Source organism: Elaeis guineensis, chromosome 2 (genome assembly GCF_000442705.2).
Source record: "Elaeis guineensis isolate ETL-2024a chromosome 2, EG11, whole genome shotgun sequence".
NCBI lineage: Eukaryota > Viridiplantae > Streptophyta > Magnoliopsida > Arecales > Arecaceae > Elaeis > Elaeis guineensis.
The window spans coordinates 100,492,088-100,564,176 of NC_025994.2; the positions used below are offsets into that span (position 1 = coordinate 100,492,088).

The window sequence follows — 72,089 nt, forward strand, 5'->3', positions numbered from 1 at the left end:
CAGACATGGTCCACGATACATAATGATATTAGTTATATAAATATTTGAACATACAAATTAAAAATTAATTATGAAAGTTTAAGGAACATACAAACTCCTGTCGGAGTCGTGCATAACTCTTCGACCCCGATGTATGAGGAACAGACTGAGCTGCTCGTGCAGCTCTACCAATAGCAGAATAAGTCTGTAAAATAAAGTAAAGAACTTGTTATATATACAATATATAATAAAAATCAATATTTTTATAAAATATTTAGAAAAAAAAGATAATAAACAGATAATATACCTGTGCCCTCTCGGAGAACCAATAATGAACCAACTCCATCCACTGATGAGGGGGTACATCAGGAGGACAATTCCTAGCAACCTCCTCCTCTGTCATACCCTGTCTCATATAGTCCTTCTTCAATTGCGCTCTATATTCTTTCCATTTGCGGTTGAGAGACTTCATTACAAAATCATGAGTGGATGGAGGGAGAACAAACTTGCTCTATAAAAAAAAAAAGTTAAATGAAATAAATTATATAAATGATTAACAATTAATATACAGTATGAACATCAATTCATTACCTCTATAACTCGGAGGAGCTCAACTTTGTACGTTGGAAGCATGTCATTCCATTTTGCATAGCCCAACGGACATAGCTGAGGCCTCCGAGCAACAGTCCCCAAAAATGAAGTCAATAAGCAGGCAGCTTTCTTAATTGGCTGACCTAGCTGATTGCACTCCACAACAATCCTCTCGCCCTCACGCATCTGCCACACATCTCGTACTACTGTGGGTCCGCGTCTGGGGCGTACTCTCCCGGATCCGTCTGCAAAAAATACATAAAAGTAACTATATCATAAATATACATAAAATGAAATAAAAAAAATTTACATGAAAGACAATATATACCCTGCACGTGTATCTCATCATCTGGCTGATGAACAGGAGGATCGTGCTGTGCTGATGATGAAGGACAGGGCTCAGAATGCTGTGCAGCTGAACTGGCCTCAGGCTGCTGTGCTGAAGAAGACGTACCGGCCTCTGTCTGTGAAAACTGGAACTGCACACCAGCATATCGTCCCCTGCGACGCATGATGTCACCTAGCATTTATATAAATAAAAGGTAGAATCAGTTAATATATGGAGTAAAATAATACAATAATTAATGCAAAATATATACATCATAAATAATTATTACCAGTAACAATCAAGCAGTAGTGTTTTCTTCGAATTCTGTTCTAACCAACGTCGTCGTATCATTTAAATCATCAGCTGGCACAAAATTGTAGGGCATACATTGTGTATAAGTGTCATCGTCATCATCCTCCACTTGGTTTCCCATATCATATAAGTCTCTAGGTTTTGTTTTGATGACAGTAAACCAATCTTTATCTTTTGCATCTTGTACATAAAATACTTGACGAGCTTGAGATGAAAAAATGAATGGGTCATCCTTCAATAACACACCAGTGTGTATCAACCTTGAAAAATTTACAAGTGTAAATCCATTTGCATCTTATTTCAAACCCCTTAGTGAGTTTATGTCTATCCAATCACATCTAAACAGTACTACTTTAAATTTTCCATAATAATCCAACTCATAGATATCTTTAAGTGCACCATAATAGGATTTTTCATCCACTTCCACCATAACACCGCTATTCTGTGTTTTTCTAAATTTCTCCCGTTCTCTGGTATGAAATTTAAAGCCATTAATTATGAAACCATTATATCTATTCACAATCTTGTTAGGTCCTCGAGCAAGAGCTATTAGTTCATCTGACTTATTTGTCTCCATCATCTTTGATACCTAACAAAAAATGATATGACGAAGTGCAGTTGAGTTATCTGATATTAAATATGTATCAAAAATTAATATATCCAATAATTAAATATAAATCACACCTGATTCGAAAGCCACATAGGGAATAACTCGACCAACCATCGCTGTTCAATCCTTGCATTAGGACGAATGTTATGATTGGCTCGTCTCTGATAAATTAAAAATTTACTGCATAAAATATAAATATATCATTTAGAATATTATATCTAATATAAAATTTAAATTTTGATGTCATTCCTTAAATATACTAACCTGCGATGGTCAGATATTATGTCACTATGAAGTAACACATAACGATGTGCTTGTGCTAAGGATTTTTGATCAAGTACAATACCTTCACCTCTTCCCAAGAATTTTTCAGCAGTTAAGAACTTATACAGTTCTGCATTCTCCACAAAGTCATTATGCCGTTGAGGTCGACTAAAAATAGTCTCTACACCTTGAAGATATCTTGAACAAAATGTCAAACATTCATCCGCAATATATGCTTCAGCAATCGAGCCTTCGGGATAGGCTCTATTTCGCACATAATCTTTAAGACGCACAAGATACCTTCAAGAATTAAATATTTATTAAAATATCAGTATACTGTTGTTTCTAATAAAATTATCAAAAGATTTAAGGTTTGTAATAATACCTCTCAATAGGATACATCCATCTATAATGTACCGGTCCACCAACTTTAACTTCTGAAGCTAGGTGAACGAGCAGATGTACCATAATAGTAAAAAATCCAGGAGGAAAAATCTTTTCCATCTGGCAAAGTGTAATTGCAATATCCGATTCTAACTGATCAAGTTCCCGAGGATCAATAACTTTGGAACATAATGCCTTAAAGAATGACGATAATCGAAGTACAATTGTAACAACTTGTTTCGGCAATGACGATCTTAAAGCTATTGAAAAAATATCTTGCATCAATATGTGACCATCATGACTTTTAAGATTTGAAAGTTTTCGATCTTTTAGATGCACACATCGTGAAATATTCGATGCATATCCATCGGGTACTTTGATACTTTTCAAAACTCCCAAAAAATTATCCTTTTCTCGAGCAGACATTGTGTAACATGCAGGAGGCACATAAATTCTATCATTAGCAAGCATTTTAGGATGAAGTTCCTGTCGGATACCCATTTCTTTTAAATCAAGACGTGCCTTCATGTTATCTTTGCTCTTTCCATCAAGGTTTAAAAATGTTCCAAGTAAATTATCGCAAATATTCTTCTCTATATGCATGACATCAAGATTGTGCCGAATAAGATTATGTTTCCAATAAGGTAAGTCAAAAAAGATACTTCATTTTTTCCATAAATATTTACTTGGCTGTTGTGTAGATGCTATCTGTGTGTCTTCCTCATTTTCATCCTCGAAATAATTGTCTGGATCTTGAAACAACTCTGCATCTATAGTACTGATACTGACTTCCTCTGGTAACCTTCGTGCACTGAGCGTTCAACATCATCCCTTCCTCTTTTTTTAGAGGACTTTGAGTGCTTACCATAGCTGTAATTCATGCCATCCATTTGTCTATGAACATCAGTTCCAGAAGGTGGAATAGGGGCACATCCCAATTCTATAGTACCATCAAACAAATCTTTCTGAAATCGAAACGGATGATTTGCTTCCAACCATCGACGATGTCCCATGTAACAAAATTTACCTCCATGTTTTAACCAAATTGAATGTGTTGAATCTCCACAACAAGGACATGCGACCCGTCCCTTTGTACTCCAGCCAGATAAATTGGCATATGCTGGAAAATCATTAATAGTCCATAACAATGCTGCCCGTAGTTTAAATGTTTGGCCGTTGGAAGCATCAAATGTATCAACACCCTCCCACAACTGTTTCAATTCCTCTATCAAAGGCTGTAGAAAAATATCAATATCATTGCCTGGACCCTTATCTCCTGGAATAACCATTGACAAGATAAGTGATGATTGTTTCATGCACATCCACGGTGGCAAATTGTAAGGTATCAAAATGACTGGCCAAGTGCTGTAGGTAGAACTCAGGGTCCGAAATGGATTGAAGCCATCAGAAGCTAAGCCAAACCTAACACTGCGAACATCAGAGGCAAAATCAGGATGTCTATCATCAAATGCTTTCCATTGAAGACTATCTGCTGGATGTCTCAACATTCCATCCTTTGTACGTCCTTCATGATGCCATCTCATTGATGAAGCTATTTTTGATGATGCATAAATCCTTTTCAATCTAGGTATAAGAGGAAAGTAACGCAATACCTTGGCCGGTTTCTTTTTACTCCGCGTTGCATCCAATTCATTCAGTACATCATCTCGATCTTCTTTTTGTGTTATCCATCTTGAAGATCCACATACATTGCATGACTCTTGATTAGCATTTTCACCCCGATATAACATACAATCTTTCGGACAACTATGAATCTTTTCGTATCCAAGATCCAATTCCTTTACTACTTTCTTGGCTTCATAATACGATGGTGGTAAACGAGTGCTTTCTGGAAATGCATCCTTTAATAACTTGAGCAGCATGGTAAAACTCTTTCCAGACCATCCATTCAAATATTTGATATGAAATAAATGAACAAGAAAAGAAATCTTAGAAAATTTTGTACAACCCGGATATAATTCTTCGTCTGCATCTTTCATTAAGGTGTGATAACGAGCTGTCTCATCATTAGATGTATGTATGGGCTCCTCAACATGCATACGTTCCGTATGCGTACATCCATCAAACATCCCAACTGTTTCTTGTATACTACTGGATTCTCCTAAATTTTGAACATCAAATCCAAAAGCATCTGTGATCAAACCCCTTATATCATCATCTCTTGCAGAATTGTCTTCTAGGCTAGTGGATCCGCAATGAGTCAGGGGTTGGTTACATGATGATGGCAACATAGATTCTCCATGAAAAATCCAGTCGGTATAACCTCTTAAAAAACCATTCCATACCAAATGTTCTTCAACATTTTGTGGATCTAAAGAAGAACTATTTACACATTTCTGACATGGACATAAAATCTTTCCATTCAAACTACTTTTCTCCATACCAAATTTAATGAAGTCATGAACTCCATCTAAATATTCTTTACTATTCCTTGGTTTATTTATCCAACTTTTGTCCATTGTAGGATAAAACTGACCGAACTTGCAATTTATCTAAAAATAAAAAAAAATTATACAATCTATATTAATGCAATGAGTAAAAAATATCAGTCATTTCATAAAATCCAAAAAAATAACAACTACATAAAGTTTACATAGTAAATGCTTGCTATCATCAACTAATAGGTAAAGAAGGTCCTATCCCATTCAGAAAATGTATTAATTCTATAGGTCAATTACAAAAATCAAATGATATGCAACAAGAGCCGAAAAAAATTTCGGCAGCATTTCTCCTTAGTTCTTCCGTATAGGAAGAACAAAAGGAAAATACCATCCGAAATTTTTTCCGAACCTCTCAGCATACCATTTGATTATGGTAATGACCTATAGAATTACTCACATTTTCCAAACTGTCCATACTGGACAATCAATTGATCAATGTACATAATTCTTTTATCCGTACAAAAATAAATAAATGTACGGATATAATAGAATATGTACATTAATCAAAAGACGGGTCTATGTTTCGATGCAATGTAATTTTTGAAAAATTAATTCATAATTAATTTGATTTAATACCTGATATTAACTTGGGGAGTAGTGGACAAAGAAACTTGGTCCAGCTTAATCCAGATGCTTAGTCTTCATCAGTCACGAAGATAAGGATAACGTAGGCCACACGATATCAGGGTCCAGCCACATAACGAGCGCCACATGTCAGATAAGCAATCGATCAGGATTCATGAAACTATGAAATTATCCATTCATCAACCATGTATCACAACCTTAATTAATTGTACTACATATTTTCGGGTGAACCTCGTAGAGAGATACTAAGAGGGTGTGGTTGTAAATTGATCTAGCTCTATATCATTTATTTTATGCTACACAGGTTTACCATATTTGATATTTGATAACTGGTTGTAAATTGATCATGTACAACCAGTTGTTAACCACCAAATCCAAAAGAGTATGACTTGCATAATTTGGAGCACAGACATACATGAAGTACAAGCCTACTCACTAAATCAAAATTTTCCTGTTACACATATTTGCATTATAATCCTTGCACAAGCACAGTAAAATAGAAACTTCAAAAGAACTATATATAAGCATGCCATTGATCAGAGGAAACAAACACAGAGAAGATTCTGGAAGACAGAGTGAGTGAAAAATAGATGCAGAAGCATAAGTAAGGGGGATTGGTAGCAAGAAGAGCAACATACTCACCGATCAAAGAGATTTTCAGGGTCCATCCTAAAATGTCAGGATAAATTTCACCACACTTCATAAACATTGCAGTAAAAAAACTTTCATTAATGAATTCAAGGTTTCATGTATTTAGAGCATGACATGATGACGGATGCTAAACAAGATTAAAGTATGATTTACAGCAGGAAGGTTGAAACAGGCCAAAATGAAATATAATAATACTATCATTGATCCAAAGAGACTAAATAACATCATCCACAGAAAGTAACATAATGACAAATAGATGAGTCATGCTCAAGTAATCACAAAATAATCAAAACACAACACTGCTAACATCATACTTGTTTCAAAATGAAAGAAAACATGGATTTAGGACGCCAGGTTTTGTGAAAGAAAACCATGCAGCACTAATAACGTCATATTGTTTTTAACTAGAATATTATGAAGGTGTAACTCTAGAAGATCATAATATTAGCATTTGCATTTCGTTACAAAAGAAAAAACTACGAAATACAGATAACTCCAAAAGTTCATTATTTGTTTTCCTTATATTAGGCAGTGTATCCTTTCATCTTTCGTTCTACATTAGCGCTATATAGGCATTAAATAGCAATGTGTATCACAACATCATGGTAGCACATCTCCAGTAAATTAGAATCATAAGATTTGGTATAAAATTATCCCATCTCCCTCTCTTGCATTAGATGAAAATGAACCCAAATAAAGGGTTTTGGAATCCTTTTATGACCCATTGCCGGCCCAAACTAGTCAGCAACTACCAGATCAAACTTTCTATATAAGCCGATACGGGCAACATGAACCATACTGCAGAATACACACCTACTTGAAATGGAAGATGAGTCACATGCACATCGCACATGCACAAGGCAGACATGGACATGCACAGAGAGAAACCAATTGATGGACAACTTGCACCATCAAATTTCAACAGAGAAGAACTCTCTCACTTTCCTAGACCTAGGCGTATCAAAACCAGTCATGTGAAGATCTCCTCACACTCCCTAAAACCTAGCATCCACAGCAAAGAATTCTAGACCAAATTCGGAGCTCCAAAGAGAAGAACTCGCAATGTAAATCCTCTGTCCGTCTTTTTAAATATAAAGAACCCTAATTTCGAGCTTCCAAGCTCCACAATATCAACTAATTAAGAAGAAATACTAAAGAACAGGGGAATTATACCAGAATCCACGGATATCTCATCACCTTGAGGATTCGATTTGCGGATTTCTCGGATTCTGGGGTTTCCAGGCGGTGGATCCGATGCTGGAGCTGGATCGACCGGAGACCGCGTCGATGTTCGATGACGGAGAGGATTTCCGCTCTGAGAAATGGTAAACACATATTAGATGCGATTACCGGTCATGACACAGGGAAGGAGGGAGGGGGAGAGAGAGAGAGACCGAACCTTTGGGCCGAAATTGAATCGGTCGAACACGAATCAGTCTGCGCCAAACAAAATCCAAGCAAAAGTGCACGGCAATCGAAGGGAATCGTGATGGGAAGATGGCCGCCGGGAGGGGGGAGGGGAGGAGGGCCGGTGGGGTGGCTGCTTCCAGCGGACGGTGTACGGCTTCGACAGTGCGGGTGCGGCGTCGACGGATGCGGCAGCAGAGGGGAGCGGCAAACGGCGGTGAGCCGTGGACGGCGGATGCGCGTGGACGGCGGGCGCGGTGCCGGCGGCGGAGATGAGATGGGGTCGGCGGAAGAAATTAAGGATGGAAAGGGCGGCGGTAGATGGATTAGGGTACGGGGGAAGAAGGGTATTAAACGAACCTAACGACGCTTTTTAGCGTCGTAAATTACTGTACAAAAGCGTCGGCATTTGCTTTATTTGACGACGCTTTTGCTAAAAGCGTCGGCATTGAACGCCGACGCTTTTAAGCGTCGTTAAACGACGACGCTTTTAAAAAGCGTCGGCAGGTCTGCGCAACTTGCCGACGCTTTTCAAAAGCGTCGGCAAAAAACTATCACTACAGGTCCTTTTCGTTGTAGTGGTCTTTGGTGCTTGAGCAAACGGACATCTAAAATAAAAGATGAGTAGCAGTCTTGGAACGGGAACCAAACAAGGGGCGTACAGCACTCACCTCCATCCTTTCCATGCTAGGACTTCTGCTACATGTAACTTATTTTTGATGGCTAGCCACAATACTCTGACCTTCTCAGCCACTGCAGACTTCCAAATTGTGTTATAAAACTGGCAGCGGATACCACCACAATTAATGAACTTACAGTATTAGTTTATACGGTACATCCCATATCAACAAGGTTTTCATATCAGCTGTCACATCAGAACATAACATGATTAAGCTGTCATAAGGTACTGTCTATGATAACATGAAGCTAACAATGATAATCTTGTGCTAATAATAATAATAATCCTGTATCCATATCCATCTCAAATATAATATAATAAAAGGGGCCCCCAATCTATCATCCATTAAATAAATAAGTACTGTATAGCATCTAAATCCTAATGCTACTGCACCATGTCCTTTATGTGGGGGAAGGCAATGAGAATGTAGATCACCTAATAACACAACGTAGATACACTGGAGATTTCTGGACTACACTCTCGGGAAAGCTCAGCTGGTTGAGAACCACACCATTCCTAGACAACTATCACCAATTTTGGAGCTCATGGAGGTAAAACATTCCAATAAATTACGAAAGACGCTCAGCTGGTTTGCTGATTGCAACGGCATGTTGGAGCATTTGGAACGAGCAGAATAGTCGAGTCTTCAGATTTGAAGCCCTCTCGACGGCTGAAACAAAAAAGACAGTTTTGTTTCTCCTGGCTAATTGGACATCGGTGGACAAGAGAGAAAATATTCTGAAATTCTGGAACTGTATGATACATTCAATGGAGAATACCCTAGCTCAAAGATAGTTTGCTCTAAATCGCTTCTATATTTCTACTAATCTGGCTTACCGCTCACTCTTCAGAGTAACATCCTTCCTTCACCACATCTCCTATCTCATTTAAATCACTCCAAGACACCGTGGTACATATAAACTATGTTTTTAATTAATATAATATATGGGGAAAATCCTTTCCCCGCTTACATCTCTACTAACTAGGTCAATCAGCCTTTATCTTGTTTCTTGATATAATCATTTGTTGACCTCTGATTACTTTATTTATTTATTGAAGAGCTAATAGTACAAGCCTAATTGGTTGAAAATTTTCCTATGCCCCCAGGAGGATCAAAAAGCATTTAGTTTGGGAGACCGGCCACTAAGATTAAGACAAGAGGCAATAGATGCTAAAATTACTTGGGTGTTTCATGCCCAAAATCTGGGACTTAATACTAGCATGCTATCGAGAGAAACCGCCCACAACAACACAAAGCCAACATTTATGATCTATATACAAATTTATTTCAAATAAAATATAACACAAGGATCCAAATCTAATACTTTTAAAATAATTAAATAAATACTAGTTCAGAGTGACTAAATCTAAATTTAAATATCAAAACTCAAGGTCTTAGATTTTAAAAAGTCGCCAACAATAAATTCTTAATCAATTTAAAAACTAAAACTTTCTATAGAATCTCCAAGCTTGCTAGCACGAACTCTAAGTCTGAATCATCCTTTAATTCAAGTGACCTTATTCATCTGAAAGAAAAAAAGAATAAAAAGGTATGAGCTATATAGTTCAGTAAGTAAAATTTACAATTTATTATTCGATCATGTAATAACCCAGATTTAAAAAAATAATAATAATAAGAAAGAAGAAAACGGAAGAGGACTCCTGATAGAGTCCGTCTTCCCTCTTTGAATTAGAATGGGATTGGGACTCTAGGAGCCCTAGATCCCATCTATAAATTCTCTCTTCTTTGTCTTAAGCAAGCCATGAAAACATCAGGCTTCCTCTCTCTTTTTTCTCCCTCTTTTCTTTTGATGGAGTCGTTGATTGCCTTCACCGTGCCCACCGAAAATCAAGACCGGAGATGCCACCGAAACCAAGGTAAGGTCCCAATCCTTCCTTTTCTCTCTCTTGCTCATCTTCTCACAACCCCAGACCTTACCGCCGGCCATCGATTTTGCTGGAAATAAATTCCAAAGAAGATCCCCTGTTTTCTCCATGTTACCTTGTTTTCTTTTTTTTTTCTTTCCGTCACTGGTTGCCATCGTCGGTCACCAGACCCGATCTCTCGACGTCGTCGGGACTGCTCCACCGGTCGGAGTGGTGGTCAGTTGGGGGGGAGGCCCTTAGTTCGGGAACAAGGGGGAGGAAGGACCTCCCCTGTTCCGTGAAGAAGAGAACCACACAAGTCCTCTGCTCCCGTGAAAAGAAAAGAAAAAGGAAAAAGAAAAAGAAAAGAAAAGAAAAAATAATAATAATAAAAATACATGTGAGAGAAAGTTTCTCTCATCTCTCTCTCTTAAATCTTTCTCTCTCTAGAATTGGACTTCCTCTCTCTACATTCTCTCTCTATTTTATCTCTCTAAATTTTCTCTTTATTTTCTCTCTCTAGACTTTTTATCTCTTTTTATGGATTTTCTCTCTCTAGAAGTCTTATGGATCAGTAGAGGATCCTGATACATAGACAAGTCCTAATTTTGGTTAATCCTAAGAGAGATCCTCGATCTGTGTTATTAGGATCGATTATCGGTAATTTTCTCCATATATGATTTTTATATTGATCAGGATTATGAAGAGATGATTGTCTGCATAAGATATCAAGTGGAATATTTTGTTAAAGAAATTCATAAATCAAAGAAGAATATTGATTTCTATGCTTGGATCAGTCATCGGTAAAGGTAAGAATCCCTGTACATGATCACCATTATATATATGCTATTTTACTGTTAGTCTTGCATTATTAATTTTGCATCATCGGATTTGAGATCGATGAATTTATTATATCTGAGATATTGTTATTTGATTTTGAGCATGAGTATGTTATGTCAATATATATATATCAGAGATTGATGGCATGATTATATGGATATGACATATCTGAATTGATCATAATGCAAGACAGAATTGATTTGATGAAATCAATACATAATGATTAAATGAAAAGAAAGAGATATATGGTATGGACTAGCCTTGTCATGTGGAACAGTCTGTCAGGAGCTTATGCCTGGGACAGCCCCCACTGGCTTACAGATGGATCAGCCGGCCAGGAGCTCATGCTTGGGACAGCCCGTCAGGAGCTTATGCCTGGGACAGCCTCTCATGGACTTTCGTACGTGGGACAGCCTGTCAGGAGCTCATCTTGGGACAGCCTTGAAAGACTTTTTTAAGTGGATTCGATCTGGATGATGACTGAGGTACAGACTTGGTTAGTCCAGAGCCAGAAAGAAAATGTTAAAAATCATGTGATTATGAAAAGAGAAATGAAAGATAAGACATGAAATAATTGTTGAATAAAAGTATTTCACCTATTAACATATGATGATGCATCTATTTTAACAAGACAGAAAATTTATGGATATTTACATTATTCTGGACATTGAACATCAAATTTTATATTTTATTATTTATCTTTATTTTTAGATTATATTATTATATCAGTGTGATATGAAAATTCTTACTGGACTGTAAAGCTCACACCTCTTCATCTTTCTTTTTCTTCTCAGAGTTACAGGACGTTCATAATTGGCTATGGCTTAGATTTATGGGTGAGCAGATGGATAGATAGAGTGTCATAGTACCTGATCAGAGGATTGAAAAAATTTAATTTGTAATTATGTAAGATTTTATGAATTATTGTTGAAATTAATTATTACGGATGTTAAGATTGTAATAATTTATTTTGGCCTTGCATATTCTTTAGGGCTTGCCCTGAGGAGTGTGCGGCCATCACGTATCCGACCCGGATGTTGGGTTTGGAGCGTGACAGAATGGTATTAGAGCCAGGTTATGATCATTGGAGATTACGATATAAATGATTAGGATGTGATAGAATAATATCAAAGTTTAGGTTTAAGATCACTAGAGATTATGAAGATATATTAAAACTTTATGTAAGATCAGTAGGATGTGACAGAGTGGCATCTGAGCTAGAGCTTAGGTTACGTTCATTTGGAGACAATGATACAAGTGATTAGGATATGACAGAACAGTACTAGAGCCCAAGTTTAAGGTCACTAGGGATTGTCATATAAATGATATCAAAACTTTGAGATTATAATCGATAGAGTATGATAGATAATATCAGAGTTTAAGGTTATAATCATTAAGGATGTAATAGAATGATATTATAGTTTAGATTATGATCATTAGAAAATATGATTTAAGTGGTATTTAAGCTTAAGATTATAATTATTTAAAATTATGACTTTAGTGATATTTAAACTTAGGTTATAATCATAAGGAACATGATTGACATAAAAGAAAGGAATCAATATTTGAATTTTGAATCAATAAATACTATGATGAAACTTTATGTATAAGTGGTATATGATGTCTATAATAAAATTGATGAGTACATATTAGATTTCAATTAGTAAGGTTGACCTAAGTATGAGAAGAGTTGACCTTAGAATGAAGTGCAAGGTATTGATAAATTATGTTGAGTATACTAGATAATTTTGGAATGTTAAACTTATATGATTGAAGATCATGATACTTTTTCTAATTTCGATGATAATTGTTTGAGCATTATAAATTTTGGACTTATCAAAAGAAAGTTAATTAGGGTATGGTCTAAGAAGAAATTACATCATATGAGAGAGAAATACTTTTGAGCATTGAACCTATAAGAGGTCATATATGAAACTCAATTTAGATGAAAAAAATATATATATATACTTAAATTTTATTATGAGAATACGAGATACACATCTTGGTAAAGTCTTTGGTCACTCAAAATATCATATTCTGAATATAATTTCTTGATCTTTCAAATTGCATTAAATTTTAAATCAAAAGCTTACTTTTCTAAGTGGATCAAAAGTATCTTGATATTGTTATTAAATTAAAGAAGAAAATTTATTTTGTCAGAGTATGATATACAGGTTATGATGAAATCTTTAATAATTCATATTACCATCTTTGGATTAGATTTTTTTTAATTTTTTTTGTGATTGTTGAAGATAGTGAAGTATATTAATTATTCAAGTCAAAATTAGATTTTTTTTTTAAATTTAACTAAGACATTTTGCTAGTGTTAAATTTTGAATGACTTATATAAGGGACAAGATTTTATATGGATTTATTGATTAATATTAAGGGTTGTGATGAAGGGAGCTCTATAAGAAATAATCAAGTTGATTCTACTTAAGGATGTTGGCTTGAGTTCTTCTAGTTTATCAAATTTTTATTAATTCTTTTAAAAATAAAGATTGATTTTAAAATTATCCAAATGATTGTAAGGTAAATCTAAGGTTAACTCCAATTGATTCTAGACATGTTGGATTCTTAAAGAGTGATGAAACTTATGCAATGATTTCAAATATAAAAAGTGGATCAAGATTTAATTTTTATATGCTATATCCAAAGGTAGTAAAGATAAAGAAACTTAAAATTTTGCCCTAAGTCTTATATGAAATTTGAAGGTTGGATCTATCCTGGATTGATCTAACATATGAGAATATTTTTATCTTTGATAGATTTATATAATTTGATAAATTAAGATCAGAATGCACAGCAAAAGCGTGGTGGATTAAATCGATTTGAAATATTAATCTTTTAAATCAAAAGATATTATGATGGAATACATTAGTTACAAATAAGGAAGGATTTTATTGATAATGAAAGGATACTATAAATTTTGATCTAATCTGATCATAGCCGGATAATTTTTGTCAGTAGGTTGCTTCATTATAGATAAGGCCAAAAAATTTTAGATATCTCAAGTTTATTAACAGCTTGATAGTTCTGATATTAATTCAAACTTAGAATGTCCTGACATAGATCTCATATTTTTTAAAAATTTAATATTATTACTTGAACTGATATAAAAGATTGAGATTTTCTTAAGATGAGAGTTTACATATAAAATTTGTTGGAAGGTCAAGAGAAGAAAGAAATGGATGATTGTGAAGAGTGCTCGATGTTTGACCTTTATTTATTTTTCTATCAAGGGTAGTCTGAGATAATTATGAATTTCGAGTGAAATGTATTAGACAAATAACGGTGGTATATTAATACAAGTCCAAAATATTACAGTTCTTCAAAAAGTTGAGAAATCAATAAGAGGAGATGAATTTAAAATTTCAAATAATTTTTGTTATAACAAGATCATGAGAAATAAATAATATATAAGATATTATTGTAAGCTTAAGAATGACATGAAGAATGTATACTTTGAAATATGTATCTCGAACGACATAACTTAAATTTCAAGGATGAAATTATTTTAAAGAGGGGAGAATGTAATAACTCAGATTTAAAAAAAAAAATAATAAGAAAGAAGAGAACGGAAGAGGACTCCTGATAGAGTCCGTCTTCCCTCTTTGAATCAGAATGGGATTGGGACTCTAGGAGCCCTAGATCCCATCTATAAATTCTCTCTTCTTTGTCTTAAGCAAGCCATGAAAATATCAGGCTTCCTCTCTCTTTTTTCTCCCTCTTTTCTTTCGATGGAGTCATTGATTGCCTTCACCGTGCCCACCGAAAATCAAGACCGGAGATGCCACTGGAACCAAGGTAAGGTCCCAATCCTTCCTTTTCTCTCTCTTGCTCATCTTCTCACAACCCCAGACCTCACCGTCGGCCATCGATTTTGCTGGAAATAAATTCCAAAGAAGATCCCCTGTTTTCTCCATGTTACCTTGTTTTCTTTTTTTTTCTTTCCGTCACTGGTTTCCGTCGTCGGTCACCAGACCCGATCTCTCGACGTCGTCGGGACTGCTCCACCAGTCAGAGTGGTGGTCAGTTGGGGGGGAGGCCCTTAGTTCGGGAACAAGGGGGAGGAAGGACCTCCCCTATTTCGTGAAGAAGAGAACCACACAGGTCCTCTGCTCCCGTGAAAAGAAAAGAAAAAGGAAAAAGAAAAAGAAAAGAAAAAGGAAAAAGAAAAAGAAAAGAAAAAGAAAAAGAAAATAAAAAAAAAAATAATAATAATAAAAATATATGTGAGAGAAAGTTTCTCTCATCTCTCTCTTAAGTCTTTCTCTCTCTAGAATTGGACTTTCTCTCTCTACATTCTCTCTCCATTTTCTCTCTCTAAATTCTCTCTCTATTTTCTCTCTCTAAACTTTTTATCTCTTTTTATGGATTTTTTCTTTCTAGAAGTCTTATGGATCAGTGGAGGATCCTGATACATAGACAAGTCCTAATTTTGGTTAATCTTAAGAGAGATCCTCGATCTGTGTTATTAGGATCGATTATCGGTAATTTTTTTCATATATGATTTTTATATTGATCAGGGTTATGAAGAGATGATTGTCTGCATATGATATCAAGTAGAATATTTTGTTAAAGAAATTCATAAATCAAAGAAGAACATTGATTTCTGTGCTTGGATTAGTCATCGGTAAAGATAAGAATCTCTGTACATGATCACCATTATATATATGCGATTTTATTATTGGTCTTGCATTATTAATTTTGCATCGTCAGATTTGAGATCGATGAATTTATTATATCTGAGATATTGTTATTTGATTTTGAGCATGAGTATGTTATGTCAATATATATATATCAGAGATTGATGGCATGATTATATGGATATGACATATCTGAATTGATCATAATGCAAGACAGAATTGATTTGATAAAATCAACACATAATGATTAAATGAAAAGAAAGAGATATATGGTATGGACTAGCCTTGTCATGTGGAACAGCCCGCCAGGAGCTTATGCCTGGGACAGCCCCCACTGGCTTACAGGTGGATCAGCTGACCAGGAGCTCATGCCTGAGATAGTCCGCCAGGAGCTTATGCCTGGAACAGCCTCTCACGGGCTTTCGTACGTGGGACAGCCGGTCAGGAGCTCATCCTGGGACAGCCTTGAAAGACTTTTTTAAGTGGATTCGATTTGGATGATGACTGAGGTATAGACTTGGTTAGTCCAGAGCCAAAAAGAAAATATTAAAAATCATGTGATTATGAAAAGAGAAATGAAAGATAAAACATGAAATAATTGTTGAATAAAAGTGTTTCACCTATTAACATATGATGATGCATCTATTTTAACAAGACAGAAAATTTATGGATATTTGCATTATTCTGGACATTGAACATCGAATTTTATATTTTATTATTTATCTTTATTTTTAGATTGTATTATTATATCAGTGTGATATGAGAATTCTTATTGGGCTGTAAAGCTCACACCTCTTCATCTTTCTTTTTCTTCTCAGAGTTACAGGACGTTCATAATTGACTATGGCTTAGATTTATGGGTGAGCAGATGGATAAATAGAGTGTCATAGTACCTGATCAGAGGATTGAAAAAAATTAATTTGTAATTATGCAAGATTTTACGAAATATTGTTGAAATTAATTATTATGGATGTTAAGATTGTAATGATTTATTTTGGCCTTGCATATTCTTTAGGGCTTGCCCTAAGAAGTGTGCGGCCATCACGTATCCGACTCGGATGTTGGGTTCAGGGCGTGACAGATCAAGCATAAGTTATTCTCATGAATAGTACATCATTTAAGAAATAATAGATATTGCAATCTTAAGCATTTCATAATACAATATAAAAAGACAAGTCATGAAGCCAATAATGCATTCATAAATCATAATTAATATTTCATACACCTGATTGATAAAAAAATATAAGTCATTCTTGACCATGCATTCTTATTATAGTTTAAAATATTACTCATAGATATTTGTGATACGGTCGCTTTATACTCGTGATAGGGTTCATATTCTTAATCGATAGAGTTTGTATTCCGTATGCTAACTTTATACCTGCTAGCAGGATATGTTTTCAAATTGATGCTGCTTCGGATGTTGATCTTTCCTAATTCTATAAGTCATACGTAGCTATTTGAGAACTTTTAAAATATTTATATTTTTTTCTAAAAACATACATATAAATAGATGAAAAGCACTAAATGACATGATAAGATTTATACTTCATAAATATGTTATTTTTTAAAAAATATTTATGGAACCATTTTTTATAATAAAGCATAATTTTTCATATCATATATATTGATTTTTTAGTCTACAAAAAATAAAATATCATCAATAGTAGATCATATATATAGAAAATATGATAATTTAAAAATTAATAAAGAATGTAAAATCTATTTCATATCCATCTTAGATCTTCAAATTTCACTAAGCAAATCTACTAATCCTATTTAAAACATTAAAAGTGTAATCAACTTCTATGTGATAAATTTAATTAATGGAATGAAATAATAAGAAGATGAGGCTGTTGATCAAATGATCGAACTGATAGACTGTTTGGGTACTAGGGCAGTTTAGGACATCTTTACGGGGGTCAACTTAGATCTATAGGATACGAAAATGGGATCCGATACTGGGATCTAATAGTCTTCTGGGAGGGAAAAAGAGAGGAGAAAGAAACACTAGAGAGAAAAAAAGAGGGATAGGTCTGCTTTCTTTTGTTTCTTTTTTTCCTCTTTCTTCTTCTTCTCGACAAAATAGGGGAAAAAGAGGGTAGTCGATGGTTGTGGTCATGGTGATCTAGCAAGGTGGTAGCAGGTGGTGGTGGTGGGCAGTGGAGAGCGGCCAATGCAGAGGAGAGATCGAGGGCTTCGGCTATGGGCATTAGCAGCGGACATGGCTAGAAGAAAAGGAAAATAAAAGAAACATGGCCGGTTATTCATGAAATAGGGGTGGCATTTTTTGTAATAACCCAGATTTAAAATAATAATAATAATAATAAGAAAGAAGAGAACGGAAGAGGACTCCTGATAGAGTCCGTCTTCCCTCTTTGAATCAGAATGGGATTGGGACTCTAGGAGCCCTAGATCCCATCTATAAATTCCCTCTTCTTTATCTTAAGCAAGCCATGAAAATATCAGGCTTCCTCTCTCTTCTTTCTCCCTCTTTTCTTTCGATGGAGTCGTTGATTGCCTTCACCATGCCCACCGAAAATCAAGATCGGAGATACCACCGGAACCAAGGTAAGGTCCCAATCCTTCCTTTTCTCTCTCTTGCTCATCTTCTCACAACCCCAGACCTCACCGTCGGCCATCGATTTTGCTGGAAATAAATTTCAAGGAAGATCCCCTGTTTTCTCCATGTTACTTTCCTTTTTTTTTTTCTTTCCGTCACTGGTTGCCGTCGTCGGTCACCAGACCAGATCTCTTGACGTCATCAGGACTGCTCCACCGATCAGAGTGGTGGTCAGTTGGGGGGGAGGCCCTTAGTTCGGGAACAAGGGGGAGGAAGGACCTCCCCTGTTTCGTGAAGAAGAGAACCACACAAGTCCTCTGCTCCCGTGAAAAGAAAAGAAAAAGAAAAAAGAAAAAGAAAGAAAAAAAGAAAAGAAAAAGAGAAAGAGAAAAAAAATAGACAAAAAAAGAAAAAAAGAAAAAGAAGAAAGAGAGAATTTTCTCTCTCTCATCTCTCTCCTTTTTCTTCCTCTTTCCTCTCTCCTCTCTCTATCTTCTCTCTCTAAATTCTCTCTCTATTTTCTCTCTCTAGATCTTTCTCTCTTTTTATGAATTTTGTCTCTCTAGGATCTTTCTCTACTCTCTCTTTGATTGCATCACAGACCCTAGGATAAATTTGAAATAAAAATATGATGATTTGAGATTGCTCCAAAATTCGTACGGTAGATCTGATCCTAGTCCGATCCTATTCAAAATTTGTAACACTTGATTCATATTGAGTCATCCTGATAGGACCTCTGGTGATCTCGACCATGATTACCTCATCTGAAGGATACGAAGATTTCTCTCTCCACTTTCTCTCTCTACTTTCTCTCTCTAGAATTTTTTCTCTCTTCATGGATTTTTTTTCTCTAGAAGTCTTATGAATCAGTGGAGGCTCCAGATACTTAGATAAATCCTAATTTTGATTAATCCTAAGAGAGGTCTTCGATTTGTGTTATTAGGATCGATTATCGATAATTTCTCTATATATGATTTTATATTGATCAGAATCATGAAGAGATGATTGTCTGCATATGATATCGAGTGAAATATTTTGTTAAAAAAATTCATAAATCAAAGAAGAACATTAATTTCTGTGCTTGGATCAGTCACCGATAAAGGTAAGAATCCCTGTACATGATCATTATTATATATATGCTATTTTACTGTTGGTCTTGCATTATTGATTTTGCATCATCGGATTTGAGATCGATGAATTTATTATACCTGAGATACTGTTATTTGATTTTGAGCATGAGTATGTTATGTCAATATATATGTATTAGAGATTGATGGTATGATTATATGGATATGACATATCTGAATTGATCATAATGCAAGTCGGAATTGATTTGATGAAATCAACACATAATAATTAAATGAAAAGAAAGAGATATATGGTATGGACTAGCCTCGTCACATGGAACAGCCCGCCAAGAGCTTATGCCTGAGACAGCCCGCTAGGAGCTTATGCCTAGGACAGCCCCCACTGGCTTATAGGTGGATCAGCCGGTCAGGAGCTCATGTCTGAGACAACCCGCCAGGAGCTCATGCCTAGGACAGCCTCTCACGGGCTTTCATACGTGGGACAGCCGATCAGGAGCTCATCCTGGGACAGTCTTGAAAGACTTTTTAAGTGAATTCGATCCGGATGATGACTGAGGTATAGACTTGGATAGTCCAGAGCCAGAAAGAAAATGTTAAAAAAATCATGTGATTATGAAAAGAGAAATGAAAGATAAGACATGAAACAATTGTTGAACAAAAGTGTTTCACCTATTAACATATGATGATGCATCTATTTTAACAAGACAGAAAATTTATGAATGTTTGCATTATTCTGGACATTGAACATGAGATTTTATATTTTATTGCTTATCCTTATTTTCAGATTATATTACTATATCAGTATGATATGGAAATTCTTACTGGGCTGTAAAGCTCACACCCTTTTATCTTTCTTTTTCTTCTCAGAGTTACAGGATGCTTATGATTGGCTATGGCTTGGATTTACGGGTGAGCATAAGGATAAATAGAGTGTCATAGTATCTGATCAGAGAATTGAAAAAATTTAATTTATAATTATGCAAGGTTTTATGAATTATTGTTGAAATTAATTGTTATGGATGTTAAGATTGTAATATTTTATTTTGGCCTTGCATATTCTTTAGGGCTTGCTCTAAGGAGTGTGCGGCCATCACGTATCCGATCCGGGTGTTGGGTTCGGGGCGTGACAGAATGGTATCAGAGTTTAGGTTATGATCATTGGAGATTACGATATAAATGATTAGGATGTGATAGAATAATATCAGAGCTTAGGTTTAAGATCATCAGAGATTATGAAGAGATATTAAAACTTTATGTAAGATCAGTAGGATGTAACAGAGTGGCATCTGAGCTAGAGCTTAGGTTACGTTCATTTGGAGACAATGATACAAGTGATTAGGATATGACAGAACAGTACTAGAGCCCAAGTTTAAGGTCACTAGGGATTGTCATATAAGTGATATCAAAACTTGAAGATTATAATCAATAGAGTATGATATATATTACAATTTAGGTTATGATCATTAGAAAATATGATTTAAGTGGTATTTAAGCTTAAGATTATAAGTATTTAAAATTATGACTTTAGTGATATTTAAACTTAGGTTATGATCATGAGGAACATGATAGATATAAAAGAAAAAATTTAATATTTAGATTTCGAATCAATAGATATTAAGATGAAATTTATGTATAAGTGGCATATGATATCTATAATAGAATTGATGAGTTATATCTTAGATTTTAATTAGTAAGGTTGACCTAAGTATGAAAAGAGTTGACCTTGGAATAAAGTGGGAGGTATTGATAAGTTATGTTGAGTATACTAGAGGATTTTGGAATGTAAAACTTATATGATTGAAGATCATGATAATTTTTTTAATTTCAATGATAATTGTCTGAGCATTATGAATTTGGACTTATCAAAGAAAGTTAATTAGGGTATGGTCTAAGAATAAATTACATCATATGAGAGAGAAATATTTTTGAACACTGAACCCATAAGAGGTCATATATGAAACTCAATCTTAGATGAAAAATATACTTGAATTTTATTATGAGAATATGAGATACGCATCTTGATAAAATTTTTGGTTACTCAAAATATCATATTCTGAATATGATTCCTTGATCTTTCAAGTTGCATTGAATTTCAAGTCAAAAGTTTATTTTTCTAAGTGGATCAAAAGTATTTTGATATTGTTGTTAAATTAAAGAAGAAAATTTATTTTGTCAGAGTATGATATATAGGTTATGATGAAATCCTTAATAATTCGTATTACTATCTTTGGATTAGATTTTTTTAATTTTTCTTGTGATTGTTGAAGATGGTGAAGTGTATTAATTATTCAAGTCAAAGTTTGGATTATTTTTTTTTAAATTGAACTAAGACATCTTGTTAGTGTTAAATTTTGAATGACTTGTACAAGAGACAAGATTTTGTATGGATTTATCGATTAATATTAAGGGTTGTGATGAAGAGAGTTCTATAGAAAATAATTAAGTTGATTCTACTTAAGGATGTTGGCTTGAGTTCTTCTAGTTTGTCAAGTTAGAATTAATTCTTTTAAAAAGAAAGATTGATTTAGAAATTATCTAAATGATTGTAAAATAAGTCTAAGGTTAATTCCAATTAATTCTAGACAAGTTGGATTCTTGAAGAGTGATGAAACTTATGCAATGATTTCAAATATAGGAAGTGGATCAAGATTTAATTTTTATATGCTATATCCAAAGGTAGTAAAGATAAAGAAACTTAAAATTTTGTCCTAAGTTTTATATAAAATTTGAAAGTTGGATCTGTCCTGGATTGATCTAACATATAAGGATATTTTATCTTGATAGACTTATATAATTTGATAAATTAAGATCAGAGTGCGCAGCAAAAGCGTGGTAGATTAAATTGATTAGAAATATTAATCTTTTAAATCAAAAGATATTATGATGAAATACATTAGTTGCAAATAAGGAAGAATTTTATTGATAATGAAAGGATACTATAAATTTTGATCTAATTTGATCATAGCCGGATAATTTTTGTCAGTAGATTGCTTCATTGTAGATAATGCCAAAAAAAAAAAATTAGATATCTCAAGTTTATTAACAGCTTGATAGTTCTGATATTAGTTCAAACTTAGAATATCCTGACATAGATCTCATATTTTTTTCAAAATTTAATATTGTTACTTGGACTGATATAGAAGATTGAGGTTTTCTTAAGATGAGAGTTTACATATAAAATTTGTTGGAAGGTCAAGAGAAGGAAGAAATCGATGATTGTGAAGTGTGCCCGATATTTGACCTTTATTTATTTTTCTATCAAGGGTAGTCTGAGATAATTATGAATTTTGAGTGAAATGTATTAGACAAATAATGATAGTATATTAATACAAGTCCAAAATATTACAGTTCTTCAAAAAGTTGAGAAATCAATAAGAGGAGATGAATTTAAAATTTCAAATAATTTTTGTTATAACAAGATCATGAGAAATAAATAATATATATATGACATTATCGTAAGCTTGTGAATGACATGAAGAATGTATACTTTGAAATATGTATCTCGAACGACATAACTTAAATTTCGAGGATAAAATTATTTTAAAGAGGGGAGAATGTAATAACCCAGATTTAAAAAAAAAATAATAAGAAAGAAGAGAACGGAAGAGGACTCCTGATAGAGTCCATCTTCCCTCTTTGAATCAGAATGGGATTGGGACTCTAGGAGCCCTAGATCCTATCTATAAATTTCCTCTTCTTTATCTTAAGCAAGCCATGAAAACATCAGGCTTCCTCTCTCTTCTTTCTCCCTCTTTTCTTTCGATGGAGTCGTTGATTGCCTTCACCGTGCCCACCGAAAATCAAGACCGGAGATACCACCGGAACCAAGGTAAGGTCCCAATCCTTCTTTTTCTCTCTCTTGCTCATCTTCTCACAACCCCAGACCTCACCGCCGGCCATCGATTTTGCTGGAAATAAATTTCAAAGAAGATCCCTGTTTTCTCCATGTTACCTTTTTTTTTTCTTTCCGTCACTGGTTGTCGTCGTCGGTTACCAGACCCGATCTCTTGACGTCGTCGGGACTGCTCCACCGGTCAGAGTGGTGGTCAGTTGGGGGGGAGGTCCTTAGTTCGGGAATAAGGGGGAGGAAGGACCTCCCCTGTTCCATGAAGAAGAGAACCACACAAGTCCTCTGCTCCCGTGAAAAGAAAAGAAAAAGGAAAAAGAAAAAGAAAGAAAAAAAAGAAAAGAAAAAGAGAAAGAGAAAAAGAAAAATAGAAAAAAAAAAGAAAAAAAGAAAAAGAAGAAAGAGAGAATTTTCTCTCTCTCCTATCTCTCCTTTTTCTTCCTCTTTCCTCTCTCCTCTCTCTACCTTCTCTCTCTAGATTCTCTCTCTATTCTCTCTCTAGATCTTTCTCTCTTTTTATGAATTTTGTCTCTCTAGGATCTTTCTCTACTCTCTCTTTGATTGCATCACAGACCCTAGGATAAATTTGAAATAAAAATATGATGATTTGAGATTGCTCCAAAATTCGTACGGTAGATCTGATCCTAGTCCGATCCTATTCGAAATTTGTAACACTTGATTCATATTGAGTCATCCTGATAGGACCTCTGATGATGTCGACCATGATTGTCTCATCTGAAGAATACGAAGATTTCTCTCTCCACTTTCTCTCTCTAGAATTTTCTCTCTCTTCATGGATTTTCTCTCTCTAGAAATCTTATGGATCAGTGGAGGATCCAGATACTTAGATAAATCTTAATTTTGATTAATCCTAAGAGAGATCCTCGATTTGTGTTATTAGGATCGATTATCGATAATTTCTCTATATGTGATTTTATATTGATCAGGATCATGAAGAGATGATTGTCTGCATATGATATCGAGTGAAATATTTTATTTAAAAAAATCATAAATCAAGGAAGAACATTGATTTCTGTGCTTGGATCAGTCACCGGTAAAGGTAAGAATCCCTGTACATGATCACTATTATATATATATTATTTTACTGTTGGTCTTGCATTATTGATTTTGCATCGTCGGATTTGAGATCGATGAATTTATTATACCTGAGATACTGTTATTTGATTTTGAGCATGAGTATATTATGTCAATATATATGTATTAGAGTTTGATGGTATGATTATATGGATATGACATATTTGAATTGATCATAATGCAAGTCGGAATTGATTTGATGAAATCAACACATAATGATTAAATGAAAAGAAAGAGATATATGGTATGGACTAGCCTTGTCACGTGGAACAGCCCACCAAGAGCTTATGCCTGGGACAGCCCGCCAGGAGCTTATGCCTGGGACATCCCCCACTGGCTTATAGGTGGATCAGCCGGCCAGAAGCTCATGCCTGGGACAGCCCGCCAGGAGCTTATGCCTGGGACAGCCTCTCACGGGCTTTCGTACGTGTGACAGTCGGTCAGGAGCTCATTCTGGGACAGTCTTGAAAGACTTTTTAAGTGGATTCGATCCGGATGATGACTGAGGTATAGACTTGGATAGTCCAGAGCCAGAAAGAAAATGTTAAAAAAATCATGTGATTATGAAAAGAGAAATGAAAGATAAGACATGAAATAATTGTTGAACAAAAGTGTTTCACCTATTAACATATGATGATGCATCTATTTTAACAAGACAGAAAATTTATGAATGTTTGCATTATTTTGGACATTGAACATGAGATTTTATATTTTATTGCTTATCCTTATTTTTAGATTATATTACTATATCAGTGTGATATGGAAATTCTTACTGGGCTGTAAAGCTCACACCCCTTTATCTTTCTTTTTCTTCTCAGAGTTACAGGATGCTTATGATTGGCTATGGCTTGGATTTACGGGTGAGCATAAGGATAAATAGAGTGTCATAGTATCTGATCAAAGAATTGAAAAAATTTAATTTGTAATTATGTAAGATTTTATGAATTATTGTTGAAATTAATTGTTATGGATGTTAAGATTGTAATATTTTATTTTGGCCTTGCATATTCTTTAGGGCTTGCTCTAAGGAGTGTGTGGCCATCACGTATCCGATCCGGGTGTTGGGTTCGGGGCGTGACATTTTTTCCAATGATTCTTTGTCGGAATCTGAGCGATGATGGTTTGAAAAAGGAGGGCAAAGGTCAGCGATAAAGAATAGAGAGGAATTGGGGCCTCTCGCCTTATCTTCAGTGAGTTTTTGTGGCTAGCACAGCAAACCCAATGGGGGCTTCCAAGATGAAGAAGGGGAGGAAAGAGGCGGCGATGGTCGGTGATCATCAATGCTTCGAGGAGTGGAGGATTTAGGGATGAGAGGGGTCTTTAAATAAGAGTTGAGAATAGCCATCGAGAGTCTTTGAGGAAGAAGACTCCGAACGGGAGTGTCTTCTAGGCTTTTCTTTTTCTTTGGGTGGGACATGGGCCTATTAGATGATGAGCCAGTCCGATGGACTGGGCCATGGCAGGGTGAATGGGCTATTAATGGAAAGAAGTTCAGCAATCTCACCAAGGTTAAGACAGTGAGAAATTCTTTGTGCACCACGTGTGGTGCATGAATGCGCTCACCGTGCGTTATTGGCTCACGCACGAAATCGGGCAAAAAAAAAAAAAAATTCCATACTGTTGCCCGGCCCTGCATATGAGCCAATCACTGCACGCACGGTGCACAAAGAATTTCTCCAAGAAGTAAGGCATGGTTCATATTTTTTAACATTTATAGTCAGTTTTCTGGCCTATATACATGGCCGCTGATTGCTTGTCTTTTTACTAATTGAGTTGACAAGCGTTATTTTCTTTGGAGCTGACATAATCATTTGTTGACCTCTGATTCCTTTATTTATTCGGTGAAGAGTTAATACCACAAGTATAGTTAGTTTAAAAAAGAATATGGATTAGATGCATACCATGTACTACAGAGCCTACAAAGGAATGCGAGCCACCCGCTGTCTCCAAATAGTTTATCTGCATGCTCGAACAGATTTAACACTCCTTCATTTGTTATGCGGGCAAGCACAAAATAGAATTAGATTGTACGTGATTAAAGAAGGAAATTATGTATTTCTTAGTTCTAAATTTCAATTTCATATGTCGTTTGTTTCTTCTTTCAAAGAAGTGGGAGGGAGGAAAAGGCCGCCTCCACCCCTGATCAACAATTTCTGCAATGAAGAAAACATCCATGGTATGATCAACTCTGGTGGCTGGTCCATGAACTTCATAAACATATATACGTGAATATGTGGTTTGATTGTTGAGGCGATTCAGTAACACTGAGAAATTGTGAAATAGATGCCTTGACGATAAATAGATATCTTTATAACTAATGAGTTGGAAACTCATTTATGCCACTAACTAGAGAGTACAGCACTATTGAACGTTACCCGCTCATATAAACATCCATCTTAAGGATAATGACACCTACAAGCTCTACTTTATAACCCGTTACATATCATCGACATGTTCGGCAGATATTCATGTGCACTTCATAGCTTGACTTTACCGATAGAAATCCTGAGATTGATCAAGTGGATCTTCGTATTCAGTGTATCAGCACACACTCATTCCAACCCAACATTCTATTTTGGCTTGCACTCTTATTTGGCTATTTTCTATGTTTAGCAAGTCAACACATATTCATATTTGGCTGGCACTCCTATTTGGTCTTTCTCCTTATTTAGCTATTCTACATTTGGCTTCTCTTTACTTAGTATGTAATCGAGATATTCCTTCTTCTTGTAATTGCTACAATAGCTAGACCTTGTAATCTATATATACTCATATTGGAGAACAATGAAATACAAGAATCAGAAATTATCCTCAATAAAGATATTACCTTCTTTATGGTATCAGAGCCTTGAAGCTCCAACGAGCATCTCTTCTTCTTCCTCCTTCTGTGCTCTCTCATGGCCACCAGTTCATCTATCTCCACCTCCTCCAATCCCTCTTCTCCTCCTCCACCCAACACAATGACTCCTCTCACCTTTCCATCGGCACAGCATTTTCTATCTATCAAATTAAATGCATCCAATTTTTTGATCTGGAGAAAGCAAATTACTCCCTTCTTAAAGGGTCAAGGCCTGTTTGGGTTCCTTGATGGCTCTCACCCACAGCCCACCGATCCGATTGCCGCTACTGCTTGGCAACAACAAGATGCCCAACTCGTAAGCCTTCTTGTTGCTTCATTATCTGAAGATTTGGTTCCTCTTCTTCTTGATAAAGAGACTAGTTTTGAGTGCTGGACCACTCTTCATGAAGCCTTTGGTTCCGCATCTCCTACCAGGCTCATGTCTCTGCATCTAGAGTTGCAGAATCTACGTCAAAAACCAGATGAGACCGTCACCTCTCTGCTCCGACGTGCCAAAGCTGTGGCTGATGAACTTGCTGCCTCTGGTAATAAGCCAACCGAATTTAATCTTCATGTATTGCGTGCTCTATGTGATGATCTACAAGATGCGGTCCCTGACATTCTCAACCGACACACCCCTCCGACATACACTGAACTTCATGGGCTGTTACTTAGCCATGAAAGCATGCGGGCATTTAGAAAATTAACTGTTGCTGATGCCACTCCTACCAATCCTACCGTCAATGCTGCTCAACGGTTCGTCCATTCTTCTAATGACCCTAGGCCCTCTATTGGCCGTGGCTTTACTCGAGGTCGTGGAGGACGTGGCAAGTTTGGTCGAGGTCGTGGTCGTTTTGGTCCACCTGGTGGCCGTGGTTCTCAATGGTGTTCGTTTTGCAATCGTAACAACCACTCTAATGCCACCTGCTTCTATCGCCCTCAGCAACCATATCCATACTTTTTCTCTCTACAACCCAATGCCAATTTCTCATATTCACCATATCCAAATCCAAATCCATCTCAACGTCACCCTAATCCACCACTTCTCCCTACCCCTCACCCCTCCACTGCCCTCACTTGGTACCCAGATACAGGAGAATCTCACCATATCACTCCTGACATTCATTCTATGTCCTCCTATGATGAGTACACTGGTCCTGATCAGGTGCATGTAGGCAATGGTAAGGGATTACATATATCACATATTGGTCATGGTTCTTTTTCCTCTCCCTATTCTTCTCTTTCTTTTCAGTTATCTAACATCTTACACGTTCCTTCTATTTCTAAAAATTTACTTTCCATACAACAGTTTGCAAAAGACAACAATGTCTTTTTTGAATTTCACCCCTTTCATTTTCTTGTAAAGGATCGAACTACCAAAACCATAGTGTTATCCGATCCGAGTAAAGGAGGATTATACACTCTCCATTCCAGCCCTTCTCCGTTGTCTGCATCTGTTCACGTAGTCGAGAGCACCACTCTTGATGGTTGGCACAACCGTTTGGGCCATCCCCATTATCGCTTGCTTCGCTCCATGGTGAAGACCAATAATCTACCCTGCAAGTCTGTACATCTTCGTCCCCTTTGTCCCTCATGTTAATTAGGCAAGTCTAGTAAGTTGCATTTACCTCCGTCCCATCGTCGCAGTCAGTTTCCATTAGATCTTATTTATAGTGATGTTTGGGGTCCTTCCCCTAGTCCATCTTTGTTAGGACACCGCTACTACATAATTTTTGTTGATGATCAAAGTAAATATATTTGGTTTTATCCATTAATGCATAAATCTGATGTATTCTCTACTTTCTTACAATTTCAAACCTTGGTTGAACGGCATTTCTCTCGTACTATTAAATCAATCCAAACTGACTGGGGAGGAGAATTTTGCTCTCTTCCTCAATTTTTTTGTAAAATTAGCATTACCCATCGTGTTGCTGCTCCTCACACCCACAAGCAACAAGGGGCTGTCGAACGTCGTCACCGTCATATTACGAAAATTGGTTTATCCCTTCTTGCTCATGGATCCGTGCCCATGTCATACTGGCACTATGCCTTTGAAACGGCTATTTTTCTCATTAATAGGATGCCATCTAAAGTCTCTAGTGATGTATCCCCCTTCGAACTCATTCACAACAAACCACCATCCTATGCCTTCCTACAAATTTTTGGGTGTCTTTGCTATCCTCTTCTTCGTCCTTACAATCGGTATAAAATGGAGTATCGGTCTCAACTGTGTGTGTTTCTCGGCTATAGTCCCTCTCATAGAGCCTATCGATGTCTAGATTTAAAAATAAATCGTACATATATCGCTAGGCACGTTCTCTTCGATGAATCTACCTTTCTTTTTCAATCTCAGTCTTCATTAACTTGTCCACCACCATCATCTCCCTCTTTTCCACCTTGGGGCGTTACATTACTTCACCCTCTACAAGAGGCCACCCCACTACCATCCGTTCCTCCATTGATTCCACATTCTCCTTTGCATCGTCTATCCAACTCATCATCGATTGCATCCCTCTTTTCTCGGTCTGCCTCAACACCTTCTCCTATGACCGATCCCACTCCAAGCCCTTTTAGCATTAACGACTCTGCACCTGTTCGAACCAGATTACTTACTGACCTCTATTGCAATTCCTCATTAGCAAAACCTTCTCTTCCTATGCCTTCCTCTACAACTAGCTCCCAGCAAGACAAAACCTCCTCTGACCCACCTGCCCAACCCACCCGTACACATTCCATGGTACTTCGACCCCGTTCCAACCAGCCATCCACCCTCACCACCACTATCCTCACCATAGAACCTACTTGCTTTACTCAAACCTCTAAACACTCTGAGTGGCGTGCTGCAATGACTGAAGAATTTAATACCTTAATTCGCAATGGTACGTGGTCTCTTGTTCCACGTTCATCTCATCAAAAGAATTTGGTCGGGTGTAAATGGATGTACAGGATCAAGAGAAAAGCTGATGGGTCTCTCGAGCGTTACAAAGCGCGTCTAGTTGCTAAAGGGTTCCATCAGCAACTTGGCCTCGACTACAACGAGACATTCAGTCCGGTTATCAAACCTACCACCATTCAGTCTATTCTAAGTATTGCAATCTCTCAAGGTTGGTCCATCCGGCAATTAGATGTTCATAATGCCTTTTTACATGACAACCTAACAGAAGAAGTCTACATGTCCCAACCACCAGGGTTTGAGGATCGCGACCATCCAGATTATGTATGTCATCTCCACAAATCTTTATATGGGTTAAAACAAGCACCCCGTGCCTGGTTTCACCATCTCTCCCAATTTCTTCTCCGACCAGGGTTTGTTGCCAGCAAAACTGATCCTTCATTATTTATTTTAAGGATGAGGTCTCATGTCCTCTATGTGCTCATCTATGTTGATGATATTTTGGTAACTAGCAATGACTCCAGTCTGATCTCTCTTCTCCTTCAACAGCTTGCTAAGAAATTTTCTATTAAAGATCTTGGTGATCTCCATTTTTTCTTAGGAATTGAGGTTGTTCGAAACTCTGCTGGATTATTATTATCTCAAAACTGCTACATTAAAGATCTTGTTTCAAAGGCAGGCATGGTTGATTGTAAACCTGTTCAGACCCCAATGGCCATGACAAAGGATTCTGATTCAGGGGGTGCTCCCCATCCGGACCCCACACAGTATCGCTCCATTGTTGGGGCTCTTCAGTATGTTACATTGACACATCCGGATATTTTCTTTGCAGTGAATAAAGTATGTCAGTTTATGCAGTCTCCTAATACTGATCACTGGATTATGGTCAAACGCATCTTATGATACCTTCAAGCTACACCTGATCATGGGTTACACATTCGTCGATCCACCTCTCGCTCTCTCCAAGCTTTCTCGGATGCAGATTGGGCGGGTGTGAGACTGATAGGCGTTCCACTGGGGGCTATGCAATCTTTCTCGGCCCCAACCTCATTTCTTGGGCATCTCATAAACAGAAAATAGTTGCCCGCTCGTCCACAGAGTCTGAATATAAAGCCTTAGCAGATGCATCAGCTGAACTTATCTGGCTTGAGTCATTGTTTCAAAAACTTGGCCATCCCTTACATGGTCCCCCGATTCTATGGTGTGATAATATTAGGGCCACTTATCTGTCGGCCAATCCTATTTTCCATGCTCGCACGAAGCATGTCGAAATTGATTTTCATTTCGTTCGTGAACGTGTTGCAAGATATCAACTATCTGTTCAGTTCATCTCCACCCAAGATCAGCTTGCCGATATTGTCACCAAGCCCTTGGGTACCTCCCATTTTAGGTTCCTAAGGGACAAGATGAAGATTCGTGCTCCCGATTCTTCATCTTGAGGGGGTGTATCAGCACACACTCATTCCAACCCAACATTCTATTTTGGCTTGCACTCTTATTTGGCTCTTTTCTATGTTTAGCAAGTCAACACATATTCATATTTGGCTCGCACTCCTATTTGATTTTTCTCCTTATTTAGCTATTCTACATTTGGTTTCTCTTTACTTAGTATGTAATTAAGATATTCCTTCTTCTTGTAATTGCTACAATAGCTAGACCTTGTAATCTATATATACTCATATTGGAGAACAATGAAATACAAGAATCATAAATTATCCTTAATAAAGATATTACCTTCTTTACAGTGGATGGCAATTGATTACCAATTTAGCTCTGATCTCTGGTAAGAAGCTGGAGAGCCTTAGGAAGTGGCGGCATGCTCACCTCCAGGACTCCCTCTAGGATGTGCACCACCTGCCCCATTGCTGGCCTGTGACCTTCAAAGTCTTGAATGCACCAGCAAGCAACTCTACAGACTCTGGTTAGCTCTTCAATGTCCGCAGCACCATTCAATCTATGGTCCAATAAGCTAAATATGTCGCCTTCAGTGATCTTTTTTGCAGCCCAGGAAGGATAAAAGATTTCATTCCCATCCTCAGAGTGCGCTGCATTTCGCTTGCCTGATATCAACTCAAAGAGCATCATCCCAAAACCGTAGACATCCACTTTGGAGGTGATTGGTAGGCCTGAGATCCACTCAGGTGCGAGATAGCCAATGGTTCCCCTCATGGTTGTCAATACCCTGCTGAAGTCACGATCGATGAGCTTTGCCATGCCAAAGTCTGCAACTTTTGCACAGAAATCCTTGTCTAGAAGTATGTTGTCTGGCTTTATGTCGCAGTGTATGATGCACTCCCTGCACTTCTCATGGAGGTAGGTTAATCCTCTCGCAATCCCAAGAATAATTCGATACCTCATCTTCCAGTCTAAAATTGTGGAATTGTTTTGAAAGAGAAGGGAGTCCAAGGAACCTCCTGACATGTACTCATAAGCTAGAAGCCTTTTGCTACCCTCGGTGTAGAAATCGCGAAGGCGAACCAGATTGACATGTTGAATAGCAGCCAATGTGCTCACTTCGGTTCGGAATTGCTTCTTGTCTCAAGCCTTCAAGCTTCTTCACAGCTACATCAGTTGAGTCAACTAATGTCCCTTTAAAAACAGAGCCAAAGCCACCATTGCCCAACCTCTCAGAGAAGTTCTTGGTCGCACGCTGCAGATCGCCATAAGTAAACAGAATCAAAGAACCCTCAACTTATTTTGACATTCTAATTCATTTCTGTTGGGATAAACTCGCACACAAACACAAATAACAATGCCACTGGTACAAACGGACATCAGAATCGCACCTTCAACACAGAATGAAAAATATATATATATATAGGGAAGAAGAAGAAGAACACACAGATTTACGTGGTTCGAAGATCAAAAAGATACTCCTACGTCCACGGGCGGAGGCGAGAAATTTTTACTATGTGAGAATCAATAGTACATCAAAGAGAAGCTTTTTAATCTCTCTCTTTTTCTCTCATTTTAATTCTCTCTCTCATGAAAAATATATTAGCAGAATGAAAGGAAGAATATCTCTTGAAAGAATCAAAAAAGAAGGAAATCCCACTGTATTGCCAAAAGAAAGGTCCGCGTGTGGGAAAAGGAAATCCCGCTGCATTGCCAAAAGAGAGGCCCGCGTGTGGGAAAAGAAAATCCCGCTGCATTGCCAAAAGAGAGCCCCCACCAAAATCGTGGGCAGAAACGGAAAGGGAAGACTGCTCTGTTGATCGAGTCAACCTGACAAATCTCCACCTTTGGCTTGGTCAATACGAATGTTCTCCATAATCTTGATCTATCTCCTCAAACTTAAATTCTCATAAAAATAATAATAGAAAATTCTCATCTCCTCCAAAATCTCGAAGGATATCCTCAAGTGCTGTAGACTCCAACCAAGTCCAAGCAATGTTTGAACTTAGCCACTGGAAGAGGTTTTGTCCGCATGTCAGCTGGATTGTCTTCAGTACCAATTTTTTTCACAACAATATTGCCCTGTGCAATGACTTCTCGAATGAAATGGTACCTTACATCAATGTGCTTCGTTCTCTCATGAAACATCTAATCTTCAGTGAGATGAATAGCATTCTGACTATCACAGTATATAATAGTCTCTTTCTGTTCTAAACTAAGTTCTCCAAATAAGCCTCTTAACCACATAGCTTTCTTCACTGCCTTTGTTGCTGCCATAAACTCTGCTTCTGTAGTAGATAATGCAACTGTAGGCTGAAGTGTAGCTTTCCAACTAACGGCACAACCACCAACTGAGAAAACATAACCAGTAAGAGATCTCCTTCTATCAAGATCTCCTGCAAAGTCTAAATCAACATATCCAGACAAAACATCACCGTTCCTGCCAAACTCCAAACAAGTGTTAACAGTACCTTTCAAATACCTGAAAATCTATTTCACTGCCTGCCAATGTACTTTACCAGGATTTGACATATATCTACTCACAACACTGATTGCTTGTGAAATATCTGGTCTGGTACAGACCATAGCATACATCAAAGAGCCAACTGCACTGGAGTATGGAACACGTGACATATACACCTTTTCATCTATGGACTGAGGTGATAAAGAAGCTGAAAGTTTGAAGTGAGCAGCAAGTGGTGTAGAAACTGATTTGGCATCCCACATGTCAAACCTCTGAAGAACTTTTTGAACATAACTGGTCTGTGTCAGAAATAATTTACCTGCACCTCTGTTCCTCTAGATCTCCATCCCAAGAATTTTCTTTGCTGCTCCTAAGTCTTTCATTTCAAACTCACTGCTGAGTAAAACTTTCAGCTGATTGATCTCAAAAATATCTGCTGTTGCAATCAATATATCATCAACATATAACAATAGATAAATAACAGAATTACCTGACAGTTTTCTGAAGTAGACACAACTGTCAAAACTGCTCCTAGAGTATCCATGTTGGGTCATAAAGGTATCAAATCTCCTATACCATTGTCTAGGAGATTGCTTCAAACCATATAATAATTTTTTTAGTAAACAAACATAGTCCTCTTTTTCTTCAACTTGAAAACTTTCAGGTTGCTGCATATAAATCTGCTCTTCAAGTTCATCATGCAGAAAGGCTGTTTTTACATCCATTTGCTCTAACTCCAAGTTATGAGAAGCAACTAATGCTAGTAAAACACGAATAGAACTATGTTTCACAACAGGTGAAAAGATATCATTATAATCAATACCTTCTACTTGACTGTAGCCTTTTGCAACCAACCGTGCCTTGAATCTAGCATCTTCAACACCTGGAGTACGTTCTTTCTTCTTGAAGATCCATTTGCAGCCAACTATCTTCTTTCCTTTAAGAGCCTTCACTAACTCCCAAGTTTTATTTCTCTGGAGAGATTCAATCTCTTCCTGCATAGCAACTATCCACTGAGCTGAATCCTCACGAGATATAGCTTCTGAATAGCTAGAAGGCTCATTAGCATCAAGTGTCTCTTCTGCAATTGACAATGCATAAGCAACCATATCTGCATATCTCTGAGGTAGTCTAATATCTCTTCTCTGCCTATCTCTAGCTAGAGAAAATTGCTGCATTTGTGGAGTTTCCTCTACCTGAGCTGAATCCGTCATCTGCTATTGTTGCTGGGAAGAATGCTTCACAATAGTAGAACCATCACTTTCAAACTCCACCTGTTTCATGCTATTACCTGAAGGACCTGCATCAGATGAAACAACTTTCTCCTCTCTAGGAGATAACATTGCAGATTCATCAAAAGTAACATTTCTTTCAATCAAAAATTTAGGAGATTTGGGATCAGGACACCAAAACCTGTATCCTTTCACCCCTGATGCATAACCAAGAAAAATGCACTTTTTAGCTTTTGGATTTAATTTACCATCATTAACATGAACATAAGCAGGACATCCAAAAATTTTCAAATCAGAATAATCAGGAGGATCACCTGACCACATCTCTTCTGGAGTCTTGCATGCAATGGCTGTAGCTGGAGAACGGTTCACTAAATAACAAGCTGTAGACACTGCCTCTGCCCAAAAGTCTTTGCTAAGACCTGCATTTGACAACATACAACCGGCTCTTTCTAAAAGAGTTATGTTCATCCTCTCTGTCACTCTATTTTGCTGTGGAGTGTATTTCACTGTACGGTGCCTGACAATACCTTCATTTTTACAAAACTCATTAAACTCATCAGAGCAAAATTCAAGCCCATTATCTGTCCTCAGCCTTTTAATTTTCTTCCCAGTTTATTTTTCAATCAAAATCTTCCACTGTTTGAATTGCCTGAACACTTCATCTTTATGTTTAAGTATAAACACCCAAACTTTTCTACAATAATCATCAATAAAAGTTAGAAAATACCTGGCACCACCTTTAGAAGGAACACAGGCAGGACCCCAAAGATCAGAATGAATATAATCCAGAGTAGCCTTGGTTCTGTGAATTGCTGTTTGAAAGCTGACTTTCTTCTGCTTCCCAAAGATGCAATGCTCACAAAAATCCATCTTACCTGTACTCTGACCACAAAGCAAGCCTCTCTTGCTCAACATAGTCATGCCCTTTTCACTCATATGTCCCAGTCTCATATGCCAAAGTTTAGTGACTTCTGATTCTGACATAGAAGGAGATGCAGCAGCTACTGCACCTGTAACTGTAGTGCCCATCAAAGTGTACAAAGTACTGGACCTTTTGGCTTTCATCAAAACAAGAGCACCTCTACAAACTCTGAGAACTCCACCTTCAGCTGAATACTTGCACCCATTGGCTTCAAGGGTGCCTAGGGAGATGAGATTCTTCTTCAAGTCAGGAACATGTCTAACCTGTGTCAATGTCCTCACTATGCCATCATGCATTTTAATTCGAATTGAACCTATCCCAACAGTCTTGCATGGGGCATTGTTCCCCATCAAGACAACTCCACCATCAATCTGCTCATAGGTGTAGAACCAGTCCCTGTAAGGACACATGTGGTAGGAGCAACCCGAATCTAAAATCCATTCATCTTTGGATCTGTCAATATTAATAGATAAAACATAATCATAGGACTCATCTTTTGCAACTCCAATCTCTACTGTATTCTCAGATTTTTCTGCTTCTCTTTTCTGTTTGTTTTTCAATTTGTAACAATCAATTTTGATGTATCCCTTTTTCTTACAGTAATTGCAGACTTTAGACTTGTTTCTTGACTTTGATCTGCGCTCTTCCTTCTTTTTCTCAAAAGTTCTCTCTTGAGACCGGCCTTTGGCCACAAGGCCTTTAAAAACTCCTTCACTGCTACCACTAGTTAAGTCCCTATCCATCAACTCTTTCAAAAATAGGGATGATTTCACATCTTCAATAGAAATAGAATCTCTAGAAATAAAGTAGAGTTTCTCTAAAGTGTTTAAATGATGGTGGTAAAGAGCAGAGCAATAAAAGGGCTTGGTCCTCATCTTCAATCTTGACTTCTAAATTCTCTAGATCCATAAGAATAGAATTAAATTCATCAAGATGGGTTTTTACAGATGTACCTTCAACCATCTTCAACATAAAGAGACGCTACTTCAAATGTAGCTTGCTGGTGAGGGACTTTGTCATGTACAACGACTCTAACTTGAACCACAAAGCAGCCGCTGACTTCTCATGGATGACTTCCCGCAGAACTTCGTTCGACAAGCACAACTGAATCACAGCCAGAGCTTTCTCATCCATCTCTTGTTTCTCTTCTTCAAATAATGTGGCCGGCATCTTCTCCTTTCCAAGTAACGCCTTCTGCAACCCCAGCTGCGTCAAGATCACGCGCATCTTAACTTGCCAAATATTGAAACTAATATTCCGGTCGAACTTCTCGATTTCAAACTTCGCAGCCATCTGGAATCCTTCACAAAGTAGCAAACGGAGCTTGTGTGCAGACAAAATGAGTGATCTGATAACCAGGCTCTGATACCAATTTGTTGGGATAAACTCGCACACAAACACAAATAATAATGCCACTGGTACAAACGGACACCAGAATCGCACCTTCAATACAGAACGAAAAAATATATATATATAAGAAAAAAGAAGAAGAAGAACACACAGATTTACGTGGTTCGGAGATCAAAAAGATACTCCTACGTCTACGGGCGGAGGCGAGAAATTTTCACTATGTGAGAATCAATAGTACATCAAAGAGAAGCTTTTTAATCTCTCTCTTTTTTTCTCATTTTAATTCTCTCTCTCGTGAAAAATATATTAGCAGAACGAGAGGAAGAATATCTCTTGAAAGAATCAAAAAAGAAGGAAATCCCGCTGCATTGCCAAAAGAGAGGCCCGCATGTGGGAAAAGAAAATCCCGCTGCATTGCCAAAAGAGAGGCCTGCGTGTGGAAAAAGGAAATCCCGCTGCATTGCCAAAAGAGAGCCCCCACCAAAATCGTGGGCAGAAACGGAAAGGGGAGACTGCTCTGTTGACCGAGTCAACCTGATAGTTTCCTCCTTTGAAATGTCCAAATTAGTCCTACAAGAACGCACAAGATCCCAAGAACTTAGATCAATTACAAATTTATGTGAGCTACTTGAACCGGGGAAGTCAGAGGCAGCGCGCCGGAGATGAAGAGTACCAGCTCCACTATCACCAACATAGAGTTGTTGAAGGTTCCGAAGGTCCCCAGTCCAAATTAAGCATCCACTCACATAAGCATACGCGTTACAAGAGCAGTTGTTCAAGCAAGCTTGTTCGCAGTCTTCAGCACTCCCAACAGTCAAGTTCTGTGGACTGGCAGGCAATCTCACATTGGTCATCTCAAGGAATCTATCCTCTTCTCCACCAGCCGAGCTTTGATTACTGCATCGCAAACTGGTTTTCCGCACGCACCCTGAGCTCCAAACGTTGAGCTCCCATTCTTCCATTGAAGCTGGTTCGAAACCAGGGGAGCAGCTGCAAATATTATCCGAGCTTTTCTGGTCGCAGATGCCAAAAATGCCACATAGAGAGTAGACATCACATTGGGCCACAGGTTGAGTAAAGACTGTCTGCCACTCCTGGGAGCTGTTCAGCCAATACCATTGCTTTAATTGCCCAGATGAATCAATCACACACCGAGTGATGAAAGAACTGTCGAGGATGGTATACATGGCATACTTCCGCTGCTTGTTGTCGGTGAAGGTGAAGTTGAAGGGACTACTTTCACTGGTCGTAGGGACCGCAGTGAAGTACTGGCCATTCCAAAGCCCGCTGCTCCAATAAACTTCAGAGCCATTCCACAGCAATACAAACTGATTGGATCCATCGGGATCCATACTTTCAGCGAAAAGCCCGGGGGCAGGGTTCTCGGGATTCTCCCATGAAGTGATGCTCTGATACTCGCCTGTGACCTTGTTCACTCCAAGCCATCCTCCTGGCATCCATGTGTTGGGTGATCAAAACTCTGCCAAATTGTAGTGTTTGACCCATATCTTATGTAATAAGCGAGATAAAAAAAAAAAAAGAGACGGAAGGAGGACTCCCGAAAGGAGTCTTCTTCTCCGATGAATCCCGATCGGAGAAGAACTCTAGGCCTTTTAGAACTCTAGTATCCCCTATAAATAAGCCTCTCCCTCTCTCAAGACCCTCCACCGGTGATCTTCGAGCCCGATTTCTCTCCTTTTCTCCGAAGAAGCCGCGGCAGCCTCTTCTCGTGTTCGTCGGAAATTGAAGGTCAAAGAAGCCCCCGGAGTTCACGTAAGGGTTCAATCTTTCTTCTTCTCCCTCTTCTCTTTCTTCCCATGTTTTTAAACTCCTCGCCGGCCGTCAGGATCGTCAAAAAATTCTTGAAAATAGTGAATCCTGTTTTGCTCTGTTTCGGCCGGACCTTTTCCTCTCTTTTCCGGCCACCGGCGCCGCTGGTTGCGGCGTCCCATCCCCGAGACCGGACTCCCATATATCTCTCTTCCTTCCCTGAAAGCCTTGGCCGCCGGCGACCGGCCAATGGTCGGAGTTCATGAAGAAAGGGGACGGATCCCCTGTTTTTCGAAAAAAAAAAAAGAGAGCCGCCGGCCGAACCCCATCGCCGGCCGTTGTTGGATCTCCGGCCATGCCGCCACCCCGCCGGAGCCCGAGCCACCGGGGGGGGGACCTCACGGTCCTCCCCTGTTTCAGCCAAGGGAGGCCGCGGGAAGAAAAGAAGGAAGAAGAAGAAGAAGAAAAGAAAAGAAAAGAAAACGGAAAAAGAAAAAGAAAAGAAAAAGGAAAAAGAAAAAGAAAAGAAAAAAAAAGGGCAAAAGAGAAAGAGAAAAATAAAAATAAAATAAAATAAAAAGAAGAAGAAGGAGAGAATTTTTCTCTCTCTCCTTTCTCTCTTCTTTCTCTCTCTTTTCTCTCTCCTCTCTCTACCTTCTCTCTCTACATTTTCTCTCTCTATTTTCTCTCTCTAGATCTTTCTCTCTTTTTGTGGATTTTATCTCTCTAGAATCTTTCTACTCTCTCTCTGATTACATCACAGACCCTAGGATAAATTTGAAATAAAAATATGATGATTTGAGATTGCTCCGAAATTCGTGTGGTAGATCTGATCCCAGTCCGATTCTATTTGAAATTTGTAACACTTGATTTATGTTAAGTCATCCTGATAGGACCTCTGATGATCCCGACCTTGACTGCCTCATCTGAAGGATACAAAAATTTCTCTCTCCACTTTCTCTCTCTACTTTCTCTCTCTAGAATTTTCTCTTTCTTCATAGATTTTTTTCTCTAGAAGTCTTATGGATCAGTGGAGGATCCTGATACATAGACAAGTCCTAATTTTGGTTAATCCGAAGAGAGGTCCTCGATCTGTGGATCGATTATCGATAATTTTCTTTATATATGATTTTTATATTTGATCAGGGTCATGAAGAGATACGATTGTTTGCATAAGATATCGAGTGAAATATCTTGTTAGAGAAATTTATAAATCAAAGAAGAACATTGATTTCTGTACTTGGATCAGTCACCGGTAAGGATAAGAATTCCTGTACATGATCATCATTATATATGTTATTTTACCGTTGGTTTTATTTCATTGATTTTGCATCGTTGGATTTGAGATTGATGAATTTGTTATATCTGAGACACTGTTATCTATTTATGTGATTTTGAGCATGAGTATGTTATATCAATTCATATGTATCAGCAATTGATGGCATGATTATATGGGTATGACATATTTATTACATTGCAAAATTTGAATTGATTAATGAAGTCAAATATTTTAATTTCATGAAAATAAAGAGAAAGAGAAATATGATTTGGACTGGCCTTGTCATGTGGAATAGCTTGCTAGCAGCTTATGCCTGGGACAGCCCCCACAGGCTTATATGTGGAAGAATATGTTCCGAGAAAGATCATGAAGAATCTGATCCGAGAAAGATCATGAATGATTTGATCCGAGAAAGATCATGGCCACTTTGATCCGAGAAAGATCATGAATATTTCGATCCGAGAAAGATCACAGAAATCGATCCGAATAAAAGATCGTCGCATGATCCTGGTAGTCCAAAGCCAAAGCCAAAGCTTAAGCTAAAGCCAAAAAGAAAGAATTAAAGATGATGTGATAATAGAAGAAAATAGAAAGATAAGACATGAAACAATCGTTGAATAAAATTGTTTCACTTATTTAACATATGATGATGCATCTCTTTTGATAAAACAGATAATCTATAAATGTTTGCAGTATTCTGGACAGTGAACATCGACTTTTATGTGATATTGCCTATCATTATTTTCAGATTATATTATTATATTGGTGTGATATGAGAATTCTTACTGGGCTGTAAAGCTCACACCCCTTCATTTTCTTTTTCTTCTCAGAGTTACAAGATGTCCATGGTTGACTATGGTATGGATTTGTGAGTGAGCGGATGTATAGATAGAGTACCGTTGATACCTGATCAGAGGATTGAAGGAATGTTAATTGTAATTATGCAAGTTTTATGAATTATTATTGAAATTAAAATTATGGTTGATAAGGTTGTAATGATTTAATTTGGCCTTGCATATTCTTTAGGGCTTGCTCTAAGGAGTGTGCGGCCATCACGTATCCGACCCGGGTGTTGGGTTCGAGGCGTGACAGAATGGTATCAGAGCTTAGGTAATGATCATTGGAGATTACAATATAAATGATTAGAATGTGATAGAATAATATCAAAGCTTAGGTTTAAGATCACTAAGATTATGAAGTGATATCAAAACTTTATGTAAGATCAGTAGGATGTGACAGAGTGGCATCTGAGCTTAGAGCTTAGGTTATGTTCATTTGGAGACAATGATACAAGTGATTAGGATATAATAGAACAGTACTAGGGCCCAAGTCTAAGGTCACTAGGGATTGTCATATAAGTGATATCAAAACTTTGAGATTATAATCAATAGAGTATGATAGATAATATTAGAGTCTGAGGTTATAATCATTAAGGATGTGATAGAATGATATTATAATTTAGGTTATGATCATTAGAGAATATGATTTAAGCGGTATTTAAGCTTAAGATTATAATTATTTGAAATTATGACTTTAGTGATATTTAAACCTAGGTTATGATCATAAGAAACATGATTGACATAAAAGAAAGGAATCAATATTTGGAATTTGAATCAATAAATACTATGATGAAACTTTATGTATAAGTGGTATATGATGACTATAATAAAATTGACAAGTTATATCTTAGATTCCAATTAGTAAGGTTGACCTAAGTATGAAAGAGTTGATCTTGAAATGAAGTGGGAGGTATTGATAAGTTATGTTGAGTATACTATATGATTTTGGAATATAAAACTTATATGATCGAAGATCATGATACTTTTTCTAATTTCGATGATAATTGACTGAGCATTATAAATTTTGGACTTATCAAAAGAAAGTTGTTGCCCAGCTATGCAACCCAAGAGGGGGGGTGAATTGGGTTTCTAAAAATTTTAAGCCCAACAGATTACTTATGAAGATCAAAACAAAGACTTTAATTCAATATTAATTGCCTAAAGCAGGAATGCAAGAATATAATAAAGAAATAAAGTGAAGAGATAAAGCACACCACAAACACAAGGATTTATAGTGGTTCGGTGCTAACCTTGCACCTACATCCACTCCCCAAGATCCTACTTGAGAATTTCAATCCACTATCCTTTGTATTCAACCCGAATACAAAACGTCGGAAACTCCGACACTAGCTATCCCAAGCTAGAACACTTGTTTCTCGGGTACAAGTAAACCCAAAATACTCCGATTTCAGGTTCGGATCAACCTTTCCTTGTTTTGGAAATCCTCCAAAAACAAGAACAAAAACTCACAAAGAGTTAGAAAATTTAGAGCACAAATTAATACAATAACAGCTCCTTTAAATGAGCGAATATAACAATAAAAGCTTTACTCAAATGAAGAACCCCTTTTTCGGATTTTCTCAAAGTGGATGAACGCTTGAATGCTTGAGAAGAGGTTGATTGTTGATTGAAGATCTCTTGAAAGCTTTGAAACAATCTCTAGATCAAGGTTGAAACAATAGGCGTGAAGAATTTTCTCCTTGAAAGATCTTGCTTTTCTCTTTCACAATCTCTCTGGTATATTGTGGATCCTCTCTCTTTTTCTTTTTGGATTTTTCGTTGATCTCAGGCTTTTTCTTGCAAATTTCGGATCCTCTCTTCTGTTCTTCTCTCTCTTTCTCTGCTCCTCGTCACTTTTGATTTCACGTTTGATCCGCTATTTAATCTGCAATTTCTTTCACCATTTAAAGCATTTTGTAGCATTAGAAGCAAGAGAAAACAATTTAGGTAGATAAAGAGCCGTTAGAGGATTTTTAGGAAGCATAAATGGCAATTAAAACGGGCAAAAAAATAGCCGTTGCTGACATTTCCCATCGCAGGGGTCGACTCATGAGTCGACTCATGCTTCAGGGGTCGACTCATGAGTCGACCTCTGTTGCAAAAACCAGAGAATGCTTTTCTGAAATTTCTTGGCTCAAATTAGCAGGGGTCGACTCATGAGTCGACTCATGCCTTGTGGGTCGACTCATGAGTCGACTCACAGGTCGTGCCAAGCCAGAAAACTAGCGTGCCAAGGAGAATTTTTGCGTGCCAATCAGCTCACAGTGCCATGAGATGACTCATGAGTCGACTCATGCACTTCAAACCTTCATAACTTCAAGAATATAAGTCCAAACACAATAAAATTTTCACCAATAGATTTCAAATCATTTGTTCTACCAAATGGTACTATCAAATCAGGATTTCAGTGAAATTACGATTTTGCCCTTGAAGAACATAAGGACTTTTTCATTTTAAAATTATTTGTATCCCTTCAATCTGCTTTGTAATCATCAAAATCAATCTAGGAGCAACAAAAGTTAATTAGGGTATGGTCTAAGAAGAAATTTTATCATATGAGAGAAAAATATTTTTGAGTATTGAACCTATAAGAGGATCATATATGAAACTCAATCTTAGATGAAAAATATACTTGAATTTTTATTATGAGAATATGAGATACACATTTTGGTGAAATCTTTGGTTACTCAAAATATTATATTCTGAATATGATTCTTTGATCTTTCAAGTTGTATTGAATTTCAAGTCAAAAGTTTACTTTTTTAAGTAGATCAAAAGTATTTTATTATTGTTAAATTAAAGAAAAAAATTTATTTTATCAGAGTATGATATACAGGTTATGATGAAATCTTTAACAATTTATATTTTCATCTTTGGATTAGATTCTTTAATTGTTGAAGATAGTGGAGTGTATTAATTATTCAAGTCAGAGTTCGGATTTCTGAATTGAACTAAGACATCTTGTTAGTGTTAAATTTTGAATGACTTATACAAGGGACAAGATTTTCTATGGATTTATCGATTAATATTAAGGGTTGTGATGAAGAGAGCTCTATAAGAAATAATCAAGTTGATTCTACTTAAGGATGTTGGCTTGAGTTCTTTTAGTTGTCAAGTTAGAATTAATTCTCTTAAAAAGGAAGATTGATTTAGAAATTATCTAAATGATTGTAAGGTAAATCTAAGATTAACTCCAATTAATTCTAGACATGTTGGATTCTTGAAAAGTGATGAAACTTATACAATAATTTCAAATATAGGAAGTAGATCAAAATTTAATTTTTATATGCTATGCCCAAAGGTAGTAAAGATGAAGAAACTTAAAATGTTGTCTTAAGTCTTATATGAAATTTGAAGGTTGGATCTATCCTGAATCGATCTAACATATAAGGATATTTTTATCTTTGATATAATTATATAATTTGATAAATTAAGGTCAGAGTGCGCAGCAAAAGCATGATGGTTTAAATCGATTAGAAATATTAATTCTTTGATTCCGAAGATATTATGGAATACATTAGTTGCAAATAAGGAAGAATTTTATTGATAATGAAAGGATGCTAGAAATTTTGATCTAATCTGATCATAGCTTGATAATTTTTGTCAGTAGGTTGCTTCATTGTAGATAAGGCCAAGAAATTTTAAATATCTCAAGTTTATTAACAGCTTGATAGTTCTGATATTAGTTCAAACTTAGAATGTCCTGATATACATCTCATATTTTTAAAAAAATTTAATATTGTTACTTAAACTGATATAGAAGATTGAGATTTTTCTTAAGATGAGAGTCTATATATAAAATTTGTTGGAAGATCAAGTGAAGAAAGAAATCGATGATTGTGAAGAGTGATCGATGTTTGATCTTTATTTATTTTCTATCAAGGGTAGTCTGAGATAATTATGAATTTCGAGTGAAATATATTAGACAAATAACGGTGGTATATTAATACAAGTCTAAAATATTATGGTTCTTCGAAAAAGTTGAGAAATCAATAAGAAGGGATGAGTTTGAAATTTCAAATAATTTTTGTTATAACAAGATCATGAGAAATAAATAATATATAAGATATTATTGTAAGCTTGAGAATGACATGAAGAATGTATACTTTGAAATAGGTATCTTGAACAACATAACTTAATTTCGATGATGAAATTATTTTAAGGAGGGGAGAATGTAATAACTCAGATAAAAAAAAAAAAAAAAAGGACGGAAGGAGGACTCCCGAAAGGAGTCTTCTTCTCCGATGAATCCCAATCGAAGAAGAACTCTAGGCCTTTTAGAACTCTAGTATCCCCTATAAATAAGCCTCTCCCTCTCTCAAGACCCTCCACCGGTGATCTTCGAGCCCGATTTCTCTCCTTTTCTCTGAAGAAGCCGCGGCAGCCTCTTCTCGTGTTCGCTGGAAATTGAAGGTCAAAGAAGCCCCCGGAGTTCAGGTAAGGGTTCAATCTTTCTTCCTCTCCCTCTTCTCTTTCTTCCCATGTTTTTAAACTCCTCGCCGGCCGTCAGGATCGTCGGAAAATCCTTGAAAATAGTGAATCCTGTTTTGCTCTATTTCGGCCAGACCTTTTCCTCTCTTTTTCGGCCACCGGCGCCGCCGGTTGCGGCGTCCCATCCCCGAGACCAGACTCCCATATATCTCTCTTCCTTCTCTGAAAGCCTTGGCCGCCGGCGACCGGCCAATGGTCGGAGTTCATGAAGAAAGGGGACGGATCCCCTGTTTTTCGAAAAAAAAAAAAAAAGAGCCGCCGGCCGAACCTCATCGCCGGCCGTTGTTGGATCTCCGGCCAGGCCGCCACCCCGCCGAAGCCCGAGCCACCGGGGGGGGGAACCTCACGGTCCTCCCCTGTTTCAGCCAAGGGAGGTCGCGGGAAGAAAAGAAGGAAGAAGAAGAAGAAAAGAAAAGAAAAGAAAAAGGAAAAAGAAAAAGAAAAGAAAAAGGAAAAAGAAAAAGAAAAGAAAAAAAAAGGGAAAAAGAGAAAGAGAAAAATTAAAATAAAATAAAATAAAAAGAAGAAGAAGGAGAGAATTTTCCTCTCTCTCCTTTCTCTCTCTTTTCTCTCTCCTCTCTCTACCTTCTCTCTCTATATTTTCTCTCTCTATTTTCTCTCTCTAGATCTTTCTCTCTTTTTGTGGATTTTATCTCTCTAGAATCTTTTTACTCTCTCTCTGATTACATCACAGACCCTAGGATAAATTTGAAATAAAAGTATGATGATTTGAGATTGCTCCGAAATTCATGCGGTAGATCTGATCCCAGTCTGATTCTATTTGAAATTTGTAACACTTGATTTATGTTAAGTCACCCTGATAGGACCTCTGATGATCCCGACCATGACTGCCTCATCTGAAGGATACGAAGATTTCTCTCTCCACTTTCTCTCTACTTTCTCTCTCTAGAATTTTCTCTTTCTTCATGAATTTTTTTTCTCTAGAAGTCTTATGGATCAGTGGAGGATCCTGATACATAGACAAGTCCTAATTTTGGTTAATCCGAAGAGAGGTCCTCGATCTGTGGATCGATTATCGATAATTTTCTCTATATATGATTTTTATATTTGATCAGGATCATGAAGAGATACGATTATCTGCATAAGATATCGAGTGAAATATTTTGTTAGAGAAATTTATAAATCAAAGAAGAACATTGATTTCTGTACTTGGATCAGTCACCGATAAAGGTAAGAATTCCTGTACATGATCATCATTATATATGTTATTTTACCGTTGGTTTTATTTCATTGATTTTGCATCGTTGGATTTGAGATCGATGAATTTGTTATATCTGAGACACTGTTATCTATTTATGTGATTTTGAGCATGAGTATGTTATATCAATTCATATGTATCAGCGATTGATGGCATGATTATATGGGTATGACATATTTATTACATTGCAAAATTTGAATTGATTAATGAAGTCAAAGATTTTAATTTCATGAAAATAAAGAGAAAGAGAAATATAGTTTGGACTGGCTTTGTCATGTGGAATAGCTTGCCAGGAGCTTATGCCTGGGACAGCCCCCACAGGCTTATATATGAAAGAATATGATCCGAGAAAGATCATGAAGAATCTGATCCGAGAAAGATCATGAATGATTTGATCCAAGAAAGATCATGGCCACTTTGATCCGAGAAAGATCATGAATATTTCGATCCGAGGAATATCATAGAAATCGATCCGAATAAAAGATTGTCGCATGATCCTGGTAGTCCAAAGTCAAAGCCAAGGCTTAAGCTAAAGCCAAAAAGAAAGGATTAAAGATAATGTGATAATAGAAGAAAATAGAAAGATAAGACATGAAACAATCGTTGAATAAAATTGTTTCACTTATTTAACATATGATGATGCATCTCTTTTGATAAAACAGATAATCTATAAATGTTTGCAGTATTCTGGACAGTGAACATCGACTTTTATGTGATATTGCCTATCATTATTTTCAGATTATATTATTATATTGGTGTGATATGAGAATTCTTACTGGGCTGTAAAGCTCACACCCCTTCATTTTCTTTTTCTTCTCAGAGTTACAAGATGTCCATGGTTGACTATGGTATGGATTTGTGAGTGAGCGGATGCATAGATAGAGTACCGTTGATACCTGATCAGAGGATTGAAGGAATGTTAATTGTAATTATGCAAGTTTTATGAATTATTATTGAAATTAAATATTATGGTTGATAATGTTGTAATGATTTAATTTGGCCTTGCATATTCTTTAGGGCTTGCTCTAAGGAGGTGCGGCCATCACGTATCCGACCCGGGTGTTGGGTTCGGGGCGTGACATCTTATCACAAGATTTCCGGTGTCGAGAAGAACTGCAACTGTCGAATCCGATGTTGATGGAGTTGAATTGGATGACCAAACTGGGATTTTGGAACTGTTGAGGAGGACTAGGTTTCCATCTTCTGAGATTTTGAACTCGGCAGAGGAGGTGTTGGAAATGGGTGTTGCTCTGTTCGCCACCCAGAATACAGTTTGGACTGGAATTTTTTTGTACCAGATGCCTACGTAGTAGTTACGAGTGTTACCTCGCGTGAAGAACCCCAGCACAAAGTTGCCTTCTTTGGACACTATGGTCTGGTTTCCAGAGAGGGACTGGCCCGAACAGATGTTATCAGTTGCCACAGAGTGTTGGATGTTGAGAGAAGAGAAGAGAAAGAAGAGAAGACATATAGAAAGAGAGGAGCATGGCCTCATCTCAGTATGCATGGGGGCAGAAGCATGGAAAAGAAACCAGCCTGCTTATGTAAAACATATATAAATAAGAGGAAGTGGCTGCAGCCTCTTTATAGGTTATTTTAAAGTCATTCAAATTTCAAGTTATATATTAAAAGGGAGGATTAAATTTCTTATCCTTGCCTGTTGATTCTTTGTCTATGGAATGTTGTACGTATGTATGGTAGAGATGCCACTTGTTGCATGTCTTGTTTTCCCCTCTTTTTAACGTGCACCAGTCATACCATCACACTTGCTCAAAGAATCAGTTTATGCAATGATCCTTTTACCCTCCAACCAAACCATTCTTTCTTGTGATGGATGACGTAGAAATGAGAGGATTTAAGTCATCGATACTTTTAGGGTTCAGTAGAAGATTCACTGATGGAAAGTTAAGCCAAATGACACGAAAGAACAAACAAATGGGAAAAATCGACAGCTGCCTTGCCCTCCATCCAAGGCTAAATAGCCGGCCTTCAAGATCGGGTAATCAGTCCCGTTGGAAAATCTAATAGATTGCCTTACGTTTCCGGCAAGCAAGAGTCAAGTGATAGGAAGAGTCAAAACCCCGTTCTACGCCACTGACGGAATGTTTCTACCCAAACGACGTGCAAGAACAAACTCCATTCAAAAAAGACATGCAAGAACAAACAAATGAAGTCCAAGTAATTAATGTTGGAAAGAGATAGTGAAACACCATCAAGCATGGTGAATTATCAACATATAGTTGTTATGGACTAATACCCTCTTCAAGTCCACGTCGAAACTTCCTATGGAAAAAATCAATAGCTGCTTTCACTAGTCATACCGTTATACTTGATCAAAGAATCAGTTTATGCAATGATCATTTTACCCTCCCACCAAGCCTTCTCCCTCGTGATGGATGGCCTAGACATGGGAGGATTTAAGTCATTTATAATTTCAGGAATCATGAGAGGATTCACTGATGGAAAATTAACCCAATTGACATGCAAGAACAAACGAATGAAGTCCAGTTAATGTTGGAAAAGGATAATGCAAAACCGTCCAGCACGGTGACTTACCAACATCTAGTTGTTATGAAGGACTAGTATCCTCTTCAAGTCCATGTCGAAACTTCCTATGGAAAGAAAAAATCAATAGCTGCTTTCACTAGTTATACCACTACACTTGGTCAAAGAATCAGTTTATGCAATGATCATTTTACCATCCAACAATGGCGCCCTTCTCTCTCGTGATGGATGGCTTAGACGTGGAAGGTTTTAAATCATTTATAATTTAGGAATCATGAGAAGATTCACTGATGGAAAGTTAACCCAAATGACATGCAAGAACAAACAAATGAGGTCCAAATAATGTTGGAAAAAGATAGTGCAGAACCAGTGATTTTTGTCAAAAAAATTAAAAATTATGTGGTTCAGTTGCTCTATCTGCAGCTGAATCTAGCAATAATTAAATTTAGTCGCACTAAAGCCAGTGCATTAAGCTTGGCCAGCTTGTAAATTTTTTCTTGACAACTCATATAGACGAGTTATAATCAGATCTATTTGGACAAGATATTAAGAAATACATGCATAGTAATCACATGAGAATGACCTAAAGCTGAACTAAAGATAAATAAAAGTTTTTTTTTTTTGTTCATGATGAAAATGCTAGAGACCTTATTCATCATGTACTCATACCAGTGATGGGAGAAATTATACTGTATATTGCATGTATTGAGATGAATGCTTGATGAATGGGATCCATGAAAATGAGAAATTGTAATTGGCTTCATGCACAAGCACGTAGTGTCATGCCCCAAACCTAGCACCTAATTTGGATACATGATAGCTGCACACTCTCTAGATAAGCCCTAAAGAATATGCAAAATATGTAAAATCACTCTATTACTTGAACTCCAGATCAGACCCATCCAAAACTATATGTCCTATAATTCTCAAAAAAGAAAGAAGGAAAGGTTGTAAGCTTTACAACCCAATAAGAATTTTCCATACTCACACCAGCATGAATATGAAATATCTTTTAACAAATATACATAACTGATAGAAAAATAATAAAATTCATACATCATCAATATGATAGTTGAATAATATCAATAAAATTTTGTTCAACACATTACATGTTACTAATTAGCAATTTTATTTAGTAGTCTTTCAGATAAATTACTTATCATAATCTGGTTAACACCATTTTGATTCGAACAATATTATTATTTCGATACAGGACTAGATTCACTCATGCTCCAGCCCATGGTAAGCCACCATGTTTCCACCCATGGCCGACAACTATATCTCAATCTATGGCTGATATCACATACTATGCTTCACACATGTTGGCTAGTCCAGATATCCTTCAATTAAACATGGTTCATCATCTTAGTTTGATTTTGGCATTAAACTAGTCACAAACATTCTTCAGCTCGTGGCAGACCAAACATCTCAGCTCGCGGCTGATATGCCATATTTCACATATGGCCGACTATTCACTTGCTTCTCTTTCCTACACTTTATGTTCGTTTTTCAGGTATTAGACTAATTATAACCATGCTACAACCCATAGTCGGCTAAAACAATACTGTACCCTAGTCTGAGGCTGAACCAGCACATACAGCATGTTTCTTACATAATCAAATAGTCCAAACACCATCCATGCCCTATCCATATCATATACCATGTTTTACATATGGCTGACCATCCACATGCTTTCTTTTTCCATGCTTTATGTTTGTCTTTCTAGTATTGGATTAATTACAGCCATGCTCCAATCCAAACAAAATGCTGCACCCTAGCCCAAGATTGATCCAGCACACACATCACGCTTCTTGTATGGCCAAATAATCCAAACACCGCCCATACCTTATCTATATCATTAAAGTCATCATCCGATTTTTGGTATTAAATTAGTGACAATCATACTCCAACTCATGGTAGGCCAAATAATACCGCATCCCAATCTGAGACTGACCCAGCATATACATCATGATTTTTTGTATGACTGGCTAACTTAGATGCCATCCACCCCTATGTTAAATCATATTTTCCTTAATTATCATTAAGCATCAATGAATCATACTTGAAGTAACACCAATTCAACAATATACAATATACATATCGATAGATATAGAATATTCATCAATCATACCGATTTAATTTTTTATAAACATATGGATGATCATATTGAAGAATCTTTATCTTATCGATGATTGACTCAACACAGTAATTAATGAACTTCTCAATCTGTGAACTTAAAAACAAGATATTCTGCTCAACACTTTATGCAGACAGTCGCATCTCTACATAATCAGAGTTAAACATAAAAATCATAGATGATTAAAGATGGTGAAAACTATGGTAAATGACTCTAACATAATAAATTCAAGATCCAATTCCCAGAATTAAGGAGTCAATCTAAATGTATCTGGATATTTGGACCATCTATTGGTCCATAGATTTTCTTAAATTAAGAGAAATCAAGAAGAGAGAGAAACTTGTAGACAGAGAAAATAAAGAAAGAAAGTGGAAAGAGAAGATAGAGAGAGGAGAGAGGAAAGAGAGAGAAACTCTTTCCTTTTTCTTTTCTTCTCTCTCTCTCTTTTCTTTTCCCTTCTTTCTCTTTTCCTTCTTTCTTTCGTTTTCTTCTTCTTCGTTGAAACAAGGAAGGGGGTCTTAGGTCAACCCACCCCCCATGGCCGTTGTCTTCTCCGGCAACGCATCGGCAGCTTCGGTAGGGGTTGGCCCTGACCCCCGCCAAGCAAGGCAAGGCCTCATCCAGCAATGGCAGCCGGTTTGGCAGGGGACTCTCACGGCTCGAACCGATGACCAACCGGTGCCAAACAGGTCATAGCAACAACCCAAGAGATCTTAACAGAAGTCGAACAATCTCCCTAAGATTTTTGCCAATGTCTGATCAAGAATTTGGGGATGAGATGATTAAATGGAGGATTGCATTTTATAGACCCCTTGTCAGAGTCCAATAATGTTTCGAAGTCCTTTTTGTAATGGGATTAGAGAAGAAGAAGTGGACTTCCATCGGGAGTCCTCTTCTATTTTTTTTTAAAAATTTGCTTTAAGATTTATGCAGGGATAAAAATCAGGATTCTTACACGTAGTGCATACAGTGTTGAAAATAATTTCTTTAGTGATTAGCCTATATAAAGGAGATGAGGTAACTGGCACGGAGCACGGTCTCATTTGGTGCGCCCCCTCTAGTATATAATTTTTGCTCGTGTTGCCAGTATGGTGCCATTATGATTTGACCGTTCCTCATGAATATTTATCATCTCCCCATACCATCTTAATGCGAGAATGTTTTGAGTAGTCGGTCTTTTTCTCAATAGCAATAGTTCAAATCATGTCGTTAGTGAGATGCTAAAAGTTTCAAAGATTATATTTCAAATCATGTCGTTAGTAAGATGCTAAAACTTTTAAAGATTTGATTGGTCACGTTTAGATCGTATCTTGTCACGCCCCGAACCCAACATCTGGATCGGATACGTGATGGCTTCACACTCCTTAGAGCAAGCCCTAAAGAATATGCAAGGCTAAATTAAATCATTACAACCTTATCAACCATAATATTTAATTTCAATAATAATTCATAAAACTTACATAATTATAATTAACATTCCTTCAATCCTCTGATCAGGTATCAACGGTACTCTATCTATGTATCCGCTTACTCACAATTCCATACCATAGCCAACCATGGACATCTTGTAACTCTGAGAAGAAAAGAAAGATGAAGGGGTGTGAGCTTTACAATCCAGTAATAATTCTCATATCACACCAATATAATAATATAAAGATAAGCAATAATACATAAAAGTCGATGTTCACTGTCCAGAATACTGCAAATATTTATAGATTATCTGTTTTATCAAAAGAGATGCATTATCATATGTTAATAAGTGAAACAATTTTATTCAACGATTGTTTCATGTCTCATCTTTCTATTTTCTTCTATTATCACATCATCTTTAATCCTTTTCTTTTTGGCTTTGGCTTTGGACTATCAGGATCATGCGATGATCTTTTATTCAGATCGATTTCTGTGATCTTCCTCGGATCGAAATATTCATGATCTTTCTTGGATCAAAGTGGCCATGATCTTTCTCGGATCAAATCATTCATGATCTTTCTCGGATCAGATTCTTCCACACATAAGTCTATGGGGGCTGTCTCAGGCATAAGCTCCTGGCAGGCTATTCCACATGACAAGATCAGTCTAAATCATATTTTTCTTTCTTTTTATTTTTATAAAATTATAATATTTGACTTCATTAATCAATTCAAAATTTGCAGTGTAATAAATATGTCATACCCATATAATCATGCCAGCAATCGCTGATACATATGTATTGATATAACATACTCATGCTCAAAATTACATAAATAAATAGCAGTATCTCAGATATAACAAATTCATCGATCTCAAATCCAACGATGCAAAATCAATGAGATAAAACCAACAGTAAAATAATATATATAATGATGATCATGTACAGAGATTTTTATCTTTACCGATGACTGATCCAATCACAGAAATCAATGTTCTTCTTTGATTTATGAATTTTTTTAACAAAATATTTCACTCGATATCATATGCAGAAAATCATCTCTTCACAACCCTAATCAAATATAAAAATTATATATGAAAAAAATTATCCGATAATCAATCCTAATAACACAAATCTAGGACCTCTCTCAGAATTAACCAAAATTAAGATTTATCTAAGTATCTGGATCCTCCACTGATCCATAAGATTTCTAGAGAAAGAAAATCTTAGAGAGAGAAAGTAGAGAGAGAAAGTGAGGAGAGAATCTTCGTATCCTTCCGATGAGATAATCATGGTCGAGATCATCAGAGGTCATATCAGGGTGACTCAATATGGATTAACCATGATTGATGTTATCAATTTTGAATAAAGATCGAATCGGAATCTAATCTACTGCATGAATTTTGGAGCAATCTCAGGTCATCATATTTTTATATCAATTTTATCCTAGGATTCGTGATGAAATCAGAGAGAGAAGATACTAGAGAGATAAAATCCATAAAGAGAGAGAAAGGTCTAAAGAGAAAATCTAGAGACAGAAAATATAGAGAGAATGTAGAGAGAGAGGAGAGAGGAAAGAGAGAGAAAGGAAGGAGAGGAGAGAGAAAAAATTTCTCTCTCTTCTTCTTTTTTTTTATTTTTTTTATTTTTTCTTTTTCTCTTTCTCTTTCTCTTTCTCTCTTTTTCTTTTTTTCTTCTTCTTTTCCTTCTTCTTCCCACGGCCTTTCTTAGGCCGAAACAGGGGAAGGACCAGAGAGGGCTTGGTGGCTCGACTCCGACGAAGGTGACAGCACGGTCGGAGGTCCGACAGCAGGTGGAGGCGGCGGTGGAGCAAAGGATGGCCGGCGATGAGGTTTAGTCGGCAGGATATTTAAAGGATTTGAAAAATAGGGGATCTACCCTTTTTCTTTTTATTTTTCGATCATTGGCCGATCACCGGTGGCCAAGACCTTCAAGGAAGAGAGATAAAGGGATGAGAATCCTATCCTAGGGATGAGACACTGCAACCGACGGCATCGGTGGTCGAAAAAGAGAGGAAAGGGTCTGGCTGAAACAGAGCAAAACAGGATTCACCCTTTTTATGGATTTTTCGATGATCCCGAAGGTCGGCGAGGGTGCACGAGGCCATGGAAAGGAGAGGAAGGAAGAGAGGAAGGAGGAAAAGAGTTTACCTCAAGCTTTAACAGCATCGTCGGCTCCAACTTCCGACGAGCACGAGTACGGGAGGTCTTGACTTCAATTGGAGAAAACAAAGAGAAAGGAGAGAGAGAGACCAGTGATCATTGTGGTTTGTTTAGGAGGGAGAGAGAGAGGTCTTATAGAGTGGAGGGGAGGTCGAATCCCCCTCGGATTCGACTTCTCCTCTGGTGATTTGGGTGGAAGAAGACTCCCAGCGGGAGTCTTCTTCGTTCCATTTTTCTTTTTTTTTTTTATATGGGCTTCGAGCTTTTGGGCTTGGTCCAGGGCCCAAATGGGCTGGGGTGTTACATTCTCCCCCCTTCAAATAATTTTATTCTCGAAATTAAATTATGTTGTTCGAGATACATATTTCAAAGTATCCATTCTTCATGTCATTCTCAAGCTTACGATAATATCTTATATATTATATTTTTCTCACGATCTTGTTATAATAAAAATTATTTGAAATTTTAAATTCATCTCCTCTTATTGATTTCTCAACTTTTTGAAAAACTGTAACATTTTGGACTTGTATTAATATACCACCGTTATTTGTCTAATACATTTCACTCAAAATTCATAATTATCTCAGACTATTCTTGATAGAAAAATAAATAAAGATCAAACATCAGGCATTCTTCACAATCATCGATTTCTTTCTTTTCTTGACCTTCCAACAAATTTTATATGTAAACTCTCATCTTAAGAAAACCTCAATCTTCTATATCAGTTCGAGTAACAATATTAAATTTGAAAAAAAAAATGAGATCTATGTCAGGACATTCTAAGTTTGAACTAATATCAGAACTATCAAGCTGTTAATAAACTTGAGATATCTAAAATTTCTTGATATTATCTACAATGAAGCAACCTACTGACAAAAATTATCCGGCTATAATCAGATTAGATCAAAATTTATAGCATCCTTTCATTATCAATAAAATCCTTCCTTATTTGCAACTAATGTATTTCATCATAATATCTTTTGATTTAAAAGATTAATATTTCTAATCAATTTAATCCACCACGCTTTTGCTGCGCACTCTAATCTTAATTTATCAAATTATATAAGTCTATCAAAGATAAAAATATCCTTATATGTTAGATCAATCCAAGATAGATCCAACCTTCAAATTTTATATAAGACTTAGGATAAAATTTTAAGTTTCTTTATCTTTACTACCTTTGGATATAGCATATAAAAATTAAATCTTGATCCACTTTCTATATTTGAAATCATTACATAAGTTTCATCACTCTTCAAGAATCCAACATGCCTAGAATCAATTGGAGTTAACCTTAGATTTACCTTACAATCATTTAGATAATTTCTAAATCAATCTTTCTTTTTAAAAGAATTAATTCTAACTTGACAAACTAGAAGAACTTAAACCAACATCCTTAACTAGAATCAACTTAATTATTTCTTATAGAGCTCTCTTCTTCACAACCCTTAATATTAATCGATAAATCCATACAAAATCTTATCCCTTGTATAAGTCATTCAAAATTTAATACTAGTAAAATATCTTAGTTCAATTTAAAAATTCAAACTTTGACTTGAATAATTAATACACTTCACTATCTTCAACAATCACAAGAAAAATTAAAAAAAATCTAATCCAAAGATGATAATATAAATTATTAAAAATTTCATCATAACCTGTATATCATACTCTGATAAAATAAATTTTTTCTTTAATTTAACAACAATGTCAAAATACTTTTGATCCACTTAGAAAAGTAAGCTTTTGACTTGAAATTCAATGCAACTTGAAAGATCAAGAAATCATATTCAGAATATGATATTTTGAGTAACCAAAGATTTCACCAAGAAGTATATCTCATATTCTCATAATAAAATTCAAGTATATATTTTCATCTAAAGTAAGTTTCATATATGACCTCTTATAGGTTCAATGCTCAAAAATATTTCTCTATCATATGATGTAATTTCTTCTTAAACCATATCCTAACTTCTTTCTGATAAATTTAAAATTTGTAATGCTCAGATAATTAACATCAAAATCAGAAAAGCTATCATGATTTTCTTCCATATAAGTTTAGCATTCCAAAATCATCGAGTATACTCAACATAACATATCAATACCTCTTACTTCCTTCCAAGGTCAACTCTTCTTATATTCAGGCCATCCTACTAATTGAAATTCAAGATATAACTCGTCAATTCTATTATAGATATCATATGCCACTTATGCATAAATTTTATCTATAAATCTATTAATTTGAAATCTAAATATTGAATCTTCTCTTTTATATCTATCATGTTCCTCATGATCATAACCTAAGTTCAGATATCACTAAAATTACAATTCTGAATAATTATAACTTTAAACCAAATACCACTTAAATCATATTTTCTAGTGATCATAACCTAAACTCTAATATCATTCTATCATACCTTTAATAATCATAATCTTAAACTCTGATATTATCAATCATACTCTATTGATTATAATCCCAAAATTTTGATATCACTTATATGACAATCCCTAGTGACCTTAAACCTGAGCTCTAGTACTGTTCTATCATATTCTCTGATATCACTCTGTCACATCCTATTGATCATGCATAAAGTTTTGATATCACTTCATAATCCCTAGTAACTTAAACTTAAGTCCTAATATCATTTTATCAATCCTAATCACTTATATCATAATCCTCAATGATCATAATCTAAACTCTGTTATTACTCTGTAATATTTAAATCACTTATATTATAATCCTTAATGATCATAACCTGAGTTCTAATACTACTTTGTCATATCCTATTGATCTTACATAAAGTTTTTAATATCTCTTCATAATCTCTGGTGATCTTAAACCTAAGCTCTGATACCACTTTGTCACTCCCCGAACCCAACATCCGGATCGGATATGTGATGGCCGCACACTCCTTAGAGCAAGCCCTAAAGAATATGCAAGGCCAAATTAAATCATTACAACCTTATCAACCATAATATTTAATTTCAATAATAATTCATAAAACTTGCATAATTACAATTAACATTCCTTCAATCCTCTGATCAGGTATCAACGGTACTCTATCTATGCATCTGCTCATTCACAAATCTATACCATAGCCAATCATGGACATCTTGTAACTCTGAGAAGAAAAGAAAGATGAAGGGGTGTGAACTTTACAGTCCAGTAAGAATTCTCATATCACACCAATATAATAATATAATCTAAAAATAAAGATAAACAATAACATATAAAAGCCGATGTTCACTGTCCAGAATACTGCAAACATTTATAGATTATCTATTTTATCAAAAGAGATGCATTATCATATGTTAATAAGTGAAACAATTTTATTCAACGATTGTTTCATGTCTTATCTTTCTATTTTCTTCTATTATCACATCATCTTTAATTCTTGTCTTTTTGGCTTTGGCTTTGGACTACCAGGATCATGCGACGATCTTTTATTCGGATCGATTTCTGTGATCTTCCTCGGATCGAAATATTCATGATCTTTCTCGGATCAAAGTGGCCATGATTTTTCTTGGATCAAATCATTCATGATCTTTCTCGGATCAGATTCTTCCACACATAAGCCTGTGGGGGCTGTCCCAGGCATAAGCTCCTGGCAGGCTATTCCACATGACAAGATCAGTCCAAACCATATTTCTCTTTCTTTTTATTTTCATAAAATTATAATATTTGACTTCATTAATCAATTCAAATTTTGCAGTGTAATAAATATGTCATACCCATATAATCATGCCATCAATCGCTGATACATATATATTGATATAATATACTCATGCTCAAAATCACATAAATAAATAACAGTGTCTCAGATATAACAAATTTATCGATCTCAAATCTAACGATGCAAAATCAATGAGATAAACCAATAGTAAAATAACATATATAATGATGATCATGTACAGAGATTCTTACCTTTATCGATGACTGATCCAAGCACAGAAATCAATGTTCTTCTTTGATTTATGAATTTTTTTAACAAAATATTTCATTCGATATCATATGCAGACAATCATCTCTTCATAACTCTAATCAAATATAAAAATTATATATGGAGAAAATTATCGATAATCAATCCTAATAACACAAATCTAGGACCTCTCTCAGAATTAACCAAAATTAGGATTTGTTTAAGTATTTGGATCCTCCACTGATCCATAAGACTTCTAGAGAGAGAAAATCCTAAAGAGAGAAAGTAGAGAGAGAAAGTGGAGAGAGAATCTTCGTATCCTTCCAATGAGGCAATCATGGTCAAGATCATCAGAGGTCATATCAGGGTGACTCAATATGGATTAACCATGATTGATGTTATCAATTTTGAATAAAGATCGGATCGAAATCTAATCTACTGCATGAATTTCGGAGCAATCTCAGGTCATCATATTTTTATATCGATTTTATCCTAGGATTCATGATGAAATCAGAGAGAGAAGACACTAAAGAGATAAAATCCATAAAGAGAGAGAAAGGTCTAAAGAGAAAATCTAGAGAGAGAAAATATAAAGAGAATGTAGAGAGAGAGGAGAGAGGAAAGAAAGAGAAAGGAGGGAGAGGAGAGAGAAAAAAATTCTCTCTCTTCTTCTTCTTTTTATTTTTTTTTATTTTTTCTTTTTCTCATTCTCTTTCTCTTTCTCTTTTTTTTTCTTTTTCTTTTTCTCTTTTTCTTTTTTTCTTCTTTTCCTTCTTCTTCCCACGGCCTCCCTTGGGCCGAAACAGGGGAAGGACCAGAGAGGGCTCGGTGGCTCGACTCCGACGAAGGTGGCAGCACGATCGGAGGTCCGGCAGCAGGTGGAGGCGGCGGTGGAGCAAAGGATGGCCGGCGATGAGGTTCAGTCGGCAGGATATTTAAAGGATTTGAAAAATAGGGGATCTATCCTTTTTCTTTTTATTTTTTGATCATTGATCGATCACCGACGACCAAGACCTTCAAGAAAGAGAGATAAAGGGATGAGGATCCTATCCTAGGGATGAGATGCCGCAACCGACGGTGTCGGTGGTCGAAAAAGAGAAAAAAAGGTCTGGCTGAAACAGAGCAAAACAGGATTCGTCCTTTTTATGGATTTTCCGACGATCTTGAAGGCCGGTGAGGGTGCATGAGGCCATGGAAAGGAGGGGAAGGAAGAGAGGAAGGAGGAAAAGAGTTTACCTCAAGCTTTAACAGCATCGTCGGCTCCAACTTCCGACGAGCACGAGTATGGGAGGTCTTGACTTCAATTGGAGAAAACAAGGAGAAAGGAGAGAGAGAGATCGGTGATCATCGTGGTTTGTTTAGGAGGGAGAGAGAGAGGTCTTATAGAGTGGAGGGGAGGTCGAATCCCCTCGGATTCGACTTCTCCTCTGGTGATTTGGGTGGAAGAAGACTCCCAGTGGGAGTCTTCTTCGTTCCATTTTTTTTTATATATATATGGGCTTCGAGCTTTTGGGCTTGGTCCAGGGCCCAAATGGGCCGGGGTGTTACATATCTATTAGGGATGGAGCATTGTAAAATAAATTAGACTGGGATCAAATAGGTTAGGTCAGGACATGGCTGTTGATCTGTAAGTACTAGTTGTGATGTCTTGGTCTGTAGTGGGGTTAGATTGGATATGGGCCAAGATGCCTTATGCTATTGTCATCACTTGGAAAGCCCAACTTGATTAGATATGGGATAGATTGTTCTCTCTATCAACTAGCAGGAATCAGACATTGAATTGCCATGACAGTATTATATAGGGACCCATGACATTGTCATCTATACTAATAGGAACCTCAAATCATGTTCTTTCCACAGGCTTTTAGAAAAAAAAAACGCACTTGCAGTTTCTAAGGAAATTCTGAAGCCACTAAAACTTAAGTTTATTTCCAATTGCCTTTGCTTTTCCCTTCTTTTTATTACCTGATTGACACAAATTAGTTTAGGTATATTTTCTTAGCCTCTTTTTAGATTTTGGTATATCATATATTTCAAAAAATAAGGATTCTTTTTCACATATATAGTTTAAATCATAAATCCCGATGATTTGAAGAACTCAATATTAAATATTCATACAAAAAATAGTGCTCATAAGCATCACCATAACATTCTTAATGCATTCTAGAAATTCTGAAGCAAATGCCTTGAAAATAAATAGATAAGGACGTCTCTTCAACAAGAGGTAGATTCGGTGGGTGCCAGCTTACTTATGTATCTAACATCTTTTATCACTCATGCTTGGCAAGTGATAAGAGTCGGAAAATTTATATCTAACATATCTTCATAACAAGAGATATCCATGAACTTTATGCCACTAAATTGATAATACAACCACTATAGAATATTACACCCCCATATAAACATCCATCTTAAGGATCGTAACTGCTATAAGCTCTACTTTAACCCGTTACATATTATTGGCATGCTCAGCAGAGATTCATGTGCCCTTTGTAGCTTGACACTTACTGATATAAATCCAGAGATTGATCAAGTGCATCTTCATACTCAGTGGATGACAAATGATAACGAATTCGGCTCTGATCTTCCGTGAGAAGCTGAAGAGCCCAAGGAAGTGGCGGCACGCTCACCTCCAGGACTCCCTCTAGGATCTGCACCACCTGTCCCATTGTTAGCCAGTGACCCTCAGAGTCTTGAATGCACCAGCAAGCAACTCTACAGACTCTGGTTAGCTCCTCAGTGTCAGCAGCACCATTCAATCTATAGTCCAATAAGCTAAATATACCGCCTTCAATAATCTTTGTTTCAGCCCACGAAGGATAAAAGATTTTGCTACCATCCACGAAGTGCGTTGTGTTTCGCTTGCCTGATATCAACTCAAAGCATCATCCCAAAGCTGTAGACATCCACTTTGGAGGTGATTGGTAGGTCTGAGATCCACTCAGGTGCGAGATAGCCAATGGTTCCCCTTATGGTTGTCAGTACCCTGCTGAAGCCACAACCAATGAGCTTTTCCCATGCCGAAGTCTGCAACTTTGGCGCAGAAGTCCATGTCTAGAAGTATGTTGTCTGGCTTTATATCGCAGTGTATGATGCAATCCCCGCACTTCTCATGGAGGTAAGCTAATCATCTCGCAATACCAAGAATAATTTGATACCTCATCTTCCAGCCGAGAACTGTGGAATTGTTTTGAAAGAGACGAGAGTCCAAGAAACCTCCTGACATGTACTCATAAACTAGAAGCCTTCTGCTGCCCTCGGAGCAGAAACCGCGAAGGCGAACCAGATTGACATGTTGAATAGCAGCCAATATGCTCACTTCGGTTCGGAATTGTTTCTCACCTTGTCCCAAGCCTTCAAGCTTCTTCACAGCTACATCGATTAAGTCAACTAATGTCCCTTTAAAAACAGAGCCAAACCCACCACTGCCCAACATCTCAGAGAAGTTCTTGGTCGCACGCTGCAAATCGCCATAAGTAAATAGAATCAAAGAACCCTCAACTTGTTTTGCCATCCGAATTCGTTTACTCCTTTGAAATGCCCAAAATAGTCCAAGAATAACACACAAGATGCCAAGAATTCCACCGATGACACCAAGAGTTGATCAATTACCAACTTATGCGAGCTACCTGAATCTGGAAAATCAGAAGCAGCGAGCCGGAGATAAAGAGTACCAGCTCCACTATCACCGTCATAGAGTTGAAAAAGGTTTCGAAGGTCCCCAGTCCAAATTGAGCATCCACTCACATAAGCATATGCGTTGCCAGAGCTATTGTTCAAGCAAGCCTATATGCTCATATACATGGCATACTTCCACTGCTTGTCATCCATGAAGGTGAGGTTGAAGATGTTAGGATTTGATACCTTGAGATTTGGTCTACATTGAGCCCACAGCGAGGTCCGCGATGACGAACGAAGTCCAACAAGCCTAAGATCACCTCAAACGGAGTCCGAATGATCAAGATATGCTTGATTGAAGTTGGTAAAAAATTTGGAGCAGCAGAGGACCGGTGGTGGGCCGGCAGAGCAGCGGTGGTGCGGCCGCACGCGGCAGTGTGCGGCCCTGCTGCGGGAGTATGGCCCAGCATGCGGAGCTCGTCCGAGGCCCGGGCGCAAGTGCGCGGGCAAGGTACGGGCACCGCCCAGGCCCACGCACACGCATGCGCGAGGCAGGTGCGCGATATCCCGATTCATGGTAGATGGTGTCACGCCCCGAACCCAACACCCGAATCGGATACGTGATGGCCGCACACTCCTTAGAGCAAATCCTAAAGAATATGCAAGGCCAAATTAAATCATTACAATCTTAACAACCATAATATTTAATTTCAATAATAATTCATAAAACCTTGCATAATTACAATTTAAATTTTTTCAATTCTCTGATCAGATACTATGACATTTTTATCTATCCTTCTGCTCACCCATAAATCCAGGCCATAGCCAACCATAAGCATCCTGTAACTCTGAGAAGAAAAGAAAGATGAAGGGGTGTGAGCTTTACAGTCCAGTAAGAATTCCCATATCACACCAATATAATAATATAATCTGAAAATAATGATAGGCAATAACACATAAAAGTCGATGTTCACTGTCCAAAATACTGCAAACATTTATGGATTATCTGTTTTATCAAAATAGATGCATCATCATATGTTAAATAAGTGAAACAATTTTATTCAATGATTGTTTCATGTCTTATCTTTTTATTTTCTTCTATTATCACATCATCTTTAATCCTTTCTTTTTGGCTTTAGCTTTAGCTTTGGCTTTGGCTTTGGCTTTGGACTACCAGGATCATGCGACGATCTTTTATTCGGATCGATTTCTGTGATCTTCCTCGGATCGAAATATTCATGATCTTTCTCGGATCAAAGTGGCCATGATCTTTCTCGGATCAGATTCTTCATGATCTTTCTCGGATCATATTCTTCATGATCTTTCTCGGATCATATTCTTCCACACATAAGCCTGTGGGGGCTGTCCCAGGCATAAGCTCCTGGCAAGCTATTCCACATGACAAGGCCAGTCTAAACCATAATTCTCTTTCTTTTCATATTCATGAAATTATGATATTTAACTTCATTAATCAATTCATCTTTTGCAGTGAAATAAATATGTCATACACATAATCATGCCATCAATCGCTAATACATATGTATTGATATAGCATACTCATGCTCAAAATCACATAAATAAATAACAATATCCCAGATATAACAAATTCATCGATCTCAAATCCAACGTTGCAAAATCAAGGAGATAAAACCAACGGTAAAATAACATATATAATGATGATCACGTACAGAGATTCTTACCTTTACCGGTGACTGATCCAAGCACAGAAATCAATGTTCTTCTTTGATTTATAAATTTCTTTAACAAAATATTCCACTCGATATCATTTGCAGACAATCATCTCTTCATAACCCTGATCAAATATAAAGATCATATATGGAGAAAATTATCGATAATCGATCCTAATAACACAGATCGAGGACCTCTCTTAGGATTAATCAAAATTAGGATTTATCTAATTATCTAGATCCTCCACTGATCCATAAGACTTCTAGAGAGAGAAAATCCATGAAGAGAGAGAAAGTAGAGAGAGAAAGTGGAGAGAGAATCTTCGTATTCTTTCGATGAGGCAATCATGATCGAGATCATCAAAGGTCCTATCAGGGTGACTCAATATGAATCAAGTGTTACAAATTTCAAATAGAATCGGACTGGGATCAGATCTACCGCATGAATTTTGGAGCAATCTCAAATCATCATATTTTTATTTCAAATTTATCCTAGGGTCTGTGATGTAATCAGAGAGAGAGTAGAAAGATTCTAGAGAGATAAAATCCATAAAAAGAGAGAAAGATCTAGAGAGAGAAAATAGAGAGAGAAATTGGAGAGAGAAGGTAGAGAAAGAGGGGAGAGAAAATTTTTCTCTCTTCTTCTTCTTTTTTATTTTATTTTATTATTTTTTTTTCTCTTTTTCCTTTTTTTTTCTTTTCTTTTTTTCCTTTTTCTTTTCTTTTTCTTTTTCCTTTTTCTTTTCTTTTCTTTTCTTCTTCTTCTTCCTTCTTCTTTTCTTTTCTTCCCGTGGCTTATTTTTGACCGAAACAGGGGATCTTTGATCCCCTCCTTGGTTGGCCGGCCGGCGGTGCAGTCGGTGCGGGGATGGTCGGCGGCCAAAGGAGAGATGATCCGGCGGCAAGAGGCGGCCAAACCGGTGGTCGGCGGTGACCACCGGCGACGAAAAATGGCAAAAATAAGAATTTTTTTCGCAACAAAATCCGGCGACTCCGGTCGCCGGCAAGCGTGCACATCGGCACGGAAAGGAAGGGGAAGGAGAGAGGAAGGGGAGGAGGCTTACCTCCGTCGCCGGCGAAGCTTTTCCGGTGAGAAATTGGATGCCACAGTGATGGGTCTCCGTGAGGAATTTCCGACGATTGCCGCCGTTTTGCCCCGAGATTTTTTATGGAAAGGAGAGAGGAGGGATCTCCTCCTTAAATAGGACCGGAGGGAGCTTGTCTCCGACTCCGATTGGGAGCCAGTGAACGGAGGAAGAAGACTCCCTTCGGGAGTCTTCTCCCCTGTTTCTTTCTTTTTTTTTTTTTTTTGGTTTGGGCTGTGGCTGATTTTGGGCCGGGGTGTTACATTCTTTTCCCCTTCAAATAATTTCGTCCTCGAAATTAAGTTATGTTGTTGAGATATATTTCAAAGTATACACTCTTCATATCATTCTCAAGCTTACAATAATATCTTATATATTATTTATTTCTCATGATCTTGTTATAACAAAAATTATTTGAAATCTCAAACTCATCCCTTCTTATTGATTTCTCAACTTTTTCGAAGAACCGTAACATTTTAGACTTGTATTAATATACCACCGTTATTTGTCTAATATATTTCACTCAAAATTCATAATTATCTCAGACTACCCTTGATAGAAAATAAATAAAGATCAAACATCGGGCATTCTTCACAATCATCGATTTCTTTCTTCTCTTTTATATCTATCATGTTCCTCATGATCATAATCTAAGTTTAAATATCACTAAAGTCATAATTTCAAATAATTATAATCTTAAGCTTAAATACCACTTAAATCATATTTTCTAGTGATCATAACCTAAACTCTAATATCATTCTATCATACCTTTAATGATCATAATCTTAAACTCGGATATTATCAATCATACTCTATTGATTATAATTCCAAAGTTTTGATATCACTTATATGACAATCCCTAGTGACCTTAAACTTGGGCTCTAGTACTGTTCTGTCATATCCTAATCACTTGTATCATTATCTTCAAATAAACATAACCTAACCTCTAAGCTCAGATACCACTCCGTCACATCCTACTGATCTAACATAAAGTTTTAATATCTCTTCATAATCTCTAGTGATCTTAAACCTAAGCTTTGATATTATTCTATCACATCCTAATCATTTATATCGTAATCTCCAATGATCATAACCTAAGCTCTGATATTACTCTGTAATATTCTAATCACTTATATCATAATCCCTAATGATCATATCCTAAGCTCTGATACCATTCTGTCACGCCCCGAACCCAACACCCGGATCGGATACGTGATGGCCGCACACTCCTTAGAGCAAATCCTAAAGAATATGCAAGGCCAAATTAAATCATTACAATCTTAACAACCATAATATTTAATTTCAATAATAATTCATAAAACCTTGCATAATTACAATTTAATTTTTTTCAATTCTCTGATCAGATACTATGACACTTTTATCTATCCTTCTGCTCACCCATAAATCCAGGCCATAGCCAACCATAAGCATCCTGTAACTCTGAGAAGAAAAGAAAGATGAAGGGGTGTGAGCTTTACAGCCCAGTAAGAATTCCCATATCACACCAATATAATAATATAATCTGAAAATAATGATAGGCAATAACACATAAAAGTCGATGTTCATTGTCCAAAATACTGCAAACATTTATAGATTATCTGTTTTATCAAAATAGATGCATCATCATATGTTAAATAAGTGAAACAATTTTATTCAATGATTGTTTCATGTCTTATCTTTCTATTTTCTTCTATTATCACATCATCTTTAATCCTTTCTTTTTTGCTTTAGCTTTGGCTTTGGCTTTGGCTTTGGACTACCAGGATCATGCGACGATCTTTTATTCGGATCGATTTCTGTGATCTTCCTCGGATCGAAATATTCATGATCTTTCTCGGATCAAAGTGGCCATGATCTTTCTCGGATCAGATTCTTCATGATCTTTCTCGGATCATATTCTTCATGATCTTTCTCGGATCATATTCTTCCACACATAAGCCTGTGGAGACTGTCCCAGGCATAAGCTCCTGGCAAGCTATTCCACATGACAAGGCCAGTCCAAACCATAATTCTCTTTCTTTTCATATTCATGAAATTATGATATTTAACTTCATTAATCAATTCATCTTTTGCAGTGAAATAAATATGTCATACACATAATCATGCCATCAATCGCTGATACATATGTATTGATATAGCATACTCATGCTCAAAATCACATAAATAAATAACAATGTCCCAGATATAACAAATTCATCGATCTCAAATCCAACGTTGCAAAATCAAGGAGATAAAACCAACGATAAAATAACATATATAATGATGATCACGTACAGAGATTCTTATCTTTACCGGTGACTGATCCAAGCACAGAAATCAATGTTCTTCTTTGATTTATGAATTTTTTTAACAAAATATTCCACTCGATATCATTTGCAGACAATCATCTCTTCATAACCCTGATCAAATATAAAGATCATATATGGAAAAAATTACCGATAATCGATCCTAATAACACAGATCGAGGACCTCTCTTAGGATTAATCAAAATTAGGATTTATCTAATTATCTAGATCCTCCACTGATCCATAAGACTTCTAGAGAGAGAAAATCCATGAAGAGAGAGAAAATTCTAGAGAGAGAAAGTAGAGAGAGAAAGTGGAGAGAGAATCTTCGTATTCTTTCGATGAGGCAATCATGATCGAGATCATCAAAGGTCCTATCAGGGTGACTCAATATGAATCAAGTGTTACAAATTTCAAATAGAATCGGACTGGGATCAGATCTACCGCACGAATTTCGGAGCAATCTCAAATCATCATATTTTTATTTCAAATTATCCTAGGGTCTGTGATGTAATCAGAGAGAGAGTAGAAAGATTCTAGAGAGATAAAATCCATAAAAAGAGAGAAAGATCTAGAGAGAGAAAATAGAGAGAGAATCTAGAGAGAGAAACTGGAGAGAGAAGGTAGAGAAAGAGGGGAGAGAAAATTTTTCTCTCTTCTTCTTCTTTTTTATTTTATTTTATTATTTTTTTTCTCTTTTTCTTTTTTTTTCTTTTCTTTTTTTTCCTTTTTCTTTTCTTTTTCTTTTTCCTTTTTCTTTTCTTTTCTTTTCTTCTTCTTCTTCCTTCTTCTTTTCTTTTCTTCCCGTGGCTTATTTTTGACCGAAACAGGGGATCTTTGATCCCCTCCTTGGTTGGCCGGCCAGCGGTGCAGTCGGTGCGGGGATGGTCGGCGGCCAAAGGAGAGATGATCCGACGGCAAGAGGCGGCCAAACCGGTGGTCGGCAGTGACCACCGGCGACGGAAAACGGCAAAAATAAGAATTTTTTTTGCAACAAAATCCGGCGACTCCGGTCGCCGGCAAGCATGCACATCGGCACGGGAAGGAAGGGGAAGGAGAGAGGAAGGGGAGGAGGCTTACCTCCGTCGTCGGCGAAGCTTTTCCGGCGAGAAATTGGACGCCACAGTGATGGGTCTCCGTGAGGAATTTCCGACGATTGCCGCCGTTTTGCCCCGAGATTTTTGATGGAAAGGAGAGAGGAGGGATCTCCTCCTTAAATAGGGCCGGAGGGAGCTTGTCTCCGACTCTGATTGGGAGCCAGTGAACAGAGGAAGAAGACTCCCTTCTGGAGTCTTCTCCCCTGTTTCTTTCTTTTTTTTTTTTTTTTTTTGGTTTGGGCTGTGGCTGATTTTGGGCCGGGGTGTTACAGATGGGGCGGTCCATGGCTGGGCGCGTAGACTGTATGGGCATTTTCCATGAGTTTCTCATGGTCCATCGTAGATCGGGCGCTATTTATCTACAAAGTTTTTTGTGGACCATGTCGCGATCTGACAATCTCTGGCACTGCCGATCAAGATCCAAGGGTTCAGGGAGGTTTTTGGGTGTTATGAGGAGTCCTTATTCCTTTCTTTCATAGATTTAAGCCTTTAAAAAGCCCAGTTCCTTGAATAGAGGATGGTATGGTGGCGTGCGGCTTTGTTCGGGAGAAAACCCAGTGAACAAAAGCACCACACCAACTAGAGCAGGAGCAGAGGCTCCATGGAGATTGTTGGACAGCGGACAGCAGTCGCTTCAGGAGTTCAAGGAGATCTTTCTAAAGAGAGAGCTTTTGTGAGGGAGAGGTTTCTGTGAGGAAGAGATTGGGTGTGCAAGAGTTGAGGGTGTGATCTCTTTTTGTAATTTTTTTCTTTTCTCATAGTGAAATTTGCATGTCTCATTGAAGCGAGTCTTTTTTTGGCTGATCCACATATTTGATTATTTTTTATTTTATTTTTTTTTTCTTTCTATTATGACGTACGGTATCAAAAAAATTCTAGGAGGTGATGCCCTGGCTAGACATCCCCCATAAGAAGAGAGTGCGTTCTGACCTGGCAGTAGGGCCTGCAGTGAAGTACTGGGCATTCCAAAGCCCACTGCTCCAATATATTTCTGAACCATTCCACAGCAAAACAAACTGATTGGATCCATCGGGGTCCATACTTTCTGCGAAAAGCCCGGGTTCTCCGGATTCTCCCATGAAGTGATGCTCTGATACTCCCCTGTGACCTTGTTAACTCCAAGCCATCCTCCTGGCATCCATTTGTCAGTTGGGCGACCATAACTCTGCCAAATTGTAGCGTTTGACCCATTTCTTATAACCAGATTTCCAGTGTCGAGAAGAACTGCAACTGTCTAATCCGATGTTGAATTGGATGACCAAACTGGGATTTTGGAACTGTTGAGGAGGACTAGGTTGCCATCTTCTGAGATTCTGAACTCGGCAGAGGAGGTGTTGGAGATGGGTGTTGCTCTGTTCGCCACCCAGATTACAGTTTGGACTGGAATTTTTTTGTACGAGATGCCTACGTAGTAGTTACGAGAGTTACGTGGTGTGAAGAACCCGAGCACAAAGTTGCGTTTTTTGGACACTATGGTCTGGTTTCCAGAGAGGGACTGGCCTGAAGAGATGTTATCAGTTGCTGCACAGTGTTGGATGCTGAGAGAAGAGAGGAGAAAGAAGAGAAGAAGGGAGATAGAAAGAGAGGAACATGGCCTCATCTTAGTATCCATGGGGGCAGAAGCATGCAGCGAAAGCCAGCCTGCCTACGTAAATGTATATGTATAAGAGGAAGTGGCTGCGGCTTTTTATTAGGTTATTTTATTGTCAGTCAAATTTCTATTTATTAAACGGGTGGATTGAATTTCTTTTCCTGGCACGTTGATTCTTTCTCTACTTTGAAATGTTCTACCTAAGTATTGGGGAGATGAGATGCCAGTCGGTGCATGTCCTTTTTTTTTTTTGCCCCTTCCCGCTCTTTTCAATGTTTACTAGTTATACCATTACAGTTTCATGAGAAAATTAACTGGTAATTATAGAAGTTAGTTAGAGAACAGTTAGTTTGTTAAAATGTTAGTTAGAGAAAGCTTGTGATTGGTCAGAGTATAACAGCTCAGTTGGAGCAATTGATTCCATCCATATTTAAACAATCCTTTTTTAGTTCAACATACACGATGATTCATTCTCATTTCTACTTAGATATTTTCTTTTGCTCTGCTTTTACATTCTCTGTTCATGGGCCCAAGGGCTGTGAAGTTGAGTCGTTTTTTTTTTCCTTTATTTTTTTGGTCAGTTGTATTGTGAATTCCTAGTTGCTTGAAGTATGAGTCTGATGGAAGAAGCTTCCGATAGCGGAGTTGCAAATCGAGGAAATGAAGTCCGAGGCACAACAGATCAAGAATCGAGCAATGATCCAATGAACTTGCTTAATTCTGGTCATCCTAGCCTAAATCTGACAAGTGTTCCTTTAACTGGTGAGAATTATCATACATGGAGTCGCTCAATGACAATAGCTCTCAAGGTAAAGAATAAACTAGGGTTTATAAATGGAAAATGTGAGATGCTTCCTGTTGATTCTCCTCTTTTTGAGAAATGACAAAGGGCTGATAGTATGGTTGTGTCATTGATCTTAAATTCCATATCAAAAGAACTTGTTGAATCCTTCTTATATACTACCTGTGCTTGTGAACTATGGGATGAATTAGAGCAGCATTTTGGTGAAAGTAATGGGCCATTGTTCTATCAAATTAAACAAGATATGTCTGGATTTAGCCAAGGGAATTCACCTGTGACAGTTTATTTTACCAAATAGAAGAAACTATGGGATGAGTTGTCTTGCTTGCATCAGTATCCTATTTGTAACTATGGAGTAGCTAAGACAATAGCTAATATGGAGAATGAAGTAACTGATCCAGCTGAGTTGTTATACTCTGACCAATCATAAGCTTTCTCTAACTAATCGGAAGCTTCTTCCATCAGACTTATACTTCAAGCAACTAGGAATTCACAATACAATTGATCAAAAAAAATGAAGGAAAAAAAAAACACTCAATTTCACAGCCCTTAGGCTCTGATACCATGAACAGAAAATGTAAAAGCAGAGCAAAAGAAAATATCTAAATAGAAATGAGAATGAATCATTGTGTATATTGAACTAGAAAAGGATTGTTTATATAGCTGGTAATTATAGAAGTTAGTTAGAGAACTGTTAGTTTGTTAAAATGCCCCATAAAAACAAGTTTGATCCTAGAGCCATTGCTAGTGTTCTGTTAGGTTATGCACTACAGCACAAAGCTTACAAACGTTATGAATTGGAGTCCAAAAAGATCCTTATTTCTAGAGATGTAGTGTTTCATGAGACCATTTTTCCTTTCCACGAAACCAATGA

General features: G+C 37.0%; 1 protein-coding gene and 2 pseudogenes across 1 annotated transcript in view; all 3 read right to left on the reverse strand.

The window, feature by feature from the left end:
* LOC140855471 (uncharacterized) overlaps positions 1 to 1,498 on the reverse strand; it is a 2,390-nt gene extending 892 nt beyond the window's left edge. Inside the window, exons 1-5 of the mRNA XM_073251354.1 lie at positions 1,188 to 1,498; positions 899 to 1,090; positions 571 to 815; positions 287 to 490; positions 92 to 184 (exon numbers count right to left, since the gene is read on the reverse strand). Coding sequence (XP_073107455.1) covers positions 92 to 184; positions 287 to 490; positions 571 to 815; positions 899 to 1,082 — 726 coding nt within the window. The 5' untranslated portion in view covers positions 1,083 to 1,090; positions 1,188 to 1,498. The remainder of the gene's footprint in view (positions 1 to 91; positions 185 to 286; positions 491 to 570; positions 816 to 898; positions 1,091 to 1,187) is intronic.
* Positions 1,499 to 26,488: 24,990 nt separating this feature from the next.
* LOC105050084 (G-type lectin S-receptor-like serine/threonine-protein kinase At2g19130) lies at positions 26,489 to 48,403 on the reverse strand (annotated as a pseudogene).
* Positions 48,404 to 61,480: 13,077 nt separating this feature from the next.
* On the reverse strand, positions 61,481 to 70,434 carry LOC105050090 (G-type lectin S-receptor-like serine/threonine-protein kinase At2g19130; annotated as a pseudogene).
* Positions 70,435 to 72,089: the final 1,655 nt, after the last annotated feature.